This window comes from Phyllobates terribilis, unplaced genomic scaffold (genome assembly GCF_046119375.1).
Source record: "Phyllobates terribilis strain yellow unplaced genomic scaffold, ASM4611937v1 Scaffold_4__5_contigs__length_816908805, whole genome shotgun sequence".
NCBI lineage: Eukaryota > Metazoa > Chordata > Amphibia > Anura > Dendrobatidae > Phyllobates > Phyllobates terribilis.
Genome location: NW_027362764.1, coordinates 503210644 through 503282732, shown reverse-complemented (window position 1 = coordinate 503282732; position 72089 = coordinate 503210644). Strand labels below are relative to the sequence as shown.

The following is a 72089-nucleotide window of genomic DNA, read 5'->3' as shown; positions in this document are numbered from 1 at the left end:
ACCTTAGGGAACATGCTATCTAACAGCCACTATATTCCCCCCAAAAGTCAATTCCTTTTTGGCAGCAAGGGACCACCATGGGGGTGTTTCTCCTGTGGAAGATGTTCCGTCTGCAAATACTGTACATTCCAAAAACAACTCAATTTTGGAATTCAAAAACTGATAAACAGTTCAGAATATTACATCACATCACATGTGAGACAGAAGCGGTAATTTACCACATGAGCTGTCCTTGCGGACTGATTTATATTGGTACGACCACAAGGGCTTTCAAAGTCAGAATTCAAGAACATGTCAGGGACATAAAAAACGCAGCTATGTGCTGTGATCCTCAATCACTTAAAACCATACCCAGACATTTCTTTGAATTCCATAACTGTAGCCTTAAGAGCCTAAAAGCCTGTGGTATCGATTGTGTCTACCTCGGTATTAGAGGCGGAAATATTAAACAAAAACTCCTACGACAGGAAACCAGATGGATTATTACGTTGTATACTGTGGCATCTTTGGGTCTAAATGAATCAGTTAGCTTCAAGCGTTTCCTTTGATGTATCTCTGAATAATGTATATTTTGCGCTATTTTAGTCTGGTTCCTATTGTACGATTTTTTGTTAGTGCTGTTATTCATTCTAACACTTTGCCCTTCCAGTCAGGTTCCTGGAGAAGTGCCGTGTTTGGGCGGGTGGTCTTCATGCATTCCTCAGAGGATCGTCGTTCAGTATGCCATCCTCCTCCATCAGGTCTGAGTCAGTCAAGATGTTCTCAGATCTTGGGGTGGTCTGATGCCCTGTTCCTTGTGACCCTCAAGTGATGGTGGTGGCCATCCTATGTATCCGGCATTTTGTGGCCTACAATTAGAATATATGGACTTATAGCTATCTTGACTCATTGAAAGTGACTGTTAATGTTTGTTTTTTGTTACTGTTATACAGTCAGTTATATTTTTATGAACAGTATTCTACTTATTTATACATTGAGTTAATTCTATATTTATCTCTGTATGCAATAGACTTAGGCTATAATTTGAATAGGGCTATGACTGTTCCACTGCATTATACTTCTACTTCCTATATATGCTAACTCTTCATAAGTCTGCCCATGCTATGTGCTATTGCAGCTGCTCTGCACCCGGATGGAAGCTGTGGTCTGGCCACCCCTTGCTCTCATCTGGAATGCATGATCACTTGCATAGTTTCTTCTCCTGCCTTTTACCCTTTATTCTTCTTACCTGTATCGCACAGACGCGCCCGATGCATGAGCTGTTGTGCCTTCGAGGCGTCACGGGCCGTGCGGCATTGCCTCGGTCATGTTCAGGATGACGTGCTTACTTTCTCCTATCATGCGGGGCGGGCACTGGCCGGCGTTGTCACGTGGGCGCGACATCATCCCCAGAGGTACTCTGATTGGTTGCGATCATATTTCCCGTCCATTTAAATAGGAGCCAGTTTCAATGGTAGCCATGCCTCCTGACGAAGCCATGAGGTGAAACGCACTTCGAAGCGCTCAGCTGATTCCTCTCCCGAGCTCCACGTGCATCGGCTACATGTCTCAAGGTAATAGCATGCTGCAGCTTGGCTGCTGACATACAGCTTGGACTTTATAACTCCCACAGGCTATTCCTTTTGTTTAAGTCTATCTACTCTTATTTAAGTGTATATGTGACACCCCAGGGGTCTGGTTGCCACAGTGATAGAGATATTACGTCTGAGAGCAGGTGGGAGGTCTCTTGGTCAGGGATCCTATGCATGCCACACCTCCTGCCCAGTCCTGGGAGGGGAAGAACTTCCCCTATATAAACCTAGGGCTGAGGCAGGGTTAGGGAGTAGAGAAGAAGTAGAGAAGAGAAGCAGCATAGGAAGAAACTACAGGAGCTCTGTAGGAGCAGTGCAACAAGGAGTCAGGGGCTGGCAGCTGCAGAGCTCGCCCTGACTGAGAAGATTTCTCACCGGACCCGGAGTCCGAGGCTGTGGGGACTAACTCCTATCCAGCAGCAGAAACCGACCGGCAGGGGATTGCAGGTCCTCTGGCCCAGAAACCCGAAGGCACGGTCACACGCGTGGGACCAGCACCGCCGTCGTGGAGCGGAAGCTACTAGAAGGCCCCGAGTCACCGGCCATACGGGTGAGCACCACACGGTACACTCAGGGACGTGGGCTACTTATACCCGCCTCTAGCAAGGTAGCCAGAAGAGTACAGTCAGTTTGGGAGGCCTACAACTCCGCCTGGCCAGGGGAGATCCCATCTGCTCAAGGACTGACCAGGCCCCAATCGCTAGCCAGTACTCCGGGAGGGTCTATCTTTGTCACCAGTAAAGACCCTGAACTACACCGTACCGTCTCCGAGTGGTTCCTGCTACCCCCATCGTCCACGTCGGCTGCCCTGAGGCCATACCCCTCCCGTTGGGGGTTATGCTATCACGCTGCACAATCCTACCACCGGCCTCAGCGGTCTGCCCTGCAGCAGCAGCTCCTTAGCTGTACTCAACGGGTGGCGTAGTCGTCCAACATCTACCGCTGATACAGCGCCACTTAGTCTGACTCCCTGGGCACGGACCGGATCACCGCCACGAGACTACAACCCTCAAGAGATCCGGCTCCGGGTAAGCTCCCGCGTGCGCAACGCAGCGCGACACAGGCCCAGGGGCGCGTCAACTTTTGGCGTAGTCGGCAGGATTTCGTGCCCGCAACCACCGGGTACTGCGTGCCTGAAAAAGACTGTTCAAACTTACCTGTGGTGAAGATTCCCGCCATCCGGCGCCATCTCCCGCTTCCTTCCCGCCATCGGTGGAGTTTTCCCGCCATCCGGCGCCATCTTCAGCCTTCTTCCCGCCATACGTGGAGTTTTCCCGCCATTGGACGCCATCTTGAGGACGCCGCGCGGGAAGAAGAGGGGCGTGGACTCCGAAAGCGCGCGAGAACTGAAGCCCCGCCTCACGTCCGGACGTTGCGTAAGGTCCTGGAAGGAGCTCAGCAGACGCCGACGTCACAGGAGCGCGACGGAAGGTCCTCAACCCTGACGATCCACTGCGGAGCCGCGGCCTACGGAAGAGGATCATCGTAAGGTAGGCCATGGTCCACTAGGGGGGAGAAGGATGTCGGATACGGAGGAGAGCTTCACCGCTTCAACCCCCGCCAGCGCCACCGCTGTGGCGGTCATGCCTTTCACCATGCCCTATATCCCGGGGGCAGCCTGGCTACCCCAGTACTCGGGGGAGTCACATACCCTGCATGACTTTAGAGAAAAGCTGGATAGCCTCTTCCAGGTGTACCCCCTCACAGAGGAGCAAAAAGTGAGCATCCTGGTGGCCCAATTAACCGGGGCAGCCCAAAGGGAGGTAAAGTCCTGGCCACCTGGGGGGAGGACTGTCGCAGGGATACTAACCCGGCTGAGGGACACCTTTGATACCCGCACCTCAGCCGATATCAAGCTTAGATTCTACGGGTGCAAACAGCGGGCACATGAGAGTATAAGGGACTATGCCCTAAACCTACAAGAGGCCCTGAGAGCCATTAAGCAGACCGACCCTGACGGCGTGGGAGACGAGGACAGGCTGTTGACTGAACAATTTATAGAGGGTTTATATTGCAATGCCCACCGAACCCAGTTGCGGGCAATGGCCTTACAGGACCCTCATCTGGGATTTGCACAGTTCAAGGACAGAGCCATCCGGGTGCTTCGAGAACCGGCACCAGGTGGCGTTGTGACCCACAGACGCCCCACTACCACTTACCACCAGGAGGCGGCGCCCTTGTCGGCAGGGCCTGTGGGAGCTGATGCGCAGGCTTTGAACAATGACCCGGCTCCAGACCTGCACCATCAGGTCCAAGAGCTAGCTAAAAGCGTTGCTGCGCTAACCCGAACTGTGCAGTCTTTTCAGGTTTCCACTCCAGGGAAGATCCAGCTGGCATCCGGACCGGAGGACATCCCGTGGCGTCGACCAAGGAGGACCCCACCGGCCAGAGGAAGACCCAGCGACCGATACAACGAGGACGGACGACCCATCTGCCGCCGCTGCAATCAACCCGGACATATGGCAAGGTACTGTCCTTTAAACTGGCACAACCTGGGGTAGAGGGCCAACCCCCAGGAAAAAGATCACCAGGCCCATCGAACTGGCGCGACAAATATGTGGGAGGACGTCCAGTCTTACCCGTGGTACTGGATGGCATTCCTATGAGTGCCCTGCTGGACACCGGGTCACAGGTCACCACCATCCCGTACGTGCTCTTCAAGCAGTACTGGAATGACTCGGATATCACCCGCTACCCTGACGACGACTTGAGTATCATCGCCAGCAATGGCCAGCCCGTGCCACAGATCGGATTTAAAGAGGTGACCATTAAAATCGGTAGAGTCGAATTGGCAGCACAGGGACTGATCATTGTAGACATTGACAAACACGAGAGTCACCCAAAGATAACTCTAGGAACTAATGTAATTGAAAATTGTCTTGCAGAGGTGATTTTCCTTTTACAGCAGGTTGCCAAGCACGCCAGCTCCGGCCAGCAGCGAGTGCTCCAGAAAGAGATCCGGGCACTGATGCGACGGCAACAGCTAGAACTCTCCGGTGGTGAGATTGGTAGCGTGCGAATGTGTGACCCTTTCCCTATTGCCATGCCCCCAAAAAGTGAAATGATGATTTGGTGCCGGGCAGCTATTGGTCTGAGAGGTAGAGATTACCAGGCAATGGTAGAACCAGTTTACTCAGACAGTAGGCCCACCATTTTGACAGCACGGGGGGTGGTCAATGTACGCCATGGGAGGGTGCCCGTTCGCATAATAAATATCGGGAAGAGGGAAGTGTACCTGCCCCGGTATGCCACGCTAGCCAAATTGTATACCATCAATCAAGATTCCATACAGTCCGTAGAACCCTTGCCTCCATCTTCCCCGGAGGAAGGTAACGGCTCTAAGAAAACGATGGAGGACTGGTGTCAGCAACTACATTTGGGTACTGACTCCACTCCCTCACACCAGAAACAGGGAGTCTATCGGGTGGTTCAAGAGTACGAGAGAGTGTTTAGTAAACACCCGTTAGACTTTGGGCGAGTCAAGGGGGTAGAACACCACATCCCCACGGGAGACCATCCTCCCATAAAAGAGAGGTATCGACCCGTACCCCCTGCACACTACCAACACGCCAAGGGGATGCTTAGAGACATGAAGGAGGCTGGGGTGATCAGGGATAGCTGTAGCCCCTGGGCAGCTCCACTAGTCTTAGTCAAAAAGAAAGACAACACCATGAGGATGTGTGTAGATTACCGGAAAATCAACCGTATCACACACAAGGATGCGTACCCCTTACCAAGGATAGAGGAGTCTTTGGCTGCTTTAAGATCTGCTAACTTCTTCTCTACCTTGGATCTCACTAGTGGGTACTGGCAGGTTCCTGTAGCAGAGGCGGACCGGGAGAAGACCGCATTCACCACCCCGATGGGACTTAGCGAGTTTACCTGCATGCCGTTCGGACTCTGCAACGCACCAGGAACCTTCCAACGATTAATGGAGTGCTGTCTGGGCCACAGAAACTTCGAGACGGTCTTGTTGTACCTGGACGATGTCATCGTATATTCCAAGACGTATGAGGACCACCTGAAACACCTGGCGGAAGTGTTCGAAGCTCTGGCAAGCTACGGCCTAAAGGTGAAACCCTCCAAGTGTCACCTCCTGAAACCAAAGGTGCAGTACCTGGGACACGTGGTGACGGAGTGGCTCCCGACCCTGATAAGATCACCGCAATTAAGGAATGGCCAAGTCCCTCCAGTGTAAAAGAAGTGCGGCAGTTCCTCGGGTTGGTAGGCTATTACCGCAGATTCATCCCCGGTTTCACCAAAAAGGCAGCTCCTATGCAGGACCTCCTGATAGGCCAGTCCCGGAAGGCCAAGAACCAGAAGCCACCCTTCAGATGGGAGAAGTTAGAAGAAGAGTCCTTCCGCCAGCTGAAGATGGCCCTCACGGGGGATGAAATCCTGGCGTACCCTGATTACAGCCAGCCCTTTATCCTCTACACCGACGCAAGTAACATCGGGCTAGGAGCCGTGCTGTCCCAGATCCAGCAGGGGAAAGAACGAGTAATCGCTTACGCCAGCCGAAAACTGCGACCCACCGAGAGAAACCCTGAGAATTACAGCTCATTTAAGCTAGAGTTCCTGGCAGTGGTGTGGGCAGTCACCGAACGCTTTAAGCACTACCTCGCTTCTTCCCGGTTCATCGTGTACACGGATAACAACCCGTTGACACACCTGGACACGGCAAGACTCGGTGCCCTAGAGCAGAGATGGATGGCCCGTCTGTCCAACTACGAGTTCACAATCAAATACCGGGCAGGACGCTCCAATACCAACGCGGACGCCCTGTCCAGGATGCCAAACCTACCGGACGTAGGAGAAGATCCAGAGGGACTGGAAGAAGTTGAACTCCCCGCGTTCCACCGTCATGGGACTATCCAGTATTCCCATCGGGTAAAGAGTAAGCAAGCCGCTACGTTTAACCCCTTGCCTCACTACAACTGGGAGGAAACGCAAGACAGTGACCCTGCCGTCCGACTGGTGAAGGAGATGCTGATTCGGCCAGAGGCTCGCCTTGACCCAGACGCTCCGGAGGAAGCCAAGCAACTATGGGCTGAGAAGAGTCGACTGTTCCTTTACAAGGGGAAGTTGTGCCGCAGAATGGTTAATTCCCGGACGCATGAACTAATCTGGCAAGTAGTGGTGCCACGAAGAGACGCAGCCATGGTGATGGAGGCATACCACGACGGGGCTGGACACTTCGGATGGAAGAAGCTGGAGTTCCTGCTGCGCGAGCGGTTCCACTGGGTAGGCATGAGGGGAACCATCGAGAGGTGGTGCAGAGACTGTGGCCTGTGCAACCTAAGAAGGAAGGACCGTGCCAGCCAGAAGACTCCCCTGCAGTCCATCGTCACCCGGCAGCCGTTGGAACTGGTAGCCTTGGATCATGTAAAACTGACCCCAAGCAGGAGTGGCTACGTCTACGCACTAACCATCGTGGATCACTACTCCCGGTTCTTGGTTGTCGTCCCCGTCAAGGACTTAACAGCTCGAACAGCAGCTAGAGCCTTCCAGCAGCATTTCTGCCGTCCACACGGGTACCCGGACCAAGTGTTGACAGACCAGGGACCTTCCTTTGAAGCGGAGGTCTTCCAAGAATTCTGCACTCTGTATGGCTGCCGGAAGATAAGGACAACACCCTATCATCCGCAAACTAATGGACTTTGTGAGAAAATGAACCAGGTGGTAATGGATCTTCTGAAAACGTTGCCCCTGGAAGAACGCAGTCTGTGGCCTGAGAAGCTGCCCGATCTGGTGGACCTATACAACCACATCCCGGTAGGTTCCACCAACTGTACCCCGGCTTACCTAATGAGGGCGAGACCTGGTAAGTTACCTGTTGACCTGGAAATGGGAGTCCTGACACCCGAGGACACTTCACCAGAAGCAGACTGGGACACAGAGAGGCAGCAGCAGTACCGGAGAGTACAGGAGAGTGTGGAGCGAAGTCTCTGTCAGGCTAGGGAAAGACAAGAGAAAACTTACAACCAGTATGCTCCCGCTGTTCCCCTGGTACCCGGAGAGCAGGTCTTGAAGAGAAAAAGACGGCTCCACAAGTTGGACGACCAGTGGGAGAAGGACCCGTACACCGTACTGCCCTCAAGCCACGACAACCCAAAGGTCTGTACCATCAGTAAAGACGGAGGGGAAACCACGACCATTGTATCCCGGGATCACCTGAAGAAGTGTCCCGAACAGCTACGGAACCCTGAAGAGGAACAAGAAGACCCTCGACCCGTAGAGGAAAGGGAAGACATGGTTAGTACTGTGCTCGGAGACTTCCCTCGGTCTTGGACTCAAGTCAATGGCGCAGTTGTGGTACCCGTACTCACCTTCCTCCAACCAGCATCCCAAGCACCTACGGAGCGACAGGTAGAGCTGGAAGAGCAGCCGGTCCAGGAGGCAGAAGACTCCACACAAGCAGAACAGGAGGATCAACCCTCTGCTTATAGTGAGCCTGCCGTACCCCTAGTGAGCCAAGGAGCCGGTAGACAGCTGCCCAGTTTACCCTTGACAGCTCCTACACCCTGTAGTTCAGGGCTAGACAGTCAGCTCCGTAGGTCCACTAGGGCCACTAGAGGCCAGTTACCCGCACGTTGGAGGATTTGAAGTGTATAAATTGTTTTATTTGTGGTTACCTGTTTTTCTTGTTGCTTGTGTATAATTATGTGTTTCTAGTTGTTTATAGGAGTCTTTGGTGGATTTACCGGGAATCCTGTGTACATAGTTGGAGCGTAACCCAGGACGGACTAAAGACTGTTAAGGATTTGGGGCAGGACAGACCCCTACCTGGTTACGTCTCCCTGTTTTGGTGAAATGGACACCTTGCTTTTCTTCAAAGACTGTACCCGGTTACGGACATGCCGTGACTACCTTTATGTGTTTTTCTTATTGTATCATTATTGTTATACCTTGTTATGTTTTTCCAAAAATATGTTTAGTCCCGGAGTACTAAATTTCACTAGGGGGGAATGTGACACCCCAGGGGTCTGGTTGCCACAGTGATAGAGATATTACGTCTGAGAGCAGGTGGGAGGTCTCTTGGTCAGGGATCCTATGCATGCCACACCTCCTGCCCAGTCCTGGGAGGGGAAGAACTTCCCCTATATAAACCTAGGGCTGAGGCAGGGTTAGGGAGTAGAGAAGAAGTAGAGAAGAGAAGCAGCATAGGAAGAAACTACAGGAGCTCTGTAGGAGCAGTGCAACAAGGAGTCAGGGGCTGGCAGCTGCAGAGCTCGCCCTGACTGAGAAGATTTCTCACCGGACCCGGAGTCCGAGGCTGTGGGGACTAACTCCTATCCAGCAGCAGAAACCGACCGGCAGGGGATTGCAGGTCCTCTGGCCCAGAAACCCGAAGGCACGGTCACACGCGTGGGCCAGCACCGCCGTCGTGGAGCGGAAGCTACTAGAAGGCCCCGAGTCACCGGCCATACGGGTGAGCACCACACGGTACACTCAGGGACGTGGGCTACTTATACCCGCCTCTAGCAAGGTAGCCAGAAGAGTACAGTCAGTTTGGGAGGCCTACAACTCCGCCTGGCCAGGGGAGATCCCATCTGCTCAAGGACTGACCAGGCCCCAATCGCTAGCCAGTACTCCGGGAGGGTCTATCTTTGTCACCAGTAAAGACCCTGAACTACACCGTACCGTCTCCGAGTGGTTCCTGCTACCCCCATCGTCCACGTCGGCTGCCCTGAGGCCATACCCCTCCCGTTGGGGGTTATGCTATCACGCTGCACAATCCTACCACCGGCCTCAGCGGTCTGCCCTGCAGCAGCAGCTCCTTAGCTGTACTCAACGGGTGGCGTAGTCGTCCAACAACTACCGCTGATACAGCGCCACTTAGTCTGACTCCCTGGGCACGGACCGGATCACCGCCACGAGACTACAACCCTCAAGAGATCCGGCTCCGGGTAAGCTCCCGCGTGCGCAACGCAGCGCGACACAGGCCCAGGGGCGCGTCATATACTATGCTATTATCCTATTGTGCTTCTCATTCTTAATGAGGTGAACCTCCTCCTTTATTACTTAGGAATTATCTATAAATACACGTCTCTTTAGGAATACTATTGTTGTGCTACTCTGGCATCATACTAATGCTACCATACTATATGCCTTTACATGCGCTCACCTTGAGTTCAACTTCGACAGACGACTATATATGTATGAGTGCTATATGCTGTGTATATTTTATACCAATTGATTATAATTTGCATATTGTTTGGGAGCCCGGGTTTAGGGATCTGTTTGGTCTCTAATCATACGGGATTCTGTTATACTCCTTCCCGTATGAGCATCTTTCATTGTCCTGCTCACCGATCCATATTCACTGTATGTGTTGAGTTATATGTACTTTTGAAATAAACTTTTGCTATATTTTTATATCTCCTCACTTTGTTGGGCTTCTTATACCTACCCATATGAACGAGAGAGAGCTAGATGATACTGCCTTTATATTCTAAGTTGCCTTTCTTCTTTCTTGGTTATTTCTGCTATGTGAGGATAATTGTTCACGTTTTAGTTTTCTCATTTATAGGTTAATAAGGTGATAAAGGGGTTGTCTGATGAAAAAAAGTTCTCTGTATTCATGCATGTAAGCATCGGTATAAGATACAGTTTTCCCTCATAAATAGTGAGATTTTATGTATTCTAGGGGTGGCAAATAAATTTTCCCGAGGGGCCACATGAAAGACTGTGACTATTGTAAAGGGCTGAACCAATAGGCTGAAATTAATTCTGCTCAGGATTAATTCCGCGGACTCGTTGCTACATGATATGATAGGGCTTATTGTAATGACTATCCTTACTTGTAGCAGCGAATCAACACCATATAATTCACTGCTTTTTATAAAACACATATGCTCCTGTTATTTAGCCACTGTATCTTGATAAATAGCTCTCCCACACACAGTATGATGCCTGCACACACAGCATGATGCCCCCAAAACCACCAAGACAGTATGATGACCCCACTGCCCCCCACACAGTATGATGGATCTCACAGCCCCGAACACATGGTTTGATGGTCATCACAGCCTCCCACACAGAGTGATGGCCCCCGTATCCTCCACAGACAATAATGATGGTCCTCACTGCCCTCCCTACACACAGTATGACAGTCCTCACAACCAACCACTCACGATATGACTGTCCTCCTCACAGCACCCCACACGTGGTATAATGGTTTTCACTGGCTCTCTATACACAGTATGATACCACACACAGTATAAAGATCACCACAGCCCCCTAAATATACTGAGCCCCTAACATGCCCTCTATATACAGTATGAACCCCCAGACATAGCACCTTATATACAGTATGAGCCCCACACACAGCCCTGTGTTTCCTGTGTTCACCAATGCTCTGCACAGAAGAGTGACATCATCGCGTCTGCTGCCATAATTGCTTGTGTGGAATAGTGAGAGGAGCCAGTGGCTCCTTTCTCCTTCACTATATTCACGCCGGCAGGGTTGCCTCTTCCACTTGTAGGGATTGTACTCACTCAGGTGTGATGAGAGGCAAACAGGAGGCATGTTCCTTTAAATGTCCATAGCGGTTTATTGGCTTCATAAACCATCAAAAGCAAAATGCAAACAAACAGCCTTTAGTCCAGGCAAAAGCAAAATAAAACAGTCCTTTAAGCAAAGTCTCTTATAATCCGAAACTGTGGTCACACAGGCTGGTAAGCATCCAGCACACAGCTCAGTCCGGAGACAACACATAGCAGGCCTTCTCCCTCCAAACACAGAACATGTGCCAAACAACAGCCTCCATTATATAGGCTGTTAACCAAACCCAGAGGTGAGTAATGTGGGTAGCTAGACTCGCCCATCTCTCTAAACTACCCGTAACCCGGCTCCCAGGTGCACCAAATGAGCCTCTTAGTGCTACATGCCCTAGAGAAACACTCCAGGTTGCATCACAGAGACCAGCCATCTCTGTGACTCATACCTCCCATCGACTACGCAGCCACTAGCCACCTTACATACCTCCCCCCTCTGCCTAAAGCCATGGGGCTTGGCACTTTCTACTACCAGACAGGGGATTCTCGATAGGGCATCGGCATTACCATGTAGCTTCCCTGCTCTATGCTCTACATGGAAGTTAAAATCCCGTAGGACCAAAAACCAGCAGGTGACCCTGGCATTTTTCCCCTTTGTTTCCCTCATCCATCTGAGTGAGGCATGGTCGGATACCAATTTAAATTTTCGACCTAACAGATAGTATCGTAACATGTCCATCACCCACTTTATGGCCAAGCACTCCTCTATGACGGAATAATTTTCATCGCATGAGGACAGCTTCCTACCCAGGTAGAGGACAGGGTGCTCCTTCTCTAACTTGCTTTTTTGACAGCAGTCTTGGCCAGGTTTGGATTGCCTCCACTTTACTGATCTGGGGTTTAATCTCGCCTCTACCCACTACATATCCGAGGTATTTGGCCTCTTCTTTCCCCATGGCACATTTCTTCGGTTTTATTGAAAACCCCACCTTCCTTAGGGCATCAAACACCGCCTGGACCCTTTCCTGATGACTCTCCCAGTCTGGGCTGAAGATAACAATATCGTCCAGGTATGCCACGGCGTATTTCTTATGGGGGCAAGGATTCGATCCATGGCTCTCTGGAGGGTGGCAGGGGCCTCCTGTAGTTCAAACGGTATCCGCACATACTGGAAGCATCCGTCCGGCGTACAAAACGCAGTCTTTTCCTTGGCTCCCTTTGCCATGGGGATCTGCCAATATCCCTTCGTCAAATCCAAGGTGGTTATGTACCTTGCAGGCTCAAGTCGCTCAATCAGCTCATTGACGCGTGGCATGGGATATGCATTGAATTTGGAGACTTCGTTCAAATTCTGATAGTCGTTGCAGAACCTCCAGTCACCATCGGGCTTTGGGACCAAGACAATCGGGCTCAACCAACCGCTCTTGGATTCTTCAATGACTCAGAGTTTAAGCATACGAGCCACCTCTTTGGAGATCACCTCTCGTCGGGCCTCAGGTATCCGACAGGGCTTCAAGTTCACCCGCACATGTGGCTCCGTCAGAACCTCGTGTTCTATGACCCTTGTGCAGCCCGGAAATTCCGAGAACAGCTCCCTGTTCTTCTGCAGTAACTCCCGACACTGCTGTTTTTGGGCCTTTGTGAGCGTTTCCGCTATTGTGACTCCTCCAACGTCACCTTCTGGCTTGCCCAGCAAGCATGGGGCTTCCACAGCCTCTCTGTCTTGCCAAGGCTTGATGAGGTTAACGTGGTATATCTGGTACGGCTTCCGTCGTCCCAGTTGATGAACCTTGTAGTTCACCTCACCAACTTTTTCCACCTCCTCATACGGCCCTTGCCACTTGGCCAAGAATTTGCTTTCCATGGTAGGAATCAGAACAAGGACTCTGTCACCAGGATTGAATTGCCGCACTCTGGCTGAGCGGTTGTAGACCCTGGCCTGCGCCCCTTGTGCCTGGATATGTTTTTTTACGATGGGCATCACCTTCGCAATCCTCTCCTGCATCATAGCAACGTGCTCGATGCCGCTTCTGTGGGGTGTGACCTCGTCTTCCCAGGTCTCCTTTGCTACATCCAGGAGACCCCACGGATGTCGGCCATGCAGAAGTTCATACTGGGCGAGAACCCCGTAGAGACCTGTGCAACCTCTCAGATGGAGAACAACAGATACGGTAGGAGACAGTCCCAGTCTCTACCATCCTTTTCTATAGCCTTCCTCAGCATGCTCTTCAGAGTTTTATTAAACCCTTCCACAAAGCCATCTGTTGAGGATGGTATACTGAAGTCCTCAGTTTGGAGATTTGCAGGACCTAGCACAACTCCCTCATCACCTTACTCATAAAGGGAATTCCCTGGTCGTTCAGAATCTCCTTTGGTAAACCTGTCCGGGAAAAAAAGGTGGACCAATTTGCGGGCTATACTCTTGGCAGAGAAGTTTCTTAGGGGAATTGCTTCCAGAAAGCATGTGGCATAGTCCAGGATGACCAATATGTATTGATGCCCACGAGCAGATTTAACCAGGGGACCAACCAAGTCCATGGCAATTCTCTCGAACGGCACTTCAATCATGGGCAATGGCACGAAGGGACTTTGAAAGTGAGAGATGGGGGCGGTTAACTGGCACGTAGGGCAGGACCTGCAATACTTTAATATTTCCTGGTGACACCCGGGCCAATAGAACCTCTACATAATCCGTTCCTGCGTTTTTTCCATCCCTAGATGTCCCCCCAAGATATGCGAATGGGCCATGTCCAACACCATCCGTCTATAGGGACCTGGCACTATTAACTGTTCCACCAGTTCTTCCCTCACTTTCGTGACCCGGTACAACAATTCCCCACTTATTATAAAATAGGGAAACCTTGTGTCAGCCCCTGGCTCCTGTGCCACCCCATTTATGACTGTGACATTTTGAAGGCTTCCTTCAGGGTTAGGTCCCCATGTTGGGCAGACTCAAAATTCCCGCTGGTCACCTCTAACTCTGGAATGTCAGACTCAGGGGACCCTACCTCCTCATCCACCACAAGGACACAAAAAGGAAACCCGTCTGACTCTGGGTGTGGTGATACCTCTTCAGGGTTACCTGGTTTCTTAACCACGCCAGCGAACCCTGAACCCTTCCCCCACAGATCCCAAAACAAACAAAAGTCCCAGCCTATAAGGATAGGGTGCAACAAGTCCTGAATGACGCCAACCTCGTAGGACTCAGTAAAGTGGGCCATTTCAATGTCCACTCTGGCCATAGGATAGTCCTTAGAATTGCCATGAATGCACCGTATGCCGACCTTTTTCCGGGATCAGTTGGAGAGGAAGAGTGGCCCTCACAAGGGGTCACCAGACTCCCAAAGTCTAGCAGCACCATTAACTGCTGCCCATTCACCTTCACGGGATACGCTTGTGGTCCCTCGTTGGGTGGACAGTTCACACTGCAACCCGGATACGTGTAATATGAACAGGGGTGTCCTATGCAGCAGTCCATCTGCTCAGGGGCCAGGGGACAATGGACGGCTATATGGCCAGGGCCGTGGCACCTCCAGCAGATCACATCACCCATAGGGACCTTGGGCACCACCTCCCCCGCCCCTTTGGGCGCCCCACCCCCTTTTGGGACCCCCAGTATGGAGTGGGCTGCCTTCCCAAGCAACCTTCAACCCCCTGGTATCTCTCGACCAGTCCAACCAGTTCATCCGCATTCCGGGGATCACTCTGGGCATCCCAAGTCTGTATGGGCCTCGGTAGGGAGTGCACAAACCTGTCCATTACCATTTGTTCTACCATCTGCGCAGGCGTAGAAGACTCCGGCTGCAGCCACTGCTGGACTAGGTGCTACAGGTCAAACATTTGGGAGTGAGGGGGTTTGTCCCGGTAATATGTCCAGTGGTGGACCCGCTGTGCCCTGACAGTCATCGTCACCCCCAAGCGCGCCAAAATTTAGATTTTTAATTTATCATACTCCTTGACGTCCTGCAGAGCTAAGTTATAATAAGCCTTCTGGGGCTCTCCCGTCAAGTATGGCGCCAGCACCTCTGTCCACTGGTCTGGCGGAAGTCTCTCTCTCGGCGACCCTTTCAAACACTGCCAGGAAGGCCTCTATATCATCCCCCAGGGTCATTTTCTGCAGGGCTCCCCTTACCGCCTTCCGGATGGAAAAATTGCCCACTGATCTTGTCGTTGGAGCTGTTGCCGAGCCATGGATTGCCTCTGCTAGCAAATCGATATGCTGCTGCTGTTGTCGGCACCGGTCCTGATGGGCCTGCTGCTGGAGCTGCTGCATAAGCAATTTGGTGGTCTCCTGTTACGGCATCTGCTGTTGCTGTAGCATCTGTTGGTGCTGCGTTTGTTGCTGTTGATGCTGCACTTGCTGAGCCTGCAACAGACGCTTGAGCAGGTCCTCCATCTTGTCCGGTGTCACTTTCTGGCTTATGGCAGACTTCACCGAAGCAGTCCCTCTTATATCAGTCATACATGTCTGCTGGGAACGCTGCCCACACGTCTAACACCAATTGTAGGGATTGTACTCACTCAGGTGCGATGAGAGGCAAACAGGAGGCATGTTCCTTTAAGTGTCCATAGCGGTTTATTGGCTTCATAAACCGTCAAAAGCAAAGTGCAAACAAACAGCCTTTAGTCCAGGCAAAAGCAAAAGAAAATAGTCCTTTAAGTAAAGTCTCTGGTAAACCGGAACTGTGGTCACACAGGCTGATAAGCATCCAGCACACAGCTCAGTCTGGAGACAACTCATAGGAGGCCTCCCTCCAAACTCAGACCATGTGCCAAACAACAACCTCCATTATATAGGCTGTTAACCACACTCAGAGGTGAGGTATGAGGGTATCTAGACCCGCCCATCTTTCTAAACTACCCTTAACCCGGCTCCCAGGTGCACTAAACGATCCTCTTAGCGCTACATGCACTAGAGAAACACTCCGGGTTACATCACAGAGATCAGCCATCTCTGTGACACATACCTCCCATCGACTACGCAACCATTAGCCACCTTATAAACTATATATTGGGATGCCAGTAGGATTGCCAACTTGACTCTTTATTTTTTTTTGGACAGCTTATCAAAAAATTCACGACAGGCAAAATGATTTTATGGACACATTAGAAAACCATAAATCATTATGACTGTGATACATATCTAGAGCCCATAATTTTGATATGAAGACACTAGGTGCATTCACTGTAAAATGATGAGAATTAGGTTATGTGTGCACGTTCAGTATTTGAAGCAGAAATTTCCTGAGCGTTTCTGCATCTCCTGGGCAGGAAAAAGGCTGCAGAAAAATCTTTTTGGAGCGTTTTTGTGCATCAATGAAAGTTTTTTGGAGCTAAATAAAGTTATTTGGTGGGACATTGCTCAAACCCTTGCATTACCATCAGAACTGGGGTGAGTATATTGGTTAATTTAAATGATTAAAGAATGTGTCTGTTGTATTTCAAATAAAGTGTTTGCTCTGTGTCTGTGTGTTTAACTCTTTACTTTAATTAGCTTTGGTGATGAAAGGGTCTGATTGACACCTTGTCATCACCAAACAAAAGAGCTAGGTGTCAGCTACTCCCATTCGCCCAATTTCATTAGCATTTCCATTCATGTAATTTATGCGGCAGCTGTGAGCTGCTATTTTTAGCCTAGGAAGATGTAATTTGCAAACATGGTAAGTGCCCATTATTAACAGCTCATAGCTGTTTGGTCAGCTGCTACGTCCTCCTGATCAGCACTCAGCAGCGCTTTGGACACAGCGTCCAAAACACGGTGTTCTAATGCCGCACTTTTATTGTCGGTACATGTGAATCCACTGCATATGACATCTCAATCGGTCAAAATCTGCAGCGGAGACTAGTGACTGCGGGTGAGTTTGGGTACATCGCCACGATCAAGAGCCGCTGCAGGTTTGACGCTGCGTGTTTATACAGCGTCAAATCCGTGGCGTCCAGATATTACAGCATAGTGGGTGGGATCTATAGAAATCCCATGTCCACTATGCATGCATCTGAGGCTGCGGATCACCCGTGGACACTGACATGCGGCGTGTCTTTCAGGACTGCAGCATATCAAATTCTCTTTGAGTCGCTAGTCTCCGCAACATAAATTTGACCACTAGAATGTATTGAATGTGGTAAATACCCATGGTTCAGTGGACACATGTGGATTTACCTGCGTTCAATAGAATGCAACGTTTTGGACGCAGCAAAAAATATGCGTCCAAAGAGCTATGTCTGGATCGTGGGCACAGAGCCTAAAATTATGAAAAAAAAAATGGCGTGGGCTCCCGCGTCATTTTTATAACCAGCAGAGCGAAAGCCGACCACTGAGGACTGATATTAATAGCCGGGGAAGGGGCCATTAGCCAAAAATGTTCCCTGGCTATTAATATCAGTCCACAGCTGTTTGTTTAGCCTTTACTGGTTAGATTACAGGGGGACTGCAGAAAAAAATTGACGTGGGGTCCCCCTATAAAATCTAACCAGGAAAGGCTAAATAGACAGCTGCGGGCTGCAATAGCCAGGGAAGGGGCTATGAATACTACCCCCCTCCGCAGCTATTAAGATCACCCCTCAGCAGTCCCAGAAATGGCGCATCCATAAGATATCCCAAATCTGGCGCTTAGCCTTCGCTGTTCCCACTGCCCTGTAGCAGTGGCGAGTAGGGTAATGGGGTTGGGGTTCATGTCAGCCTTGTATTGGCGACTGACGTGTAGCCCAGGTTAGTAATGGAGGGCGTCTATAAGACGCTCCCATTACTAACTGCGTAGTAAAGTTATTGCCGCCTTTTCAATATAGGACACGGCCAGAATAAAGTATTTTAATGAAATAAAAACACATGGTTTTAAAAATTTTTTTTATTGTACTCTGTCCATGAAGTCATCGATCTTCTGAAAAAAAAGTAAATAAAAAACAAACAACCATATCCCTCATCTGTCCGCCGTCAACGACGCAGTCCATGATTTCACCAATGATTGTCCCTCGGCAATCCAGGTCACTTCTACAGCAGTGACATCAGCAATCACTGATGTTACTGCTGTAGAAGACAGCAATGTACACAGACAGGGGTGTAAAGTCACTCCTGTCATTATACATGCTGCTGCAGGAGGTCACTGGGGTTCATCAGCTGAAGATCAGCTATCAACCCCGGTGAGCTCACCACCATGGGAACATTCTTCAGCATGTTCCCACAGTGAGGTCAAGTGAGCGATCAGCTGATCGCTCACGTGACCGCAGGTCCTGGCAGCGCAGTACACTGCTGTGAGCGAGCGCGCTCTCTGCAGTGTACCGCCGGCCACCAGGAGAACATCGCTGGGGACCAGGAGGACACCGAGGGGCGCCGGACAGGTGAGTATAGCGTTTTTGTTTTTTTCACACCGCGTGGTAGCCGGCTTGGCTGAGACTACTGCTCCCCCCAGTGGCACCGCTCTCGCTATTATCAGCGGGAGCGGCGGTCGGATGAGAGTAGTAGTCCTCCTCTCCCGACCCGGGTACCACCCGCACTGCGTTTCCGCCGTAAATTCGCGCCTATTGGCTTTAATTGAAATGCAGCAAATCCGCAGGAATAAATATTTTACCTGTGGATTTGCTGCGGTTCAATTCAAGTCAATTGGCGCAAAGCACAGCACATCAGGATTACCATTGCTATAGCTGGCAGACCTATTAACAAGCGTTTTCGCAGTGTTTACGCAGCGGAAAAACCGCCGCGGAAACGCAGTAAAAACGCTTTGCGTGCACATAGCCTTACAGTCAAAATTATCTTTATAAGTTTGTTCAGCTTAAAAAAAAAAAGACATCTTAAATTTTTTTATGGACCGGGCAAAAAAAATGACACATTTTTACGGACTGTCCTGGAATTTCTGGACAGTTGTTAACTTTGGACACTGGGCGGGGGAAGGGCGATAGCAGGGTGCAGCTCATCATGGGCCACTGTTTTCAGCCCTTTGGCTGCCTTGGTCAACGAGAGACAGGAACAACCAGAGAACCGGACGTGGCCTGCGTGTTGCTCTTTGCCCAGGTCTGATGTACAGAAAGTATTCAGACCCCTTTAAATTTTTCACTCTTTGCTTCATTGCAGCCATTTGGTAAATTATAAAGTTAATTTTTTTCTCATTAAAGTACATTCCGCACCCCATCTTGACTGAAAAAACCCCCAGAAATTTTGAAATATTTGCAAATTTATTAAAAAAGAAAAACTGAAATATCACATGGTCATAAGTATTCAGGCCCGTTGCTCAGACACTCATATTTAAGTCACATGCTGTCCATTTCCTTGTGATCCTCCTTGAGATGGTTCTACTCCTTCATTGGAGTCCAGCTGTTTTTAATTAAACTGATAGGACTTGATTTTCAAAGGCATACACCTGTCTATAGAAGACCTCACAGCTCACAGTGCATGTAAGACCAAATGAGAATCATGAGCTCAAAGGAACTGCCCAAGGAGCTCAGAGACAGAATTGTGGCAAGGCACAGATCTGGCCAAGGTTACAAAAGAATTTCTGCATTACTCAAGGTTCCTAAGAGCACAGTGGCCTCCATAATCCTTAAATGGAAAAAGTTTGGGACCACCAGAAGTTTTCCTAGACCAGGCCGTCCAGCCAAACTGAGCAATCGTGGGAGAAGAGCCTTGGTGAGAGAGGTAAAGAAGAACCCCAAGATCACTGTTGCTGAGCTCCAGAGATGCAGTAGGGAGATGGGAGAAAGTTCCACAAAGTCAACTATCACTGCAGCCCTCCACCAGTCGGGCATTTATGGCAGAGTGGCCCAACGGAAGCCTCTTCTCAGTGCAAGACATATGAAAGCCCGCATAGAGTTTGCTCTAGGGGATGATGATGAGGGGCTGTGCATTCCCTCCTTCTCTGTACAGCCCCTCATCATCATCCCCTCCTTCTCTTCAGTGCATCATCTTCCCCTCCTTCTCTGCACAGTCCCTCATCATCATCCCCTCCTTCTCTACACAGCCCCTCATCATCATCCCCTCCATCTCTGCACAGTCCCTCATCATCATCATCCCCTCCTTCTCTGCACAGTCCCTCATCATCATCCCCTCCTTCTCTGCAGTCCCTCATCATCATCATCCCCTCCTTCTCTGCAGTCCCTCATCATCATCATCCCCTCCTTCTCTGCAGTCCCTCATCATCATCCCCTCCTTCTCTGCACAGTCCCTCATCATCATAATCCCCTCCTTCTCTGCACAGTCCCTCATCATCACCTCCTTCTCTGCACAGTCCCTCATCATCCCCTCCTTCTCTGCACAGTCCCTCATCATCCCCTCCTTCTCTGCACAGTCCCTCATCATCCCCGCCTTCTCCGCACAGTCCCTCATCATCATCCCCTCCTTCTCTGCACAATCCCTTATCATCATCCCCTCCTTCTCTGCAGTCCATCATCGCCTCATTCTCTGCACAGCCCATCATCGCCTCCTTCTCTGCACAGTCCCTCATCATCATCCCCTCCTTCTCTGCACAGTCCCTCATCATCACCCCCTCCTTCTCTGCACAGTCCCTCATCATCCCCTCCTCTGCACAGCCCCTCATCGCCTCCTTCTTGGCACAGTCCCTCATCATCATTCCCTCCTCTGCAGTCCCTCATTCCCTCTGTTAGAACCTTGCTGTTAGGTTTTTTTTCCTTTGCTGGTCACATGACCTTGTTGGCCTATTTAATCCTGCTCCGCCCTTCTGGCTTTGCTGGACTTCATTGTATATCTACTTTCTAGCTAGCCTGTGCTCTGTATCTAGCTCTGTTAGTTTGCTTGGTCTATGGACCTCTATGTTCTGTCTATTTTGTTTGTTCGTCTGTCTGCTACTATTTCTGTTAGGAGGTGTCCCATATTCCTCCCAGTCCTTAGTACTTGTAGGGATTCCCTCCCCACATCTATAGGTCTCCGTACAGACTAGATTAGGACTTTAGCAGGTCTGATCGCAGGATCAGGTTCCCTGTTACATCGTAGGGATTCAGCTGAGTCCTATAGTAGGGACAGATCTCCTCTCTTTCCTTAGCTTTGGTAGCAGAACATAACAGTAAGTCCAGCCTGCAAATTCTCTAAGGAAAGATTTTTTTTTTTTTTTTTTGTTCCATCATGGTGTCGGTTCAGGATTTGGCTAAACACCTGCAGGGACTCTCTCTGGAAGTGGCCGAGCTCCGTCAGCACGTGAGTAACTGTTCTGGAGCATATTTCTTGGAGCCTAAGGTATGTTTGCCGGATTTATTTTTTGGTGAACATCGAGAATTTTTTTTCATTTAAAAATGCTTGCTTATTGTATTTTCGTTTGAGACCCAAGTCCTCTGGGGATGAATCCCAGCGCGTAGGGTTCATAATGTCACTTTTGCGCAAAGAGCCTCAGGAGTGGGCCTTTTCTTTGCAACCTAGTGATACATGCTTCAGATCAGTGGATAGTTTTTTTTCTGCTTTAGGACTATTATATGATGATCCTGACCATGTGGCATCAGCTGAGACTGAGTTGAGACGTTTAAAACAAGGATCAGGTAATGTCGAAAAATATTGTACTCATTTTCGTCGTTGGTCCACTCAAACAGGGTGGAACGATTCTGCTCTGAAAAGTCTATTTCTTGCTGGGCTCAGTGAAAGGGTTAAAGACCTGCTAATTGCTTATCCTACACCTGAGGATTTGCAACAGGCTATGCAATTAGCTATACGGGTGGATAGAAGACTGCGTGCTAGGGTTAATGAGAGCAAATCCTCTGCTATGTCAGTTTCTGGTTATGATAATGTGTGTACTAACAGTGGTGAACCGATGGAGATTGGATCGGTGGCACCTCGCTCTCAAGAAAAAGACCGTCGTTTTTCGGAAGGCTTGTGTTTCTATTGCGGAAAATCTGGTCATTTGATTAAAGGCTGTGAGCTTCGTATGAAGAAAGAAAAAAAAATGGTCAGTCACGCCCGTATTGCCTGTTTAAATTCCAAGGGTGTATTTTTAGCTGCTTCCACGATTGCTCAGGAAAAATTAATGGAATTTCGGGTGTTTGTTGATTGCGGGTCTACACTGAATGTAATTGATGGGGGATTCGTGGAAAAACTCAATTTAAAACCTGAACCTTTATCATCCCCCATTGCTGTGGTTTCTGTGGATGGCTCCCCTTTGAAGAATATTACTCTCAAGGTCAGTGAATTTCCTCTCACTATTAATGGTGTTCACCATGAGAAATTGGATTTGGTAGTGTTGAATAACTTGCCTTCTCCAGTAATATTGGGTTTGCCCTGGTTAAAATTTCACAATCCTGTACTGGATTGGTCTACCAGTGAAATTAAATCCTGGAGCCATAAATGTTATGACAAGTGTTGTAACGGGCGTATTGCAGCTTTGGATAGGGGAGAATTGCCTGTTCCTATTCAGGATTTTTGGAGAGTTTTTTCTGAGAAGGAATCGCAGGTTTTGCCTCCCCATAGAGACTATGATTGTTCTATTGAATTTGTCCCTGGAGCGACTCTTCCTAAAAGTCGTTTATTTAACCTTACTATTCCTGAGAGGAAGGCTTTGGAGGAATACATACAGACAAGTTTGGCCGCCGGTCACATTAGGCCCTCTAAGTCTCCTGTGGCGGTTGGATTTTTTTTTGTAAAAAAAAAGGACGGCGGTTTACGTCCTTGTCTGGATTTTCGTGAGATTAACAAAATTACGGTACGCAATCCTTACCCACTGCCATTGATTCCTGATCTGTTTAACCAGTTATTGGGGGCCAAGTGGTTCTCTAAAATTGACCTTAAGGGGGCATACAATCTGTTGCGCATGAAGGAGGGTGATGAATGGAAGACTGCTTTTAACACTCCTGTGGGTCATTTTGAGAATCTGGTTATGCCTTTTGGTCTTACTAATGCTCCTGCATTTTTTCAGAATCTGATTAATGACATCCTTAGACCTTTGATCGGTAAAAATGTGGTTGTGTATTTGGATGACATTTTGATTTATTCGCCAGATCTGGAGTCTCATTGGCGGAGCGTGCGTGAGGTATTACAGTTATTAATGGACAATTCGCTTTTTGCTAAGCTGGAGAAATGTGAGTTCGCTGTACAGAGAATTAGTTTTTTGGGCTACATTATCTCCAGCAAAGGTTTTGAGATGGATCCGGTTAAGGTTCAGGCTGTGCAGGAATGGCCTAGGCCTATTGGTTTGAAATCGATACAGAGGTTTTTGGGTTTCGCCAATTACTACAGAAAATTCATAAAAAATTTTTCTAGTATTGTCAAACCTCTGACTGATCTCACCAGGAAAGGTGCTGATGCGGTTCAGTGGTCTTCTGAGGCCATTGAAGCTTTTGTGTATCTCAAGGAGAGGTTCACCTCTGCTCCCATCCTTATGCAGCCTGATGTTACTAGGCCGTTTTTGGTTGAGGTTGATGCTTCCTCTGTGGGGGTTGGCGCAGTATTGTCTCAGGATAACGGGGATGGATTACATCCCTGTGCCTTTTTTTCAAAAAAATTTTCGGAGACTGAACTGAATTACGATATTGGTAATCGGGAATTATTGGCTATTAAACTCGCATTTGAACACTGGCGCCACTTCTTGGAAGGTGCGGAATTTCCCGTTCAGGTTCTTACGGATCATAAAAATCTGATATATCTTGATGCTGCCAAGCGCCTGAATGCCCGTCAGGCTAGGTGGGCACTGTTTTTCTCGCGGTTTAATTTCTCCGTTACTTACATCCCTGGTACTAAGAATGTTAAGGCGGATGCCTTGTCTCGCAGTTTTTCTCCCATAGTCGGTGCTGAGAAAGAGGAAAACATTTTACAAGAAGGTGTTGTGATAGCTGCTTTAGACTCCGTTTTGGAAGATGAGATTCTTAAAGCTCAGGAGAATGCCCCATCTAACACTCCTCATGGGAGGTTGTTTGTGCCTGGGACCTTTAGGAGAGATTTGTTTGTTGAGTGTCACGAATCTCGGTTGGCAGGTCATCCCGGAATCTCTGAGACCAAGAGACTGGTGGGTCGCAGTTTTTGGTGGCCTGGATGGCAGAAGGAAGTCATTAAGTGGGTGCGCCAATGTACTATATGTGCTAGATCTAAGTCCTCACATACTCCTGCTGCGGGGTTGCTTTGTCCTTTGGAGGTCCCCAGTGCTCCTTGGACACATTTGGCTATGGACTTTATAACTGACCTTCCCCCCTCTGAGGGTTTTACTGTCATCTGGGTGGTCGTGGACCGTTTTAGCAAGATGTGTCACTTGGTTCCCTTCGTCAAACTGCCCTGCGCTAAAACTCTCGCTAAGGCCTTTGTCAAGGAAATTGTCAGACTTCATGGCGTTCCTACTGACATTGTTTCTGATAGGGGTCCTCAGTTCGTGGCTCGTTTTTGGCGTGCCTTTTGTGACAGGTTGGGAATTCATTTGTCGTTTTCGTCCGGATATCATCCTGAATCTAATGGCCAGACAGAAAGGAAAAACCAGGATGTTGAGCAGTTCTTGCGTTGTTTTGTGGCAGACAATCAAGAGGGGTGGTCTGAGTTTCTGCCACTTGCCGAATTTGCTCTGAACAATCATACATCTTCTTCTGCTGGTTGTTCGCCTTTTTTTTGTTGTTCTGGGAGACATCCGTCGTTTGGGTCGTTCTCCAAGTTGGGATCTGCCGTGCCTGAGGAGGAGAATTTTTCCGGTGATTTGGAAAGAGTTTGGACGGATGTGCGTGGTAATCTTCAGGAGGCCAACAGAAAATCTAAAGACTACTTTGATAGGAAACGACAGGAGGTTTTGTTCGCTGTTGGTGACATGGTTTGGTTGTCCTCTAGGAATCTGCGGTTGAGGATTCCTTCTAAGAAATTGGGTCCCAAGTTTGTAGGGCCCTTTAAGGTGCTTCAGGTTGTCAACCAATCTGCTGTTAGGTTGGAGGTTCCTACCTCCTGGAGAATTAATCCGGTCTTTCATGTCTCTCTGTTAAAAAAAGCTGTTGTGTCGGATGGTGACGCCTCTGCCTCTGTTCCTCCGGTGGTGGAGGACGGGGAATATGAAATTTCTCGCATCCTTGACTCTAGACGGTATAGAGGTAGTTTGCAGTATCTTGTGGCCTGGAAAGGTTTCGGACCCGAGGATAACTCTTGGGTGAGGTCAGATGATGTTTCCGCGTCCAGACTTATCAGAGCGTTTCACAGGAGATTTCCTGATAAGCCTGGTCCTAGGGGATCCGGAGGATCCTCTTAGAAGGGGGGGTACTGTTAGAACCTTGCTGTTAGGTTTTTTTTCCTTTGCTGGTCACATGACCTTGTTGGCCTATTTAATCCTGCTCCGCCCTTCTGGCTTTGCTGGACTTCATTGTATATCTACTTTCTAGCTAGCCTGTGCTCTGTATCTAGCTCTGTTAGTTTGCTTGGTCTACGGACCTCTATGTTCTATCTATTTTGTTTGTTCGTCTGTCTGCTACTATTTCTGTTAGGAGGTGTCCCATATTCCTCCCAGTCCTTAGTACTTGTAGGGATTCCCTCCCCACATCTATAGGTCTCCGTACAGACTAGATTAGGACTTTAGCAGGTCTGATCGCAGGATCAGGTTCCCTGTTACATCGTAGGGATTCAGCTGAGTCCTATAGTAGGGACAGATCTCCTCTCTTTCCTTAGCTTTGGTAGCAGAACATAACACCCTCCTTCTCTGCACAGTCCCTCATCATCAACACCTTCTTCTCTGCACAGTCCCTCATCATCCCCTCCTTCTCTGCACAGTCCCTCATCATCCCCTCCTTCTCTGCACAGTCCATCATCCCTTCCTTCTCTGCACAGTCCATCATCATCCCCTCCTTCTCTGCACAGTCCCTCATCATCAGCTCCTTCTCTGCAGTCCCTCATCCCCTCCTTCTCTACAGTCCCTCATCATCATCCCCTCCTTCTCTGCAGTCCCTCATCATCATCCCCTCCTCTGCACAGCCCCTCATCATCGCCTCCTTTTCTGCACAGTCCCTTATCATCATCCCCTCCTTCTCTGCAGTCCCTCATCATCACCTCTTCTCTGCACAGTCCCTCATCATCACCTCCTTCTCTGCACAGCCCCTCATCATTATTATTATTTATTATTATAGCGCCATTTATTCCATGGCGCTTTACATGTGATAGGGGCATACACAGCGAAAACAATTACATAGTCTTAACAAAACGAGTCAGCGACTGGTACAGGAGGAGTGAGGACCCTGCCCGCGAGGGCTCACAGTCTACAAGATCATCATCGCCTCCTTCTCTGCTCAGTCCCTCATCATCCCCTCCTTATCTGCAGTCCCTCATCATCATCATCCCCTCCTTCTCTGCAATCCCTCATCCCCTCATCATCATCCACTCCTTCTCTGCACAGTCCCTCATCATCATCCCCTCCATCTCTGCACAGTCCCTCATCATCCCCTCCTTTTCTGCACAACCCCTCATTATCATCCTCTCCTTCTCTGCACAGCCCCACTCATGTAACATCAAACCCTTTTCTTGTTCAGCCCCTCAATAAGCAGCCCCATATAGTAACATCATCCACGTGTCCTCATTGCCATCGCCACACAACTCCATGGAGCAGCCGCTCAGTCCTCTCAGGGTCTCCCCCTTCACACAAGCCTCATATCCAGCAGCCTCATCACAACGCTGCTTCCTAGCATCTGGTCGGCACAGGAATGAGGAGACCCCGCCCTTTCCTGTGACATCATCCCAGCACTGGAGCAGCTCCATGCTTGAAGCTACCGTCTCGTCAGTCAGTGGCGGAGGTGAGCGGGCTGGGTGTGCTGTGAGTGGACTGGTGGTCATCGGGCTGGAGGCTGTCATGGTCTTCGTCCTTTGATGGGCTGATGACCTCCCTCTCTGTAGGTGCTGAGCTCGGTGCAGCCCCTGACTGACAGTGTGAGGTGATAACGGCCCGAAAGAGTCTTCAGGGGGCGCTAGAGGGATGACAAGTGTACAACGGCGCAGGCTCCTTTAACCCCTTCACGCTGCGGCCAACTTTAATTTTCGTCCTTTTTTTTTTTTTTTTTTTTTTTCTTCCATGAGACATAACTTTTTTTTTTAATTATCTTTTTTGCAGGACAAGTTGCCCATTGAACACTGCAAACTGTTCATTTCCCCATTCACTGTACTGAAGGCCATGAAAAAAATAAAAAAAATCCAAATGGAGTGAAATAGTGGGTGGGTGGGGGGTTTCCACTACGGTGTTTATTTTTATGGGTTAAGTAACTATATTTGGATAGATCAGACCATAAAGGGTGCAGTGATACTGAATATGCGCTATATCTTTTTTGGAAAGGTGGTAATGTAGCACCCCGAGGACTCGGCTGCTACAGGGGTATTGCACCTCGAACCAGAGGTGTGGTATTCCACTCCCGGGTAAGGATGGAGCGTGGAACAGAGCTCAGTTAGCTGCATGCACCACACTCACCCTATTTCCGGGGGACAGACCAACGTATTCCCACCAGATAGATGTGCAGGTACGACAGCTTCTGTCCCAGGCTGGAGTGGGGAGGGGGGAGGAACATCCCAGTGGTGTAGGAGCAGAGAGGGGAGGGACTCTGGGCATAGGTAGGAGCCCATTGGGTGCTGGTCACCTGGGCTCGGGTGTCAGAAGGGAGTATAAAAAGTGGGCACCATCTTGGATTAGGAGTTGAGTTCAGGCAGGAGGAGAAGAGGAGAGGAGCTCAGCCAGAGAGGGCTGACAGGGAGCTGTGGCTCAGTCTGGGCCCAGCTCCAGAGCCAGGCCTGGAGAGGAGGCCTGAGGCAGAGAGAGAGAAAGAAGAAGAAGGAGGAACAGAAACACCAGGAAAGGCCCAGAGACGCAAGTAAAGAGGGAACCCTGAGATCCCACGGAATAACGGGTGAAGGGTTGGCAGAACAGGGTACCGGATCCCAAACTGGTGGAGGCCAATTATTCTCAGCCAGGAACCGGAGGTCGTGGTCAAGCCTTGGCGCGACCCCTCACCATATCCACCAGGAAGGCATACCACGTATAGGGTCAGGGGAGCCGGGAAAGGTTTCACCACTAGAAGGCCCGAGGGAGCCGGACAAAGGTGGGTCCCTGGTGGGGACGGCCAGTAGAAAGGAAGAGAGGGGAGCCCTGGACCACGCTCCGGAATTGCCTGGGAGTTAGCCGAGTCCCTCACCTGGTGGGCGCAGCACGGCTCGGGTGGTCCTTACTGCGCACAAGTGACCTGATAAAGAACTGTGAGTAAAGCTGTGAAAACTGCAACCGCACGTCTCAGTGATTCCTTGTCACACCACCACTACCACCATCAGACCTCCCTGCCTTTCCAGCTGCCCTGAGGCTATACCCCTCCCGTTGGGGGTTATACCATCCACGCTGCACCACCGTACCACCGGCCTCAGCGGTCTGCCCTGCAGCGGCGGCTTCATAGCCGCAATCAACGGGTGGCGTAGTCGAGCAAAACAACATCTTATGCCAAGCACCGCCACTTAGTTTGACACCCTGGGCACGGACCGGGTCACCGCCACGAGGACTACTACCCCTATCGGATCCGGCTCCGGGTATTCCCCGCATGCGCAACGCTGCACAACATGGCCCAGGGGGTGAGTCAGTAACGTTAAGGTTTTTCTTTCTCAAGAAAATAGTCCAGGCTTGTGGTTAAAGTCACAGAGTAACTGCAGCCTCGTGAGTCCCCACCGAGGGCACACTGCATGCTATCAGGATTTTGCAATGGTGGGAGCAGGCGGTAAATTGATCACATGTATCCGATTTGCATACTTCTGGCCACATTCTGACTAGTCGTGTCTGGCCTTGCTCATTTCACCTGTATGGAGCGAGGCTGCACACACACAGCAGAATCCTGACCGCACGCAATGCGCGATCTCTGAGGATTCCCAAGTCTGCAGTCACATAGAGTGACTATGGTCTTTAAAGGGACTCTGGCAGAGCAGGATGACTGTTCAAATCAAGTGCCGGCGCTTGGTGAATAATGGCGGGGCCAATCATTTAAGTGCACCTTCCCACCTCCTTGTTTTCCCCTCTCTCTGCACTTCTCAGGTGCTGAGGCCAGAGCTGTCAATCAAAGAAGAGCGTATGAGGGTGGAAATAGAGGCACAGCAAGCAGGTGAGAAGCTGCTCTTAAACTTTTGGCTACGCCACTGTGCACCGAACAGCTGTATTTGGTTTGAATAGTCATTCTGTGCTACGTCCCTTTAAAACCAATAGTCATAAACCCACGGGGGTTTCCGCAGTAATTCTTGCGCAGATACATTCGTTTTTAAAATTTACAAGAACAAATAGTTTCCGATATTAATCCTTTCACGACATCTGCCATATACAGGTGCACCTCGCAAAATTAGAATATCATCAAAAAGTTAATTTATTTCAGTTCTTCAATACAAAAAGTGAAACTCATATAGAGTCATTACAAACAGAGTGATCCATATCAAGTGTTTATTTCTGTTAATGTTGATGATTATGGCTTACAGCCAATAAAAACACAAAAGTCATTATCGCACTAAATTAAAATAATTAACAAAAAACACCTGCAAAGGATTCCTAAGCATTTAAAAAGGTCCCTTAGTCTGTTTCAGTAGGCTCCACAATCATGGGGAAGACTGCTCACTTGACAGATGTCCAGAAGGCAGTCATTGACACACTCCACAAGGTCCCGGTTATAAAGTATTCTAATTTACTGAGATAATGACGTTTGTGTTTTCATTGGCTGTAAGCCATAATCATCATCATTAACAGAAATAAACACTTGAAATAGATCACTCTGTAATGACTCTATATGATATATGAAATTCACTTTTTGTATTGAAGAACTGAAATAAATTAACTTTCTGATGATATTCTAATTTTGTGAGATGCACCTGTATGTACGGCGGGTGCATGGAGCAGGCTCATGCAGCGAGCCCGCCTCATACTCGGCAGGTGATGGCGGTGTATTACAGCCAGGACCTGCCCCTAACAATCGCGGGTTGATCAGTGCTCCGCCCGTGATTGTTACCATGTTAAATGCCACTCTCAATCTCTGACAGCGGCATTTAACACATGCCGATTTGCACATGAGTCATTAACTCTGTCCATCAGCGCGCCCGTGACGTGATCATGGGTCACCGATGGGTTGTCATGATACTGTATATTGGATAAGTGTCGCTCAACTGTACTTGAGAGGGTGCTCAGAAGTATGACAAGAAGTTACATTAAACGAAGAATAAACTTTGGCACTCCCAAGTTGCAAGTAAAAGGAAAGTTTATTAACTTGGATTTACAGACATTCAGATTAAGCCAATGTTTCGGCCCTTATGTGGCCTTTATCAAGTTAAGTCTGTATGTGCTGTAGAACTGCGTCAGAATCTAGTCTCCCATGTTGTGGCATCGCTATATATAGTACTGTACAAGCAATCGGATGATCGCATCTTCAAGACCATTAAAGAAGCTAACAAAAACAGTAAAAAATAAAATAAAAAAAGTTTTAAATAAATAAAAGTTCAAATCGACCCCCTTTCCGCTCCATTGATAATAAGAATATTAAAAAAATACACATATGTAATATCGCCGAGTTCAGAAATGTCCTTTCTATCAAAATATAAATCAATTAACCCGATCAAAAAAAATCAAGTTTGCCAAAATTTTTGGTCATTGCAGTTCCACAAAAAATGTAATAAGGCATCAAAAAGTCATATCTACCTCAAAATGGTACTAATAAAAAAATAAATAAAAAAGTCTCGTCCCGCAAAAAATAAGCTATCACACAGCTCCATTGACTGAAAAATAAAAATTTTACCGGTCTAGGAAAATAGCGACACACTTCCCTTTTTTTTTTTTTTTTTTAATACAAACTTCTGATTTATTTATTTTTTCACCACTAAAATAACCTGGACATGTTTGGTATCGCCGTAATTGTATTGATAAGGAGAATCATATTGCAAAGTCAATTTTACTACAAAATGAACACTGAAACAATTCTCAAAAATCAATATCAGAATTTTTTTGTAGTTTCACCGCACTTGGAATTTTTTTCCCATTTACAAGTACACTATATGATCAAATGAATGGTGTCATTCAAAAGTACAACTTGTCCTGCAAAAAACAATCCCTCATATGTCTGTGTGGACAGAAAAATGAGTATTATGACTCTGGGAAGGAGGAGAGGAAACAATGGAAATTGTCTGCAGTGTGAAGGGGTTAATTGTGGCAATATATCCGTAAAAATCTGATGCTATATGGTTGATCCATAAATTATCTGTTTTGTTTTTTTTTGGCATCCATAAACCTCAATGAACGAGTTTCATCCTAGAAACAGTCTAGTGTATGCTGTAATATTCCACGCAGTTGGAAGGCAGCAAGGAGGCATCTGTCTCACACCACACAGCCCTTAACTTCTTTATGTGCAGTCATTGTGCACCCTCTAGTGGACTTTAAGGAAAACCACAGATGAGAGTGGCCCAAATGTAGGTATACAGTTGAATCTGCAATTCTGTGAGATTTTTTTGGTAAACATATACACTGACACACAACAAAGAAGTTGGTCATTTTCTTCTGTTTGCACAGCTTTCTTCGCAACCTGGCCAGACAATGGATGAATTAAACAAGTTCATCTTGGAAGCATTTATGGACATTGATGTAGACTGGAATTGGTGTGCTGGACAGGTGCGAGGAATGTTACAACGTTGATGGAAGACATTTCAAGCACGAATGAGATTAAAGTCTTAAATGTAATAAATGTCTTCCCGTACAAGCTGTTGTGATAGATTTCATTGATTCAACTCTACTGCTACCTGTAGTGCACGTCTTAACTATTGTGTTTTTTGTTTAATGAATGATTTGTAGTCTGAGATATTTTAAGACTTAAAATATCCATGGTATTCTTATCTAACATGTGTCAGACACTTAATTCTATTGAGCTACATACAGATTCTAGAATAGAAAAAAAAGCATAAAAGTACGAGGAAAAGATTTTCAGTCAGATTATAGTAACACATGTAAATCATTGCAGTCATTTCATTCTCGATTACCAAGAGCCCTAGTTTCCTGAATCCATCTGTCTTCTATTTGTAATAATAATTTATGACCATCTCTGTCCCTTTTTTAAATGCTGAAACATGTTCAATGCCAGCAAAGTACAACACTTTAGAGTCACCCCAATGACATTTTCCTAATTAATCTCGAAGATCCTTTCCCTCTTCGTGTTCCTTTAAATCTGACAGCAAGTTCTTCAAATTCTTCATGCAGATGGGGAAATTTCCATATATAAAACATACTATATTTTCTTTCTTATGCTGTGTCTAAACTTTGTGACTTTTGGCGTTTTTATGCCAGTTTCTCCCAGCTCCACCAAAAAGGGTAGGACAGGGTGCAACAGGGGCGGAAACAGCTGAATTCGATTTGCTGTGGCTTTTCCTACATCTCACTCAAGGACCTGACTGGATTAAGATTTCTTGAATGGCGAACAGAGGTGCACGCCTCTTGTGAGACGATCCAAATTTATGAAGTCGTTTATGCTTCTTTTCATGAATCGGAAGAGTCTGACTCCAGCACACCCCCTCATCAGTACCGGCGTGAGCAACTGCGGTCTTGATGAATTGGTTCCTATGACACACCAATTCATCAAGACTCACGCTCACCTCTTAAAGAATTTTGTGTATCTTCCAGTTGCCATTAACTACAACAAAAAATGTATGCCAGTCAGGGACTGGAGTATATCTCTCATAATTTACACCACTTTTGTGGTGTGAATTATAATGAATTAATCGGACGTGCTCGGCCAGGCCTGCTCTTTCCACTTTAAAAGATGGCGGGGGATTAATGGGATTGGTGTAAAAACACTAAAAGTTGGAAAATTTTCATGCAACTTTACTAGTAGAGATATTGAAATGTTGCATATTATAAAATTGCACTGCAGGTTGTTTCCACAGTGTAAAGAAAATAGAAAAATCACAGCGGCCATGAGATTTGTATAAATCTCATACACTTTGCTCAAACTAGATTTACTGCATTTTCTAGCGGAGGAAATGCACCAAATACTCACTGTGGGAGTTTAGCCCCACACTGCAGATTTTTTCCACAGCGGGTGCATGAGATTTGCGGATATCTTATTTACAATGCTACCGTAGTACGCAGCAGAATTTTTTCCTTTGGAATCGTATTCTGAAACATAACTTTTATCAGTAAATCTTAAATTAACATGAACCCTACATGTTATGAATTGAAATACTCACAATTAGTAGTAATAATTCCAGACACACTAAATATCATTATTGTAAGAGACTTGGCACTGCAGAAAGTGTTCTGTTAGCTGAAGCTAGTTATGGGAGAATCAATTCACAGGACTCCGGTCCATCGGCCAGGTCAGTAATCTGTGTTAGATGGGAACCCTACAAATCGCCTCTTATCTCCTGACATTTCTGCCTCTTCTTTTGATTAGCGTTACTGGTGCTAAGCTATTATTGAGGCGGGACACGCATATGACGTCACGCCAGCGCAGATAATCAGACAGGTAAGGAGTAACAGGAGGGAAGGAGATTCATAGGATGTCACATATTACCGACCTGCCCGATGGACTTGAGCCCTGTGAATCGATTCTCCCCTCTCTAATTGCAGATAACTTCACTGCTACTTGTATTACTTGAGTTTAATTGATATCAGATCTATACCAGTTAGCAAAAAGCCAGTGGTCCTCTATTATGGGAATAGGTAGTCACTAGTACAATACAAAACCTAAAGAATGACTACATCATTAGTAGTATATAATTAATTTATAAATTTAAAAAGGAGGAAAAAGTTACTAAAAAAGTGGTGAACTACATTAATGTTGGATAGAAGGGTATAGAGTGGGTTTGGACCTTTCTATAATTTGCCTTAAAAAATGTCAGCCTCAATATACCGTATATGACTCATGATTAGTAATTGGTAACATTGCATTGAACAGAAAAATGTATATACAACATACAGTACATATAATTTTATTGGTTAAAGTTATTCCCAGGTATATATGTTCAAAGTGCATAGTACAAAAAAAATAATGCGTATACATAATAAATAACCACAATTAACAAAAGTGCACAATGTGAAAGGAATGATGCATTTTCAAAATAAGTAACTAGCAAAGTGCATAGTGCCAATACACAAGGGAAGCACATATGCAAAGGATGCCGGATCTCCTACTGAATAAATCGCAACTAATAAAGTGCACAGTGGGTTCTCATGAGAGAAACAGTGCATGCTAATGATATATCAGATGTAAATCATGGCAGGTAATAATAAAAAAGGAGAATTCCAACCTGCAAACCGTCGCTTCCACGCCCTGACACAGAAAGCTGCGGTGAAACACGTGTAACACTGCAAACTAAAGCCTTCCTGATAGGTTTCATTTTATTTGGTGCAGAATGCAAAGTTTGGAGTTTCCTATATGGACTCTTTCTCATTCTAAAGTTTTTCCAAAGCCTAATTCATTCACTCCTTGTTACATCACTATTTCAACCAATCATACTTTACTTATACTCCCTCTCCCAATGGCACAGAGAGAGAACCAAGTGACCCCATCTGCTTCAATAAAGTCATTTTCCCCGTCGGTGGATCCGCCTGATTTCTATTTTTCAGGGCTTCGGAAGTCCCAAAAGAGCCACTTGCATGGGCCCCCAGCCTTAGTGGAGCCTTCAACTTCAAAAAGCTGTGTCAGAGTCTGTACTCATAGCTTACTCCTGGTATATAAGCTTATTTCCCAGCTATGCACACTGAAGTAATCCCGTACGGGTATGTTCTTATGTATCGGAAACACTCCACAGTAAATCTGCAAATAATCACAGTGAAATCCACAGAGGTAGATCCGAACCAAAGTTTGCGAATCTAGCTGCTGATTTCCCTGTGGACTTCACATATATGAAACCATTTCTCCTTCTGCTCCTCGCAATGTTTATATGCCAGTCCCAGTATATCCCGGCTGACATGTTCCTTACCACATCAGTGTTACAGCATTCAGCTGCAACTAACAGATCATAGTGTGAAGCTGTTAAAGGAAACCTGTCATGTAAAATAATGCTATAAACCTGCAGATATGGGGATAAACTGCAGGTTAATTGCGTTCTGAAGCTGCCTGGTGCCTGCAGTGAGAGCCCCGCTACCAGGAAGAAATTAACTTTATTCCTCCCAGCAGCCTAATCAGCACGGCTTCCGTTACAGCTCAGTGCATAGTGAGCAGTGGCTGTAACCATGCGCTGAGCCGGCTGTCAGTGGTGGGGCACGGTTACAGTCGCCTCTCAATATGTACTGAGCGTTGACTAATGCCATGCCCTGGGAAGAATAAAGTAATTTCCTCCCGGCAGCGGGGCTTGTGAACAAGTATCTCTAAAAAATGCTCATTTCATAATTATCTTTCAGTGTAAACAGGCTGCCAAACACAATGAATGAGCAAAAAGCTCTTTCATCAGATGAAATGATATTTTGCACAGCGCAAAAGATCATAGTTCTCAGCAGTGTATCTTCCTGGGTACAGCTGAGAACTATGGCAGTCTATGCTCACTGAACAATCTATTACAGATAACCGAGTACACATCGTTTACATTGGTCTGCCTGTGTAAACCGGCTATTAAACTTCCGCCGATCAGTAAAAGTTTATCGATTGGCAGTCTTATCGTTTTGCTGGTCGGTCCATGTGAATGGACTCTTACTCTTTTACAATACTGATCTAGCCAAATTTTGCTTAGATAAATTTCTAATGAGATTGTGTTTTAATTAAGTACACATAGGCTTCATGTCTTGTTTAAAGGTCATAATCTGCTTCAAAACATTAAAAGAAATATTTACCCGCACTGATCCCACTAAGTTTCTGTTCTGACACAACAAGTAAAGCATAAACCCAGAGAGAGGAGTTCATAGGATCAATAAGTATGAAAGAAGAAGTATGGTAAGAAGGTAGTAAATGCAGGCTCACTTTCAGGTGAGCTGCGTTGGGCACAGCACCAATGAGGGCACGTAGCAAACATATCTGTTTGGATGATTGCCAGAGTCCAAGGTCCTCAGTAAGGTGTGCTAGATGGAAGTGTAGATTCACAAATACAGCAAAGTATTGTTAGTACTGTGCGAGAAGACACTATAGAGGCGCAGACACCAGCAATGGACCAACAATAGATGTCTAACACAATGTGTTTCAAGCCTCACAGGTCTCTTTGTCAAGTGCAGAATGGGCCCCAGTCCCGCCCACATAACGAACAAGATTTACAAAAACTATGAAACGCATTGGACATTGTCCATACAAAAAGATAAAGAGTAATCCCACGTATATAAATTGTCTGAAATCGCTTCCACTGTGTCACCTTGATGGTCAGTATCATCCTATGAGGGTAGAAAATGTCATGTTGCTGGGGCAATGTGACGTGTGGATGTGGGGTGTCTTTTCTTCTTTGTATAAGGAGATGGTGGAATCAAAGCCACAGTATCCTTGACCACGCATGCACAGCTTTCGCCCAGTGGACAGCCACTTCCTCCTACAGATGCCAACGTCTCCGAGGTGGAGGTGCGCCCGCACACTGGTTGGTTGGCTGCATTTGTGTCGCCAATCAAGATAGCTCTGGTGCACAAATTAACCCATTGTCACTTTAGTATGAAGCGTTGTCAGGGAAACGCGCCGCCCAAAGGAAAATGTGATTTCCCCCACATGTAAGTTGGCTGTGCTTATGTCGACGACTTAGTTTGCACTAACACAGGGACCAGCCCATCACCATAAGAGTTTGAACTAAATGAGCCACAATGACGCTATTAGTCCAATGGTTTTATATCTCCTTTTATAGTTTTTTGTAAATCTTGTTTTTCGTGGTGGGACTGACCCCCCTTTTGAAGGTATCTAATGTGATCTATGTTTTGTGATACTCTGTGTGCTTTGCACATGAAATTACTATTCAGTTCTCACACATTACTAACAATACGGGGCTGTATTTGTCTTCTGACACTTACACAGTTCCCAATTCTTTTTGTTTCATGGACTCGTTCCCAATACCGCAGAAATGGCAATCCGTGGCTGAGGAAAGTCAATATCGCAGGAAGTGATTGGCTATTCCTTAGGAAACCCATTTAAGTAAGTTTATGTACTAGGAGAATGTATATGGGCTACTAATCCTGTGTGATCAACTGTATATAAAACAATAGATAATGCTCTATAAGCCACCCCTGAACTCTTCTAAACTTTAGTGTCTAAAAGCCATAATACATGCGGCGCTGTAAGGCAGCACTGGTCATCATAATGGGGGATACTCGCTTCGCTGCGACAATCAATGCACACGTGCAATGTCTTTCCGTTTTTAAACAATGCTTAGCAGTTTATTACTTCATAAACTGCATATGACCGGGTCCAACTCAGTGGCACGCCGACACACATATATAATATTCACGAGCCAAGTGACACACCGGCCCACTTGCTCCAGGTACAGCCTTCAGCAAGGTAATAACATAGCAATGTCCATATTAATGTCCATATAACACAGGGTATTACCTTTGCCGGGTTTAGCTGTCTCAGTCCATTACTCCGCCACCACTGTGGCTTTGTGACTTCCCAGGTGGGGGTCTCCAGCCGTCGTTCCCTCAAAGGCCACTGACCTCCACACAGGATCCAGGCTCTGCCTTTCAGGACTCTTCATCAAGCCTCTGCCTTCCAAGGCCACTAGCATCCACACCGGATCCAGTCTCGACCTTTCAGGCACCAGGCTTCACTAGGCCTCACACGGTCGGTGTCCCACACACACGGGAACAGGCCTTACGCCTCTCTCACAGAACACACCTGTCTCCCATCAAGCAGGGTTTATATATGCATCCCGTGCGCACACACACACACACACACACACACACACACACACACACACACACACACACACAGGACCTTGCTGATGTCACAGTCATGTGATCAGACAGACATTCTGTGCGCGCAGGACCTGTGCTATGTCACAGTCATGTGACCAGCCACCTGAGGGGGAAGGTACATGGTCAGGTAAAACACATCCTGGACCATTACCGTAATGCCAGCAAGTCGCTGCATTACAGGCGCACATTGAATAGTGCATTTCTTACAGAACTTTGCCACATTTTGCTTAGTGTGGTGTATATACTAATTATGACTACGTAAGTGTTACACCAGATTTGCAGTGTTTTATACACAATACACCCACAGGTATAGGGCGTCCTCATATCTATGTGGCCGTGTCACCCCCAGCACCCATGTTCACAGTATGTGCATCTGCAGGTCTATGGGCGGCTTTAGAAACGTCATATTTTAGTTTATCTTTAGATTAGGGTTAGTTATAGATGGTGGCAATGGGAAGACTGCGGATCCTCCTGAGTACATAGGCTGAACTGTCTGGAACATGTTTTCTAAGAAACCTACAGAAACTGACTTTACAGGGTAGACTAGGAAAGTGATTATTCATGATGACCAGCTCACTACCATACATTCCAGGGGAGGGAGGAGGGATCAGACTTGAAAGCGTCTTGTCATTTGTAGTCTACTGAAGACTCCTCTGCTGAGAGCTGTAATTCACATAAGAACAGGACATTGTGAGGTTTGTAGATTTTTTTTTTTTAATAAAAACTAACATATCTAAGAGGTTTCAGATTATTGCAAAATATTATATTTCATCATGAATGAAAGAGAGGAATAAATGTAACGTGCTATATTAAGTGTCATTTTCCTACCAGTTTTACCATAATGTAAGCTATAACAAGTAAATAAGCCTTTGTAGTTTTTTTCCAAGCTCTTTTGGTTGTTTTAGACCAGGGAGCTAAAAGCATGACATTTTTATATTAGAAATAGATATAAATTAGATATAGTCATTGATTGAATAATCAGATAGAATACAAAAAAAGAGGTATTCCGCACTTAGGGTTAAAAACTTCAAGTATTTTTTATTGACATCTCCTTATACATTTTAACTGGAAAGCATGCATTACAAGCCTCCCATGCGTTTCGAGCTAGACAAAGCTCTTGTTCCCGGCATATGTGAAAAATGATAAACTAAAGTTGTTTTACGTTATCATCCTATAGTTTCCAGTTTATGTATGAGACCCGCATGTAATATGGCTGAAACGGCCAGAGTTGATGCTGACATTGTGTTGACAGTCACCTGCTAATATCAAGGTTTCATGCAGTTGCTGATCAGCTGCAGCTCATCAGTATCCCAATAGTGTGCACACACATAATCTTGACATAATGTTTCATATATATATTATTTCACACATTATATATACACTACTTTGTTATCTTGTCCAACAAGACTACATGTGCACATGCTGTCGGAATAATGGTGAGCTGCAGCCGATCAGCAACCGCTGATTAGCTGCAATAGACTCGTGATAGAACAATCTCATGTGACCTGCCGAGAACAGCAGCGCCGACGTGACTCCAACGGCGTTGCTGCGGAAGGAGAGTATTTATTTGTTTTTATATTATATGGGGGCCTGAAGTGATTAAGCTGTCCATTACTGGACAACCCCTTGGACTCACAAGTTGTGAAATATGATGCTGTTTCTGTAAGTCCCATTTATTTCTACAGGAGTTAGTGTAGCACAGCTCCTCTCTACTGTTTGCGTAGCCCCAACTCTGATGGCTGGTACTTGGAAGAAGTTATTGCATGCACTGGACTAATATTGCTCTAATTTGAATACATCTTGGAAGAGTATATTGCAGTGGCAAAAGGCGATGTCAGTACAACGGATGTGATGTCAGTATGCTAGAATATTTTTGTCTGTGTATTGCATGAAAGAAGCTCAGGTACACAAACTAGAAATGTATCATGTCATTGCTGGGCTTTGTGGTAGACAAATTGTTTGGTTAATTGCCCCTGATGAAGCCAGTCTCATTATGGCGATATGTGTATGAACTTTGCCCAAGATGGCAGTTTTAAAATATGATCGTAGCAAGATTCATAAGAATCGTTGGTGATCATGCACACTGTACTTTATGTAAATTATATTTATGGATAACCTTCCATTATGTGATATTCATTGGAATTGGGGATTATGTTTGTGACAGTAATCTGTGAGTAGTGGATGGTAAGGGGTTAAGTAAACCAGTATAGTTACAGGGCTGCAAAAGCAGGGCAAAGTGTAAGGGAATACTAGAGACGTTTGCTCTTGCTAAGGGTATGTGCACATGAAAGCTTTTTCATGCATATTCCGCTTTAAAAATGCTAAAAAGAATGAACAACTACGGAGCAATGTTAAAACTACTTGCTGTTCTATTTTCAGTCTTTTGGGGCTTCTTTTAACCTCTTCAGAAGTGACCCGACCATTATTCAAGTGGCTTCTGCTTGGAAGCCACTGACTAGTATATGTATTCAGTTAAAAAAAAATGGCACTGGCCACAAAAATGACCCAGACTCCAAACAACACTCTTCCGGAAAAACACTGCCATCTAAAAGACGCCATGAACACATACCTTAAAGGGGTGGACAGAAACTAAAATTTATTATAATCCTAAATCTCTATTTATTTATTTTTTACTACTTCTTGTGTGACGATGCTTTGTTTGAGAATCAAAGTGCATACTGGGATACTCAAGAGAGTCATCATCAGGGGGCAGCCTCTACCCCCACCCTAAAACGAAGCATCAGTGACATATGTTTCAGGGGTTGGACTGGTCTCTGCTCGACTGAGCATGCATCAGTTGTCAATTCCGAGGTGTGCTCACTCAGTGGGGTCTTGCTACTGTGCACTTGTAACAGGGAGCAGGGTGGTAGTCATGGGCAAGTATCGCTTCTTTGACACCCTGGCCCGCTACAGGAAATAGAGTACTGTGGGGTTGCATGTGCGATGATGCTTGGAGATCTGAGATCTCCACAGTCCCTGTTGATGTGCTGGGTGCAGAACTGTCCCGTTTAACCCTCTCAGTCAAGAAGCCAAACCAGCTGTTATAAACGGTGTTCTTTTTATGCACAAACAGGTGAACATGGAAAACAGGTTATGCGTTCCTCATCACTTCCCACACAGTACACAGGCTCCATTCTCAGAGTTACAGTCTGCACTTTGTTTCTGGCAACAGGTACGGCACAGTAGTGAGGAGAAATCTTAAATGCCTGCATTTTCCTTAGGGGTAGAGTCATACGGGTCCACGTGTGTCATTATGCCCTGATCCCCTTTGTCATTGCGTATATCAGTCCCAGGGGCCGCTCGTAGAGACGTGCTCCCTGTTTCAGTACCCACCGCAGGGTGATACCTTGTCCCAAGGTCCCTTTCTCACTGGACAGTACCTTCAGTACCCACAGCAGGGTGCTACCTTGTCCTAAGATCCCCTTTCTCACTGGACAGTACCTTCAGTACCCACAGCAGGGTGCTACCTTGTCCTAAGATCCCCTTTCTCACTGGACAGTACGCTTCCTGGACTTGTAAGCTTTTCTCTTGCAGGGTTACCCACTTGCCTGTGTCGTCCTGCTGCCTTTGTAACTAGATCCTTTTCCTCATGAGCCTTGTAGTTCCACACAAGGAACAATCTGTTCTGCCTCTTTCTCTTCTAGACTGACTAAAAATGGATCCTTTTCTCCCAGAATCCACAGAACTCCCTCCCACTATAGGCTGTATTCTAGTTAACCCTCAACTGTCTTTGTGCCTGCTGCCTCTGTGTTACTAAGCAGATTTCACCTTTCACTTGCATTCTATACAAAAGTGAAAAGGAAGACAATGACATCTTGTGGCCTCCGGTCAGCACTGCAGCCCACAGGGAAATAACCATTAAATACATAGCAGTAACATACATGTAAAATACATTTTCACACATTTAACCAACAGAAATATCAGAGGATGCCATCCTCTCCACCCTCACACACTATTCTTATCAGTGCACAGTCACAATGCGCTCTTTCGCCAGCTCTGATGAGAAGTGATGAGGCAGCAGGAGAGACTTTTAAAACCGCAATGCTCCTCTGGGAAATATGCAAATTGTCTCTTCAGAGAGAAGTAGCAATCCAAATTGTCTGAAGAGACAATTTGCATATTTCCCAGAGGAGCATTGTGGCTTTAAAAGTCTCCTCACCGTCACATGCTTAACATGTCACTCTCCGCAAGGAGAAATGTTATCCCTTAGATACCGGTCTGACGCCTCTCACTCAGCCAAACCAGAACTCTCACATTGCAGTGATGAGGGGCAGTACCCTGAAACACAGTGTATGCAAATTGAGTTTCTGATTCTGGCTTATATCCTAAGTCATGTGATAACGCTCGTTAAAGGGTCACTATTGACTTTTAGGATTGCTACTTCCTGTAGGTGGCACTAGAGTTCTAGTCCTCTTCCTCTCTGAAGAGACCATTTGCATGAGACTTCGAAAACCTCATTCACTTTGCTGGTACTAGGAAATCCTTCAGGTTTTGTGACAAATCTGTTCAGAAAAAAAAGATTACCACAATGACACTGATACCTTGATATCAGTGATCTGATCATTTATTCCAGAGAAAAACATGCCCCCATAATAATTCAGAGCAGGTTCCCTCCCCCCACACTGGCTGCTGTGATGAAAGATGCAGAAGTCATAAGAATCACACTTATGTCTGCTTTACTCCAGGCATTATGTAATCACTCACAGTTCAGCATTGAGATCAGTGAAGAGGGCAGAGCTGTCGGTCATATGTCAAACATTGAGAAACCTACTCTGCGCTATTTTGAGGGCTTGTGCTTTTTTCCCTGTATGTTGCTGCCTCCTTATGGAGGTCAACATCATAGCCGGAGAATAAGTATATGCTCCCAGAGGCAGGCTATCAGGGAAATCTATGCCCTGCTTATAGATCTTAACAGCTCATTTACATAATAAGAAAAACATGTATTTCTTTGGAATAAGTTATCAGATCGCAGATACTGTATCAAGGTATCATTTTATTCAGCTTTCTATGCATGCCCATATAGACAGTTTAGGAGGGTTGAGCCCTCTGACTGTTTTTTTTACTAGTTAATGGATAAAAATAACAAAATGCAAAGCGATTGAACAAAAGAGAAATCAAATCAGTATACTTGTGACCACCCTCCAAAACTAAATCAAAGCATCAATTCTTTTAGGTACACTTGCACAATGTTTTTGAAGGAACTCTGCAGGGAAGTTGTTTAAATATCTTGGAGAACTAACCACAGATCTTCTATGGATGTAGTCTTGCACACAAATCTTTCTGTCTCTTCATGTAACTAAGGAACAGCTACACTCATTACTGTTTGGAGAAGTCTTGCCAGACGTGCTCTTGATGGAAGGATTATGGCCAAAAACCAGACCTTCAACATGGAAACAAGCCAAGTGACTCAACTATGCACTAACAGATAACAATTAGAGTGCAGAAAAATTACAACTGCTGATTTGGACTGATGACTCAAATTTTGAAATATTTGACTGCCACTGAAGCAGTTTGTTATCTGAAGACCAGTATAACAGTGAGTGTCTGCGACAACAGTGGGTTATGGTGGAGGGTCCTTTCATATTTGGGGCTGCAATTCAGTAAATGAAGTTGGAGATTTCATCAGGATTAATGATGTCCACAGTGCTGAGAAATGCAGACTGATACTTATCTATCGTAGAATACCATAAGGGAGGCGTCAGATTGGCTCCAAATGTATTCAGTAGGACAAGAACTGCAAACATATAGCCAATGTCATTAACAAATATCTTCAGAATAAAAAAGAACAAGAAGTCTTAGAAGTGATGACATGGCTTGGCTTCCACAGAGCCCTGATATCAATATTATCAAGTCTGTGTGGGATTACATGAAGAGACAGAAGGGCTTGCCTGAGCCTACATCCACAGATGATCTGTACTTAGTTCTTCAAGATGTTTGGAACAACCTTCTTGCTAAGTTCTCTCAAAAAATGTGTGCAAGTGTATCTAGAAGAATTGATGTTTTGATGCTGTTTTTGAAGGCAAAGGGTGGTATCAAAGATTTATTTGCTTTAGATTTCTCTTTTATTCTTTCACTTTGCATTTTGTTAATTAGTAAAAATAATCTATTAACACTTCTATTTTTTTTTAAATATTCTTACTTTACAGCACATTTCAACATCTGCATATATATAAAGTGTGCATTATCAGTGGCACAGAAATGGAAAAATCACAGGGAGTCCCATAAATGATTGATTACATTTTTCATTTAAACTCAGATACACAAATAATAGATGCATTGCTACTGTAAAAACCCAGAGAAATGACACATTACTGCCTCAGAAAGTTATGCTACATAAGCAGCTCTGCTTTTTAATATATCTGCAAATCTTTTATGAAAGCAAAACTTATATAGATATGCTACTAATTCCATATGAACCATAAGCCCAAATTCATTAGAAGATGCCTCAAACTCAGCCACCCTGCTTTTGGACAACTGGTTAAATTGTGTCCAACAGCTTATCCGTAGGAATGTATTACTCTAAAAGTACTAGTTTATGTTATGACTATTCTTTTATTTCACAGATTTAAATTATGTCCAATCCTACTGAATTCAGTGAGACAAGACAGGACAGGGTTCTTTCAGATGATGACTGGAAGAAAAAATGGGAAACAAGAAATATTGGGTTTCACGAAAATGATATACACCCGTAAGTATTTAAGTCTGCCTCTACACAGTACATTGTTATACACACATGGACAAAATTGTTGGTACCCTTCTGTTAAAGTAAGAAAACCCCACAATGGTCACTGAAATAACATGAAACTGGCAAAAGTAATTTTCAATTTAAATTTACTGAATATCAACTAATGAAGATCAGACATTGCTTTTGAAAATAGCCTGGACAAAAATGATGGTACCCTTAAAGGGAACCTGTCATGTTCTGTGTAGTATCTAAACTGCCCCCATTGCGTTGTTAGTGATGCAATGTGCATCACTAACATGCTTTTTTTATTAAAATCTGTGCTAATATCATGTGTAAAAAGCATTTTATAGATTTATATTATACCTGCTCGCTTGGTCATAAGGGTGTGAGTCATCGCATTTAGTCAGGGTTGGCGCTCCCACACAATTTGAATTCTGGTGCCTGGTTTGCGCTGACACCTCCAGTATGCCGCGCTTGCGCAGTATGTCATGGCCAGCTGTGCTTGCACAGTGTGTATACTGGCCATCCGCGCTTGGCGATCTGGGAGCCGCGCATGCGTTGTGACGAGCGACCCCGGCTGCACACAGTGAAACTGGGAGCTACACACAGCTTCACTGCACACACGCGGGAGCCGATCGTCACAGCGCATGCTTGGCTCCCAGATCGACAAGCGCGGATGGCCAGTATACACACTGCGAAAGCGCAGATGGCCATGACATACTGCGCAAGCGTGGCATTCTGGAAGCGTCGACGCAAACTAGGCACCAGAATTCCTGACTAAATGCAATGAATCACACCCCTATGACCTAGCGTGCAGGTATGATATAAATATATGAAGTGCTTTATACACATGATATTAGCGCCGATTTTAATAAAAAAAAGCTTGTTAGTAATGCACATTGCATCACTAACAATGCAATGGGGGCAGTTTAGATACTACAAAGGACATGACAGGTTCCCTTTAACTTAATTTTTTTGCACAACCTTTTGAGGATATTACTGCAAACAAATAATTTCTGTAACTCTCAATGAGACTTCTGCACCTGTCCACAGGTATTTTGGCCCATTCCGAGTCCTTATGAGCAAACTTCTCCAGCGTTCTCAGGTGTGAATGGTGCCTTCTCCATACTGCATGTTTCAGCTCCTTCCACAGATGTTCAATAGGATTTAGATCAGGGCTTAGAGAAGGCCACTTTAGAATAGTCCAATGCTTTGGTCTTAGCCATTCTTGGATGTTTTTAGCTGTGTGTTTTGGGTCATTATCCTGTAGGAGAACCCATGACCTGCAACTCTGACAAAGCTTTCTGACACAGGGCAGCACATTTCTCTCCAAAATGCCTTGATAGTCTTGAGAATTCATTGTACCTTGTACAGATTAAACACACCATGTGCCAAATGCACCAAAGCAGACCCAAAACATAACCAAGCCTTTTCCATGATTCACAGTAGGGACAAAGTTGTTTTCCTGGAATGCTGCATTTTTGCATCTGTGAACATAGAGCTGATCTGTCGAAATGACATTCTCTTAAAAGCTTTGTCACTATGCATTTTGGCAAATTCCAGTCTCCTTTTTTTATGGTTTGCTTTCAACAGTGGTTTCTTTCTTGGTTGTCTTCTATAGAGTCCACTTTGGCTAAGACAGCGATGGATGCTGCAATGTGACACTGATGTACCTTGACCTTGTAGTTTACCTCTAAACTCTGAAAGTTGTTCTGGACTTTTTTGTATTATCTGCGTCTTCAATTTGTCATCTATTTTCTTCTTGCAGCCACATCCAGGGAGGTTGGCTACAGTCCCACAGACTTTAAACTTCTGAATAATATGTGCATCTGTAGTAACAGGATTATCAAGCTGTTTGGAGATGGTCTTACAACCTTTACCTTTAACATGCTTGTGTATAATTTTCTTTCTAATCTCCTGAGACAACTCTCTCCTTAGCTTTCTTTGGCCCGTGTTCAGTGTGGCACACACCATGATACCAAACAGTACAGTGATTACTTTTCATCCAATAAATAGGCAGACTGACTGATTACAACTTTGTAGATACCTGTGATGCTAATTACAGGACAAACCTTAGTTAAACATGTCACTATTGTCAAATTATTTTCAATCTTTTCTAGGGGTACCACCATTTTTGTCCAGGCCAGTTTCATTAGTTTGTTTTTTAATTTTTTTTCTGTTGAACGGTAATTCAAAAGCAATGTCTGATTTTCATTAGCTGATATTTAATAAATTTAAATAGAAAATTACTTTTCTCAGTTTCAAATTATTTAATTGGCCATTTGTTTTTTTTTTTCTTTAACAGAAAGGTACCAACAATTTTGTCTGTGTGTAACTTTATGCCACAATGAATATAATAATAATAATCTTTTTATTTATATAGCGCCAACATATTCTGCAGCGCTTTACAATTTAGACAATTCACATACATTATCATTGCTGTCCCCATTGGGGCTTACAATCTACATTCCCTATCAGTATGTCTTTGGAGTGTGGGAGGAAACCGGAGGAAACCCACGCAAACACGCGGAGAACATACAAACTCCTTGCAGTAGTTATCCTTGGTGGGATTTGAACCCAGGACCCCAGCTCTGCAAGGCTGCAGTGCTAACCACTGAGTCACCGTGCTGCCCAATAATAATCACTCTCCATGGTGGCGGTGCACCCTTAAAGGGGTTTTCCCATGAGCAAAGTACATTTTAATCAATAGATGTTGGAATAATAATAAGTGCCACAATTGGATGCGTTAAAAAAAAAAATAAAATGTTCCTGTGCTGAGATAATCTTATAAATATGCCCCTGCTGTGTACTGTGTAATAATACATAGAATATCCACTACACACTCAATTGATGTAGGCAAACAGTTTATTGAAGGCAATGCACAGCAATGATAAGTTTAACAGTGCACCAGGCGCTTTATACTGCCCTACAAGATGTCCAAGCCTGCAAGTGCCCTCCACCCAGCAACTGTTTGAAAAATGTTTTGAAAACCGAAACGTCACGATGTTCACATCCAAGGAGCCCTGTAAAATGTATCATTGCTGTGCACTGTCTTCAATAGCTGTTTGCTTGCATCAGTTGTGTGTGCAGTGGATATTATACTTATTACTTGGGATTCCACTTGCAACTCACATTCAACAAGTGTGTGCACTCTGTATTTCATACTATGTCCTGTGTAATGGCTGTGTCGGACCATGCAGGAACATGGTCGGCACTTACCACAATTCCCTGGCCAGGGGAACAACCAAAAGAAAGTATACAGACATAACAGCATGGGATCACAGCTGATTCTGTGAGGTAAAACATTGTTTTTAAGCAGGTATGGAATGTTTTACCTCACAAAAGCAGCAGCTGTGATCCCCTGCTGTCCTGTCTGTATGCTCTTTTGCTTCCCCACCCCCTGCCCAGGAGCTGTGGTATGGACAGACCATGTTCCTGCACAGTCAGACACCGCCATTACACAGAACACAGCAGGGGCACATTTATAAGATGATCTCAGCACAGGAACATTTTTTTAACATGTTTATTATTATATTCCAAATATCATATTAATTAATATTATTATTATTATTATTACAAAATCTATTAATTAAAATACCATTTTAATGATCCGTATGATTCAAAAAGACTTTATAGAATTTTGAAAAAGCTTTTTGCATTTCTGAATCTTTCCGATTCACTTATAATACATTGTCAACCCGTTTCATTTTTTTTTTTTTACCCAGATTGCTGGCAGAGTTCTTGAAAGAAATGCAGGATGGTAGGACAAAGCTCAACATCTTTTTCCCTCTCTGTGGCAAGGCGGTGGATATGAAATGGTACATGCAGATTGAGCTCTCATAATAATGAGGAATTGAACAATATTCTAAATTCTTTTAATGACTAGAATGTATTGATAACGATTTATCTTAGGCTCGCTGATATGGGCCATAATGTGGTTGGGGTTGATGTCTGTGAAATGGCACTCAAGGAGTTTTTTGTTGAACATAACATCCCTTATACTGAAGCAGCTGTAGCTGGGATTCCTGGAGCTAAAGTATTTAAGGTTAGTGACCTTCTTTTTGGTAAGTAAGGCTGTATGCACACTATATTTACATGTAGATTTGTCACATACTCCAGTATAAATCTCCCAGCTCATATGTTAAAACTAGGACCTCGATGTATGAATCTATATGCCATAGTAATAAAAACATGAACTACTTGAAAGTCAGGTATACTATAGCATGGCACTTATATATACCAAAAGATATTATTCTGATGTATGTCCAGTCTCCAGATAAAACGGGCACCACCCACCAATATTAAATAAATAGGGGAGTAGCAAAGATTCATCAAGGCACACATAGACACCAAAAACTGAAAAGACATCAAAGACATTTATGCACAACCATGTAAATAACATTATATATCATTTTTATCTGGCATTCATTTACATTCAAGGCATAAATGATATACTACACGAATGTAGGTAAGTAATGGCGTACTATATCTTCATTTCCCAAAAAATAAGGGGTTGAATGTCGAAAAATATGTATCTTCCCTTGTGCAGGCGGGTCCTCCTCATACTTACATAAGTATTTTCTGACATTTTATGCTTTGTGCCCTGATGCTCATTTATACTGAGATACATTGCACTTTATTAGCTGCTTTGCTTCAATTTTCTATCTATATTTATCTGTATTCACACATCGAACATGACAAATTACTGAAATGGATATCGTGGTCCTCTGCTCAATAGGAAAAAATTATAGTAAATGCTTCAAAAATAGAAAAAATGGTACTTACCATCTATAAAAATGTCTTTTAATATATCACTAAAATCATGCTGGGGAGGAAGAGGGATGCACTGTGGACGACGACCGTTTCATGTGTACCAACGCTTTTACGAGTCTCAAATGTGGCACAACTTTAAACTACTTCCTTTTATGCAGTATGAGCAAGCTACGTCATGAACGTCATGATAACCAATATATTGAAATGCAAACACAATACAAAAGTATTAAACACAAGTGCTGAAACAATCATAAAAACACTGACAAATCATTCTTATCATTGACACCTAACAGACCTTGGGCATTTAAAAGAAGGATCTCTAGCTTTTCCACAGAAGTTTATGGTGATCTCCACCTTGTACAAGAGGGTTAACCCTTTCCAAGTCTGCAAAACGAAGTAGTGCTCGGTTTGACTAGTGAGTATTGCGTATATGCTTAAAGGAAGCCTGTCACCAGAAATAACGCTATTAATCTACAAATATGCGGTTAATCTGCAGGTTAATAGCATTATTATGCTACCCGGCGCCTGCATGCAGCCGAATGCAGCGGGGAGAAAATGAAATTTATTCTCCTCTGCAGCATATGGTTTCAGTCATGGGGGCGGGGCCGATTCAGTCACCACTCTGAGTATATAGAGCAGCCTCTGTAACCGCGCCCCCAGCACTTACTAACAATCCCTCTGCATTGCGACCGGCTGACAGTCAGGGCCGGGGGGCTATGTTACAGCGGCCGTTTTGTATTCTCAGAGCGATGACTGAACCCGCGGCGCCCCCGCCCCCATGACTTAAACCAAATGATGGCGGGGTAAAGATCATTTTCTCCCCGCTGCATTCGGCTGCGTGCAGGCGCCAGGCAACATAATAATGCTATTAACCTGCAGATTAACAGCATATCTGCAGGTTAATAGTGTTATTTCTGGTGACAGGTTCCCTTTAATTAACTTCCCAGTTTGAATTGAATGGAATTGTTCTCTAAACTTGACAAACAAAGGTCTAATAGTTTTTTCAATATAGAAAAAAAAACACAAGAGCAAAAAATGAAATAAATTGAGCAACCTGATGTAACAAAGGACCTATATGTAATGGATTAACCTTTAAATGAAATTTGCAAAAGGAACAATTACCACGTTTAAAGTTACTCAGATGAGTCATTTTACTAAGTCAATTACTAGAATCAGATTTTAATCTATTATGAACTAATGTATCTTTTATATAGTAGTTTTTGATCAGAATTTTTATATATCCCAGTACTGTTGCTTCATCTTGTAGTTACATGGCCCTGCACAAGGGAGGATCCTATTTTCTTTCACCCTCACCCCTTGATTTTTGGTGGAGTGTGGATACAGGACACTAATATTTGTCAGTATTAATAGTGAAGTACCGTATATTCCGGCGTATAAGACGACTTTTGAAGACTGAAAAATCTTCTGTCTAGTCTGGGGTCGTCTTATACGCCGGTAATGCTTTTGAACTTTCAGAAATTGACATGCGGGGATACTCTGGGGGTGTTAATAAGCTGCCGTGGCCGTATCCCTGCCATGTCGGAGTTAATATAAGGTGGAGGGAGTTAAAATACGGCGGCGGTAGGTCCAGACAGTCAGCGCTTCTGTGCTGAAACTGACACATCGCTGCGTATTCCCAGCTCCGGACACAGCGCAGGGCTTCTGTGCCGACAGCTTTCACTTGTCACAGAAGCGGTGCGCTGTGTCCGGAGCAGGGAAGTTCGCATCGCTTCTGTGACAATATATGAAAAGCCGGCAATTCAGCAGCGGCATAAGCCGGCACCCGACAATTTAGAATAGAAAGAATAGAGCTTCACACATAGATTAGATAGATAGAAACATGTCAGTCACATATATATGAAGTACAGTGACAGTATTGCTTACTGTACTTGTCATTTAGTGTAAAGGATTTATTAAAACAAATAATAGTGTTTTCATGCACCGTCTCTTTAAAAAAGCCGGCCGGCATTTCAGCATCTGTACCCGACAATTTATAACAGAAAGATAGAGCATCACACATAGATTAGATAGATAGAAACATGTCAGTCACATATATATGAAGTACAGTGACAGTGCTGGTTACTGTACTTGTCATCTAGTGTTAAAATAACGGATTTATTTAAAAAAAAATTGGCGTGGGGTTCCCCTTAATTTTAGTCTCTAGCGGAGGTTAAGCAGACGGCTGGGGCAGATGTTTGAAGCCTGGGAAGGGGGTAATACCCACGGAGCTTCCCAGGCTACTAATATCAGCCCCCAGCTGAATACATAGCCTTTACTAGCTAGTAAAATGGGGGACCCCCCAAAAAAAATGACGTGGGGTCCCCCCTAATTTAATAGCTAGCAAAGGCTAGGCAGACAGCTGGGGGCTGATATTAATAGCCCAGGAAGGGAGCCATGAATATTGGCCCCCTCCCAGGCTAGAAACACCAGCCGTCAGCCGCCCCAGAAATGGCGCATTCATAGGATGCGCCAATTCTGGCACTTAGCTTCGCTCTTCCACGCTGCCCTGGTGCGGTGGCAGGGGGTAATAGGGCTGGGGTTGATGTCAGCTTATAATGCCAGCTGACATCAAGCCCAGGTTAGTAATGGAGAGGCGTCTATAAGACACCCCCATTACTAACCCCATAGTAAAAGTTAAAAAAAAACACAAACACCCAGAATAAAGTCCTTTAATTGAAATAAACACACAATTCTTTATTGTTCTAAATTAAACCATACTTACCACCACGCCCATTCCAGCTGAAGCCAACGATCTCCTGCAATAAAAGAAAAATAATAAAGCAACATCATCCTTACCTTTCCATGGTTCCCACGACAGCTTCAGCTCTGCTACATCGAGATGACAGGCTGGACCGCAGCAGAACGCTGCCATCCAGCCTGTCATCCCGCAGACACTGAGAAGCGCTGGCATGCTTGCGCTCCTCAGTGTCTCGCTGTGACGGCATCCAGATGAGCCGACAATGAACTCAGCTCACCTCCTGGACGTCCGTCACTGACAGCGTGGGAAACTTCTACTGCGCATGCGGGGAGCAGGAGAACTTTCCCACGCTGTCAGTGACGTGCATGAGGTGAGCCGAGTTCATTGGACATGATCTCGGCTCATCTGGATGCCGTCACAGTCAGACACTGAGGAGCACAAGCAAGCCTGCGCTTCTCAGTGTCTGCCGCATGGCAAGCTGAACGGCAGCGTTCTGCTGCGGTGCAGCCTGTCATGTGAATGTAGCAGAGCTGGACCGGTCCTGGGAACCATGGAGAGGTAAGGATGAGGTTGCTTTATTATTTTACTTTTATTGCAGGAGATCGTTGGCTTCAGCTGGAATGGGCGTGATGGTAAGTATGGTTTAATTTAGAACAATAAAGGATTGTGTCTTTATTTCAATTAAAGGACTTTATTCTGGGTGTTTGTGTTTTTTTAAATACTTTACTAGAAATTCATGGCGGTCATGTCTAATATTGGCGTGACCCCATGAATTTCGGGCTTAGGGCCAGCTGATAATGCCAAGCTGGCCTTAACCCCTTTATTACCCAGTGAGCCACCGCACCAGGGCCCTGGATGAGTTGGGTACAGCGCCAGAAGATGGCGCTTCTATGAACGCGCCATTTTCCGGGGTGGCTGCGGACTGCAATTTGCAGCGGGGGGGGGCCAGAAAGCTTGGGCCTCCCTGCGCTGCAGATTCCAGCCCCCAGCCGCCTAGTTGTACCTGGCTGGGCACAAAAATAGGGCGAAGCCCCACGTCTTTTTTTTTTTAATTATTTCATGAAATAATTTAAAAAAAAAGGGCTTCCCTATATTGTTGTGTCCGGCCAGGTACAAATAGGCAGCTGGTGGTTGGGGGCAGCCCGTTCCTGCCTGCTGTACCTGGCTGGACACAAAAATATGGCGAAGCCCACGTCAACATTTTTGGGAAAAATTAATTACAAAATTAATAATAATTTAGGGACTGCATCTTTATTAACCCCTCAATTGTCATTTAGTGTTAAAATAAAGGATTTTTTAAAAAGAAAATTGGCGTGGGATCCACCATCATTATAGTCTCTAGCGGAGGTTAAGCAGACGGCTGGGGCAGATGTTTGAAGTCTGGGAAGGGGGTAATACCCACGGAGCTTCCCAGGCTACTAATATCAGCCCCCAGCTGAATACCTAGCCTTTACTAGCTATTAGAATGGGGGACCCCCCCAAAAAATGACGTGGGGTCCCCCCTATTTTAATATGTTTATGAGTGACAGTTTTCCTGCTATATACCTGCATGTCATAAGAATTTAAATTAAAAAAGGACCATGTTAAATTCAAATCTGTTTTTTTTAAATTTTTACCGGTGTTTGGTATGCGTTGGAAAAGGGGTAGTCTTATACGGTGAATATATCCTAAACTCTATATTTTAACAGGAAAGTAGGGGGGTCGTCTTATACACCAGGTCGTCTTATACGCCGGAATATACGGTATATAGGATTTTAAGTGCTTTTCAATTCTTTCTTTGCCCTTGTAATTGAAATAATTTTAAATAAAATTGACATAATGTTATGTAAATGAGTGTGTGCATAGCTGTTTTTTCATGTCGCTTCAGTTTTTTTGTGTCTAGTTCCAATTTTTAACAAATGTGTGGTTTATTTATTACAGTGAATATTTCTGGAGCAATGTTAACATATCCTTATTGTTTTCTTATTGGAATTAGGCTTCATTTCTAGTTTTACTCCATTGTAAGTGCATATTAATCTTTATGTAGGTAACGGTGAAGGGCAGCATATACAGAACTTCGCTACCACTTATCTTGGGGAAAAGTTTGAAACAGTGGAGACAAATCCATCCTGGATTATACTGTTCTAACCTCTAACCCAGTTGATGGTCGTTTAATAGCCTGCCGAAATTCAGATGAACATTGAACAATCTGTAATAGATCATTCAGTGCACATAGGCTGCCATTGTTCTCTGCAGTGTAGGTCCTGTTAGAAAGCGCTGCCAAGAATGAGGATCTTTTGTGCAAACCAAGAGATCATTTCACCCAACGAACAAGCGTTTTGCTCGTACACCAGGTGATCATCAGCCTGTTCACACTGCAAGATTATTGTGAAACAAGCGTTAATGATAATTGTGCAGTGTAAATGGACCTTAAATGAGTCGTCCCGGTTTGGGGTAAAAGTCTGCAGTCACTGTTTGTCACTGCAGACTTCTAAATCCTAACAGCTCATCGCATGCTGTCAGGATTTTCCAGTGTTGGCGGCAAGAGCTGGTGGTCACGTGACCGCGAGTATGCAATTTGCTGCCTTCTTTCCACATTCTGACTAGACGTGTGCAGCCTTGCTCAAAGTAAGTGAACTGAATGAAGCCAAGCATCTGTTCAGCATATGACCATGGAAATTGCATACTTGCGATCATGTGACCGGCCAGTCTCCATGCCGGCACCAGAGAATCCTGATAGCATGCGATGCGCACACTGTGAGGATTCAGGAGTTTGCACTCGCATAGAGTGACTGCAGATTTTCATGCCAAACCTGGACAACTCGGCTACCTGATATTGTTCATAGATGTTAGATTGTCAAATGAACCCCCTAAAAAATGATTTATTGCAAATTGCCATTGAAGATAGGGAATATCAGTATCTGACAAGGAATGGCAATTCTTGGTGGGGGACGGGACTTTAATACAGTAGTCAGGTAACATTTTTTATAAGTGTGTGAAAACCTCTTTTATATATGTTAAGTATCCATATTATTTGATTTCAGAGTGGATCTGGGAACATTGCATTGTACTGGTGCAGTATCTATGACATATCGCAGTAAGTATTCACTCCATAAGATTATTTATTGGATACCAGAACCCAACTTTTAGCAATATTTTTTTCTTAACATAAAAAAGTACCATGTTAAGTATCTGACTTTGGTGATGTACAGCAATACATGAGTGTAAATTGGACTATGTTTGTAATGATTTTGTGTCATCTGTAGCTCAGTCATTGGAAGGTTTGATGGAATGTGGGACAGAGGAGCATTTGTAGCTGTGAACCCAAAAGACCGAGAACGGTTAGTTAATATATGTAATCATATAACCGATTTACTGTATATACGTATGTATTTTCTATGTGCATAATAGGAAAGAAATAGATCTGAATTGTTCTTGAATTTATTCATCTTGGAGGCATCAAATGCTTAAATGGTCACCGTTGTTTTAACAAACGTAATATCCTATTAGTACAGGTGAATATAACAAAAGTTGTAATATATCTTATCAGGGAAATCTGCTACTATCTCCACTTATGAGACACTTCTTCCTCTCCTGCCTGCTTCCTGAACTTAACATCCATTCTGAAAAGAAAACAGTTCAAATTTGTTTTGGCCTAAATAAATAAACTCTATTAACTTGTAGATATGGGGTTAATCAATCTGCAGGTTAATAACGTTCTGAACCTGCCCGGTGCCTGCTCCTAGCGCCCCGTTGCCGGAAGAATACAAACTTTATTTCTCCCAGCAACTTTCAGTATCAGTCGTAGGGGTGGCACCGGCACGGTTTCATTAAGCGCTCTGTGTATAGAGAGCAGCTGCTGTAACCGTGCAGTGACTGACAGCTCGCTCAGCATTAGGGCCGGCTGTCAGTCAGTGCAGGGTGTTCGGTTACAGCCGCCACGCTCTAATACACTGGTATATGGGGAGCACTTTCTTCAGGATTACCTGGGGAGCACTTTCTTCCGGAATAAACTTGTACCGGGGAGCACTTTCTTCATAAATCCACTTGTATCGTGGGAGCACTTTCTGTATTAACACATTGGTAGTCGTTTTTTGGTCTACACATCACCCATAAAAAATGCAATCAAATGGCAATCAAAACATAGTATGTACCTCAAAATGACACCAATAAAATCTACCACTGACCAAAAAAGCAAAAGCAAAAGTTATCAATTTTTTTTTAAGCCATTGAATTAGTAATAAAAAAAACTATACATGTTTGGTATCGGTATAATCATGCCAACCTGAAGAATTATGTTGGCCAATTATTTTTGCTGCACAATTAACTCTGTAAAAACAAAACTGAAAAAATAAGTTTTATCCATCATTCCTTTTTACATATAATTTTTTTCTTGTTTCTCAGCACATTATTTGGTAAAATGAATGGTGTCAATAAAAATTACAAATCGTCACACAATGTCAACAAAAAAATGTTAAAAAAAAAAGCTGTGGCTCTGCTCTTAGGCTACAGTCATGGCCAAAAGTTTTGAGAATGACACCAAAATTATATTTTCACATGATCTGCTGGCCTTTGGTTTTTATTAGTGTTTGTCTGATGTTTATATCACATACAGAAATATAATTGCAATCATATTATGAGTACCAATAGGTTATATTGACAGTTAATGCAGCAAGTCAATATTTGCAGTGTTGCCCCTTCTTCTTCAAGACCTCTGTAATTCTCCCTGGCATGCTCTCAATCAACTTTTGGACCAAATCCTGACTGATAGCAGTCCATTCTTGCATAATCAATGCTTGCATTTTGCCAGAATTTGTTGGTTTTTGTTTGTCCACCCGTCTCTTGATGATTGACCACAAGTTCTCAATGGGATTAAGATCTGGGGAGTTTCAAGGCCATGGACCCAAAATCTCTATGTTTTGTTCCATGAGCCATTTAGTTATCACCTTTGCTTTATGGCAAGGTGCTCCATCATGCTGGAAAAGGCATTGTTGGGCGCCAAACTGCTCTTGAACGGTTGGGAGAAGTTGCTCTTGGAGGACATTCTGGTACCATTCTTTATTCATGGCTGTGTTTTTAGGCAAGACTGTGAGTGAGCCGATTCCCTTGGCTGAGAAGCAACCCCACACATGAATGGTTTCAGGATGCTTTACAGTTGGCATGAGACAAGACTGGTGGTAGCGCTCACCTCATCTTCTCCGAATAAGCTGTTTTCCAGATGTCCTAAACAATCGAAAAGGGTATTCATCAGAGAAAATGACTTTGCCCCAGTCCTCAGCAGTCCACTCCCTGTACCTTTTGCAGAATATCAGTCGGTCCCTGATGTTTTTTCTGGAGAGAAGTGGCTTCTTTGCTGCCTTCCTTGAAACCAGCCCTTGCTCAAAGAGTCTCCACCTCACAGTGCGTGCAGAAGCACTCACACCAGCCTGCTGCCATTCCTGAGCAAGCTCGGCACTGCTGGTAGTCCGATTCCGCAGCTGAAACAGTTTTAAGATATGGTCGTGGCGCTTGCTGGTCTTTCTTGGGCGCCCTGGAGCCTTTTTGACAACAATGGAAGCTCTCTCCTTGAAGTTCTTGATGATGCGATAGATTGTTGACTGAGGTGCAATCTTTGTAGCTGCGATACTCTTCCCTGTTAGGCCATTTTTGTGCAGTGCAATGATGGCTGCACGTGTTTCTTTAGAGATAACCATGGTTAACTGAAGAGAAACAATGATACCAAGAACCAGCCTCCTTTTAAAGTGTCCAGTGATGTCATTCTTACTTAATCATGACTGATTGATTGCCTGCCCTGTCCTCATCAACACCCACACCTGTGTTAATGGATCAATCACTAAAACGATGTTAGCTGCTCCTTTTAAGGCAGGACTGCAATGATGTTGAAATGTGTTTTGGGGGTTAAAGTTCATTTTCTGGGCAAATATTGACATTGCAAGTACAGTAATTGCTGTTAAGCTGATCACTCTTGGACATTCAGGAGTATGTGCAAATTGCCATTACAAAAAATGAAGCAGTAAACTTTGGAAAAATTAGTATTTGTCTCATTCTCAATACTTTTGGCCATGACTGTATGTGCCCACGTTGCGGAAATGAAGCAGAAAATTTCTGCTTCATTTCCGCATGTCCTCTCCCGGAAAAACGCATGCGGAATTCTGCACGCGTTTCTCGCGCGTTTTTCACGCGTTTTCGACATGCGGAATTGCCTTGTGTTTTTTCATGCATTGAATAAGGCAATTCCGCATGCGGAAACGCAAAATTAATGAACATGCTGCGGATTTTTGAACGCTCCATAAACGCTGCGGAAAAATCCGCAGCATGGGCATAGAACTTGCGTATTCTCATTGGGGATCATGGGGTGCGGATTGACAAGCGTTTTACAAGCGTTTATGCTGCGGAAAATCCGCATCAACAACGCTTGTAATCCGCAACGTGGGCACGCAGCCTTAACAACTGTGGGGTTAAGCTGCAGGTAATAGCATTCAGAAGCTATGCGGCTGATGCACTGAAAGCCTTCCTGCTGGGAGAAAATGAACTTTATTCCTCCAGGCAGCCTCCGGATTGTAGTCATAGAAGCTCAGTATATAGTGAGAGGTGATTGAAGCCACACCTCTATGACTGAAAGCCGAGGGAATAAAGGTAATTTCCTACCAGCAGCTGGGCTCTCAGTTTGGCGCACGCACGGCTTCTGAATGCCATTAACCTGCAGAATAACCCCATATCTGCAGGTTAATAGCATTTTTTTTCACAGGTTCCATTTAAAAAGGGAAGGAAAGAACAAAAACAAAAAAAATCAACCATCCCTTAGCCCCTTCCCGACATATGATGAACTGTTATGTTATATGTCGTGTCGCGTTCTTTGATGCGGGCTCAGCAACTAGGCACGCAGCTTTACAGGCAGATGATGCTGTGTTATTTACCATAATCATAGTGATGGGCAGAATCATATTGCAGGTCATTTTTATCGTATAATGAACTCCATAAAACAAAACCACAAAAAAATATTGCGGAATTGTGCTTTTTTCACATTTCCATCACTCTTGGCATTTTTTTCCCACTTTCTAGTACATTCCATGATAAAATGGATGGTGTCACGCAAATGTACAATTGGTCCTGCAAAAATCAAGCTCTTATAAGGCTATATCAACAGTGAAATAAAAAAAGTTGTAGCTCTTGAAAGAAGGGAGGAAAACAAAAAAGCGCAAAAACGTAACCTCTAAAAGTAAACCCTTATTTATGAAGATATGTAATATTACTTTTTCATCATCCTGTTTATCTGCATCTTTTGATTAATGTTGTGTAGAGTAAATTCCTGCCTAATGTACTGACGTACTAGCCGTATTCTTTTTTCCGCACAGTTATGCAAACGTTGTCTTGTCACTAATGGCTAAGGACTGTCGATACCTACTTGTAACAGTCGAATATGATCCAAAGCTGCATAAAGGTGAGAACACATATTAAATATGTCTGGATTCATTTTTAACTCGAAATCCTAACTTTTAGATATTGCTACAATATTCCAAAAACTGCATGGTGATTGTCGCCGCATCTATTACTATTGAAATGTTGAATTATGCTTCCATAAGAAAAATAGAAAAATGTTAGTATCTATGGAACTTGGCTTGGTCAGAGAGGGTTAGGTTAGTTTGTGAAATTAATGAATTTTTTGAGGGGTGCATAAAATATGTTAGGTGCTTTTTATACTTTGTACACCAATTGAAGTTTATTTTCTTCAATGAAGAAGAAGAAATCGGCAATTAATATTCTACATAATGGCTATATTATCTGACATAAGTCAGCTGTAAGAATAAAGAGACATCACCAGAAACGCTCTTCACATGCAAATATTGGGTTCATTTCTGCAGGTAAATAGCGTTAAAACTCTGTAGAGCCGGATGACTTGAAGGGATACAAAGAGAAAATTAAGTTTTAATCCTGGTATAATCATCATGTAATGACTTTCTCCAAGTCACCCAGGCAGTGCATGGGAGTGATTACATCGCCATTCAGTATACTGAGAGCACGGCTGTAATGACTGTCTGGCACTTTGAGTGACAGTTCGCTCTACACACATATGCTGCAGACATGCTGACACATAGAGTGCCGGGGAGTGATTAGAGTGATTACAACCCCGCTCCCAGTATACTGAGCAGTGACGTAATCACTTCCCTCTGCCACCCAGGTGACTTTCCAGAACAAAATAACCCTGAGAATTACACTTCCTCTGTCCTTTTTTATTTTCTACCCCTAATGCATCCTGGTGTCATATCTTCCTCAGGTAAGTGACTTACATATTCCAGCCATCCGCATCCTGCAGACCAGACTGTTGTCTTGTTAGGGAATAGTCTAGTTCAGGTGCTCACATTCACCATTACACCATCACCTGTGAAGTGTAGGCCCTTTCAGCAACACACCGGGGACACCAGGGGTGCTCTAACTATCTAACAGCTCCATACAATATAAGCTACAATGCACTCTGTGTTCTGACGCGTTGCAGTCATAGTCAGTATTAACTATTTCAGGTAGTTTTTGCTGCAGTAGTTTTTCTTCTGGATTTTACTGATGTAACTCTCACATGCACCAATGACCCCTGGGTGCTCAGGTTCCTGTTGCCAGTGTACTAGTTGTCATTCTTTGGTCCACTTCTGGTAGGTACTAACTATTGTTGAGCGAGTATGTTCTACTAACCCTTTCGCCGAGTATGCTCGGGCCGAGCTCCGAGTATTTACAGCTGCTCGGTGATATGGTTGAATCGGTCCCGTGTGCATGATTTGCGACTGTTTGACAGTTTTATTACATGGGAGGAATGTCTATTTCTTACACATTCCTCACATGTAATAAAGCTGTCAAACAGTTGCAAATCATGCACACTGAGCGATTCAACCATATCACCGAGCAGCTATAAATACTCGGAGCTCAGCCCGAGCATACTCGGACAAAACATACTCGCTCAACCCTAGTACCAACTACTGCACTACTCTAAATTTATCAAAGTGGCTCATGGTGCTTGTCTATTTTCAGTTTACACCACCTATTAGGTGGCTTGCTTCTTACCAGAAATGTGTATTACAATTTTGGTGCATTTTTTGGCGCATTACATTGCACTCTAAACCACACCTTTTTCTGTGGAGGCCACACCCCCTTGTTGAACATGTTGTGAAAAGTGTGTCAAACACATCATAAATATGGTACAAGTCAATATAGACAGGCTTTTTTGTGCATATTATGCTAGACTTCTGCCATATTTAGATTGATAAATATGCCCCAGAATGTTTTTGGAAGTGGAGGAGTCTGCATAATTTTAATTCCATTTTTTTCAAGGGGGAAGACCCACTAAATTCTGTATTTAATTATTTCTTAACATATCTTTAAAGTAGTTTGCGCTGTTTTTTCTCTCAAAAGAGCTTCCTACAGAGGCCACTAGAGGCAGTATGGAAGCTTACTGGATAGTGCGTTACTATTGTGTTCAAAATATAAACAATACTTCCCCAGCTCCCTCTAGTGGTGGCTACAAATAGTTAGGATGTTATTTTAAATCTATGATTATGCTGTGAATTTGAAGCATTGTATAAAAGATATATTTTGAAATTAATCACCACAACCCACCAGATATACCAGTAATTTTCATTTAAGAAGGCTAATTAAAAAAGTGAACATACAGGGAAAATGAACAACCCTCCTCCAAAAAGCTGCTGCTGCACAACTTTTTTGTGGTGTTATCAGTCTATGTTCTACTGTAGAAAACTAAGATGGAAGCATAACTGTTTTTTTCCTTTTTTATAGGCCCTCCCTTTTACGTGTCTGAATCTCACATAGAAAATTTTCTTGGTAAGTAATTGCACATGGAAATTTGGTAAAATTAATAGTTATAACAACTTGGCACTGTAAATAAAGTTTCCAGAATTACAAAAATATGGATCCGTTCCTGTAGAAACGGTGCCACTTCTGTCCACTAGTCGTGTCTGTTATTGCAGCTCAGCTTTGTTCAATATCAGACACAATCCATGTGTGGCCTTATTTCTAGAAGAAAGTAGCCATGTTTTTATACTGCTAAATTGCCCTTCTAACCCCTTCTTATTGGAGCCAATTTTAGTTTTTTCGGCTTTTATCTTTTTACTCCCCTCCTTCCAAGAGCCATATCATGTTAATCTTTCCATCAACTTAGCCATGTCAAGGCTTGTTTATTTTGCAAGACTAGTTTTATTTTAATGTACTGAAAAACAGGGACAAAATGCAAAGTTGGATGAAATAGTGAAAAATACACAATTCAGTTGTTTTGGGTACAACATTTAGTGTGCGGTAAATATGTTAAAACCTTGAAACAGGATTCTACACATCCGGATGTTTGCAGTCATATCAAACGTATGTATTTTTTTTAATGGTTAGTAAAACAATTCTGAACATTGAAAAAAAAAATCTGGTACGTGTCGCCATTTTTTTTAAACCCATAACTTTTTTCGATTTTCTGTTAATGGAATTATATAAGGGGTTGTTGTTTTTTTTGCATGTCAGGCTTTAGTTTTTATTCTGTGGTACACACAACATTTTGATTTCCTTTTATTGTATTTTTCCTGGGAATAACTGCAATTCTGGTGTTTTTGTTTTTTCTTTTCTCCTGAATTTATCACCTCTGTGAAATAATCTTATTTGTATATAGATCGTACTTTTACTTACATGGCAATACCAAATTTGTTATTTTTTTCTTTTTCAATTTCTATATTTTAAGAGAGGGAAAAGTGGGTGATTTATACTTTTTAAAAATATTTAACATATTTTAGCCCCCCTACCTACACCTCTAAGGATTGCTTTATATACTGCAATACTTTGTATTGCAGTATATAATGTACTTATATAGTGAAATTAACAATCTCCCAATGAACCACTTAAAGGGAATTTGTCACTAGGTTTTTGTCACTTAATCTGAGAGCTGCATAATGTAGAGACAGAGACCCTGATTCTAGAGATGTGTCACTTCCTGGACTGCTTGATGTAGTTTTGATAATCTCCAACTGATAAGACAGTTATTTTATCACTAGAGGACTAGTAAACCTACTGCCATGTAGTCCTCCATGTTCATGAGCTCTGTATAACCCCATCCTAACACTGAATGGCTGCTTCCTGCCTATTCACAGTGTACACAGAAAGCTGCTAATCAGTGGTGTGAGCAGATTTATACTGAGCTCAGTATTAAGAGAACTGGTAGATCAGCAGCAGATAAATCAGTTATTTTGTGAAAATGTCAGCATGTCACCCTGTAAGTTACACAGCACTCTAATCAGCTCTCTAATGGGGTCCCAAAAACCTGGTGTCAGATTCCCTTTAAATGCTAAATATTGACAATGGCATCTTAAGTGATTAAAAAAAAAAAAAAATGAGCTGGACTATAAACTGGCATGTGCAAAGTGTAAGAGCACGCTCACACTGTAGCCATTTCACAAAAAAGGCAGATCACAGACATGGCACAAAACTAGTGTCATTTCAAATGGCAACTTTATGGCTTTAAGAAACACTAAAAGAAATCAAGATAAAAAATGTGGTACTCAGTAAGGGTATTTTTTTTTCAGACCAAGTGGTCGTACCTCCAGCGATCACGAGTTATTCCCTACACAATAAATATGGGATAACTTACTACTTCAGGAATTACCTTTAAATAAATGGGGGAGCACTGGCTAAAACTGTGAAGATAAGAAAAACAAAACAAAAAAAAAATGAAGGGTCTTGTTCAGCTATATCTACAAATGTTTTTGCATGAACAATACACATTGCCAAAAATAATTGTTTTTAGCTATAATTTTCAAAAATGACACAGGAAACCAGTCTGTTTTTTTTTTATAATTGCGGCTCTGAAAAATGGATGATATAAAGATGTCAGAAGCAGTCATTTCGAAATACCATACAGATGAAAACATTTTCTTACACATCTGAACTTAACCTTCCAAGCAATGACCCGGGCCTCTTTTCTTAATCTAGGACTGTCTGTGCATAGAAACTCACCTAACACAGATGAACATAGATGTAAAACTACTGCATTTATGAAAAAATAAAAGACTGAGGTTAATCCTAACAGATTATTTTCTAATTTTTAATCCTACAGTATTTTTGTATTTTGTCTCTTTCAGGTCCTTCATGTACTTTCAAGCTGCTGAAGAAGATTGATGCACTTACTGACAAGCAGAAACAATGGGGACTAGATTTATTTTTTGAAAACCTTTACCTCGTCACCCCAAAATTGGAGTCTTAATTAGACACATTCCGTTTTATTTGGACACATTCCTCGTTACTAAAGTGTGAGGCTGGTGTACTTCTTTTGAAAATCCTTCTCTGAATGGCTGTATTTTAATATTAAAATGAGCATTTATTAATCCAGCTAAAAAGTGACAGAGCTCAATCATCCAGGTGTATTTAACCACTGCCTACCCACCCTCACTAACAGCTACAGTCTGTGCTGAGCAGTGTTATCTTTCAGCAATAGGGAGGAGGTGCAATCAATTATGGCTATGTGGGCAGAATCAATCAGGCTTTGTGGGCAGAATAATTATGACAGATTAACATATTAAAGGGATTGTTAGGACTAAAATGACAAGTCTGCAGACACTCTATGTGACTGCAGACTTGTTAATCCTCCCCGCGTGCTGTGAGGATTCGCTGGTGTCAACGCCGGGAACGGCGGTCACGTGACCACAAGTATGTGATATGCATACGCCAGAACCTGACTACACTTTTTCCTGTGTGCTCAGCAAGGCACTGTGCTCTGCAGACTTGTCATTTTAGATCGGACAACCCATCTTTGGCGCATATTTACGTCAAAGGTCGTGTCCCTAACTTTCATGCGGGCTCCAACGCTAAGCCCGCATCTTTCCCCGCACTTGATGGCTGATTGAATCAGCCATAAGTGCCTTTAACAGTCGCGGCTGTTAACCAGTTAAATCCCGCTGTCAATCACTAACAGTGGGATTTAACAGGCGCCAGCCGGAAACACATTACAAATCCAGCCCATTAACATCCCTGTCACGTGATCAGGGGGCGCTGATGGATTGTCATAACAGCTGGGGGTCTGCAGAGTCTGTCATTGTGAATCTGCTGTGAACGCTGGCTCGTGGCCAGTGTTCATAGGATATTGTGATTTTTGCTATACATGCAGTAAGAATCGATCAAAACATCGAATCTACCCCAAATGGTATCAATAAAAACGACAGCTCAGGACGCAAAAAATAAGCCTTCGCCCAGCCCCAGATCCCAAAAAAATGGAGACTCTATGAGTCTCAGAAAATGGTGACATAAGCAAAATAATTTTTTCTTACAAATTTTGGAATTGTTTTTCACCACTTAAATAAAAAAAAACCTATACATGTTTGGTATGTGTGAACTCGTACTGACCTGGAGAATCATATTGGCAGGTCAGTTTTACTAAAATGCAATTTATATTGTGAAATCAGGTGACATGCCAGCTTTAAGTGTACAAAACCTAATCCTACCTCTTGTTTTTACATAATGTCATTACCTCTTTAGGAAGTTGAATGATCACTCTCATACTTTAATTATCAATAAATGATATTTCCTCAACTTTGCCTATTTTTCTTACTATATTCATTTTGCGTTTTATGTAGCATGCAAGATTTACATAAAACTGTATGACAGGATGCTGATTTTAAATTCAATTCTTAGGGGAGTATTTTCTCTTAAAGGGGTTGTGCCACCATAAAGAATACATTTAACCAAGCAGAAAAGGTGGAAATAAATGTTTTTGTAATTTACAGTTATTAAAAATTATTCTCCATTCAAAAAATACCAAGCTTTTATCTTCTGAAGTATTCCCCCTGACGTTATTCCATTCCGTCCTCCCAGTGACCGATGAGCTGGTCGAGTTTGCGCAGTTCCTATCATCATAAGAGGTCCCCCAACTCCCCACCCCCAGTGTGCACAATGTATTCTCTCTCACACAAATCTGACAGTGCTGGGAGCATAGTCCTGAGGATGCATGGAAACGTGTCAGTGATTCTTCCTCTCCCTCTGGGTGAGATCATCTGCTCCACAGACCTGAGAGCGCGATTGCAGACAGACGCTTCCCGCTCACACACAGCTCTGTGAAGCAGAACAATCTCACCCAGAAGTCAGGTGGGTTGGGAAGAATTACTGGCACGCTTCTGTGCTTTCAGCAATATGCTCCCTGCGCTGTCAAACCTGTGAGGGAGAATACGTTGTGCACAGTGGGGGTGGGGAGTTGAGGGGAACTCTTATGATGACAGAAACTGCGCATGCTCGGCCGGCTGACCAGCCACTGGGAGGACGGAATGGAATAATGCCAGTGGGCATACTTCAGCAGATGAAACCTTGTTATTTCTCTATCGCTTCATTGGGGGACACAGGACCATGGGTGTATGCTGCTGTCGCTAGGAGGTTGACACTATGCAAAAAAAGGAAAATAGCTCCTCCTCCACAGTATGCACCCGCCTACAGGCACCAAGCTCACCAGTTTAAGCTTAGTGTCTGTAGGAGGTAGACTTGGATCTTCACAGATCCAACCCTGTTGTGTTTATTAAATTTTCTTTTTTCTCTTTCAGATACAGCTCTTCAGGCTAACAGGGCACATTGCTTCCCCTGTTAAGCCACTAGCGACCGAGAGAGCAATGTGGCTACCCCCACATCGCCCACTCTCGGAGCCGCTGGGCAGGACTTATCCCCTGACACCTTAGGGTGGCTCAGGGTGATTTCGGTGGCCAGTCCTAGCCTGTTCCCCACACCAGCCCCCTCCTCGGAGCGGCCTGGGAGGGAGATGGTGGTCCCTGCGGGTGACCTTCCCCCAGTTTTTCTGGGGTTGACACCGTCTCCTGCACTGTCCAGGACCGGACAGTGCGGGAAGGAGGAAAAGCCAGGATCCCCCCCTATCCAGGAAGGCATCCTGAGACCATCTTCAGAAGGAGAACGGAAGGAACGATTCCCAGACCCGCTAAGACAGGTACTTCCCTGCCTTTTAGCTACAGGTCCCAGTCCCCCGGCGTTACCTGCATCCCTCACCCCTCCCCCTCTCACCAAACATGGCGCTTAACAGCGCTTCCCTGGGCCACTTCCTCCTTCTCCTTCATAATGCGCGGCAAATCTGCCGCGCTTCTTTCCGTCCGGTGGGCGGTCCCTCTCCGACGGCTATACGCCCCCTTCCTTTTGACCAACCAGGGCCAAGGAGCATAGTGACGCTTCCGTCACGCCCTCGTGCTTTCTGCGGACCTATCATCGGCGGGCCTCCAAGCCTACCCCCCTTCCCATCTGGCTATCGGAGCCTAGACGCGTTCCGTCATCAACGCTGCGTCCTCTGCACCGACGCCATCACTCTGCCGCACGCAGCTCCCCGCTCCGTCGCCACCTATTGACCCGTTCCAGCCTCAGCTTCGGAGCCTTCAGGGGGACACGGGACCGCTTCTCTACAGGATCGGGTAGGCTCTGTCCTGACACCGACCCCCACCCTTCCCTGCTCACAGCGCCCCCCTCTGCAGTATCCCCTTTCAGGCACATATGCCAAAACCCAGGGAGCCCTCAGTCCGTCCCTCTCACATTGTCACATATTACGCCTGTGCTCTTTGCGGTACTAAGTGGCCCGCGGGTCTCACTACGGCCTTCTGCTCGACCTGCAAACCTCCCGCCATGCTGGCACCCCAAGATCCGCCCGCCGCTCAGGACGTGGTAACCCCCTCCCCTCCGGAGTGGGCTGTTGCTATGTCACAGTCTGTCTCTGACCTCACCAAGGTTTCTCAATCTCTGGTGCAGGTCTTAGAACGCTTGCCAGAACGTTTGCCTATGCTATCCACGGCCACCAGTGCTCCGAACGTCCCCACAGACGATTCGCAGGCACCCCTGCCCCCTCCTCACAGGGGCAGACTAACGGCACGTTCTCAGAAACGGACCCACGCAAGCTCATCCTCCAGCTCTGCAGACTCCAAGATGCTCCCTGCGTCTCACACCTCTTCCCCGGAGGTCGCCCAGGGACCTAACTCTGCTTCAGATTCAGACTCTGGTTCTGACTCAGACCAGTATTCCAAGGTCCAGGACATGATAGACAGCCTTATAATGGCTGTCAATCAGACTCTGCATGTTACAGAAGACGAGAGCCCTTCCCGGGACTACTCAGTTTCCTTCAAAAAGATTAAGCGTCCCGCACGCACTTTTTCTAACCATGCAGAATTTGACAGCGTTTTTCAAAAGCAGTGGGAGCATCCAGAAAAACGCTTTACAGGAAAGAAACAGTTAAACGTCCTATACCCCTTTAACCATGACCTTGTCAGCAAATGGACAGAGTCCCCATCTGTGGATCCTCCCGTCTCTCGCCTTTCCGCCAAGACGGTACTGTCTCTTCCGGATGGTTCCTCCCTTAAGGATACCACGGATAGACAGGTTGAGGCCCTCTCTAAGTCAGCTTTTGAGGCTGCGGGCACCTCCCTTTGCCCTACCTTCGCCTCAACTTGGGTATCAAAAGCGGTGTCCGCATGGGCTAAACAGCTCAGACAGGGCATCCTAGCAGGGGCCTCCCCGGACGATCTGGCCGACTTAGCTGATCAAATCGGCCATGCTGGAAAATATCTACTTACGGCGTCCCTCGACTCCGCTGCATGCTCAGCCCTGGTTTCCAGTAACCTCGTTGCCTTACGTAGAATTCTTTGGCTTAAAGCCTGGAACACCGACCCGGCTTCCAAAAGATCTCTAACTAACCTTCCTTTTCAAGGTTCCAGGCTGTTTGGATGCAAGCTAGATCAGATCATCTCTGATGCTACTGGGGGTAAGAGCACCTCTCTCCCCCAGCCCAGACCCAAACGCCCTTTTCCTAGGAGACGTCCCCTTCAGTTCCGGTCCTTTCGTCAGTTCGCTCAACCGAACCCCTCCTCTCAACAGGACCGTACTCCAGCACAGCGGGACAGTCGTAAACCTTCCTTTAGGCCCACGCCTAACTGGCGCCCAAAGAGTCACTCCTCCAAGTCCTCTGGATCACGATCTCGATCCAACAGGTTTTCCTCAACATGACGGGTCACTCGCACCTGGGACTTCTCCCAGGGTGGGCGGCCGTCTCCTTCTGTTCACAGCTTCTTGGCTCCCGGAAATAGAGGATGCCTGGGTCAAAGAAATTGTGACTTCCGGCTACAAAATCGAGTTCGATTCCAGCCCACCATCACGTTTTCTCAGGTCCCGTCACCCACAACCACCTCTGCTTCCCGGTTTCCTCAAAGCCATCACTTCTCTTCTACGCTCAGGAGTCATAGTTCCCGTTCAGGAAAGGTTTTCTGGTTTTTACTCAAATCTCTTCGTTGTCCCAAAAAAGGACGGCTCACTACGTCCGATTCTGGACCTCAAACCACTAAACCGACATGCACGCATCCGACAGTTCAGGATGGAGTCCCTCAGGTCGATAATCGCCTCGATGGAGGCCGGGGAATATCTATGTTCAGTGGACATTCAGGATGCGTACCTTCACATCCCAATCTGCGCGTCACATCAGAGGTTCCTTCGCTTTTCCTTCAGGAACGCACATTACCAGTTCACTGCCCTCCCCTTCGGCCTCACCACAGCCCCGAGGGTTTTCACGAAGGTGATGGCTACAGTGATGGCCATTCTTTGAACGAGGGGAATTGTAATCATCCCCTACCTCGACGACCTGTTAAGCAAAGGCCCCACGTTCAGGGACTGTCTCCACAGTCTCCAGATCACCTTGAACACTCTCTCCCGGTTAGGCTGGCTGATCAACACGGACAAATCCTCCCTGGTCCCATCCCAACGCTTAACCTTCCTAGGGATGCAGTTCGACACGACCTGTGCCCGGGTCCTCCTACCGAGGGAGAAGATAAACTCTCTACGACAAGGAATCCACATCCTCTCCGACCCAAGTCCACACTCCCTTCGCCTATGCATGAGTGTCCTGGGAAAGATGGTAGCAGCCATGGAGGCAGTTCCGTTTGCCCAGTTCCATACCCGGTCTCTTCAACTAGCCCTTCTCTCAACTTGGGACAAGAATCCATCATCTCTAGATCGACGCATCAAGTTACCTCATCAAGTAAGACGGTCGCTAACCTGGTGGTCCCGCCCCTCTTCCTTCAGACCCTGGAGATCATTCCTTCCGCTTCGCTGGCACGTGGTCACGACCGATGCCAGTCTCATCGGTTGGGGGGCAGTTTTTCTGCAACACACGGTCCAGGGCCGGTGGAGTCCCCACGAAGCCTCCCTCCCCATCAACATTCTGGAGATTAGGGCGATTTACCTGGTGTTGCGTCACTGGAAGAAGATCCTGGCAGGGTTCCCAGTCCGTGTACAATCGGACAATGCCACGGCCGTGGCATACATAAACCACCAGGGAGGAACGCGCAGCAAGCCCGTTTTAAAAGAAGTGGCAAAAGTGCTACTTTGGGCCAAGAAGATGGTCCCGGCAATCTCAGCAGTCCACATTCCAGGGGTCGACAACTGGGCGGCCGACTTTCTCAGTCGGCAGGGCCTCGCCTCAGGAGAATGGTCTCTCCATCCCGAGGTGTTTCACCAAATCTTACGGTGGGGCACGCCGGACGTCGACCTCATGGCGTCCCGGTTAAACCACAAGGTTCCGTCCTTTGTAGCTCGGTCCCGCGATCCGCTAGCAATCGCCCAGGACGCGCTAGTCATATCATGGTCACAGTTCCAACTGCCCTATCTCTTTCCACCTCTACCTTTGATCCCTCGAGTCATCAAAAAGATCAAGACAGAGGGAGTACCAGTTCTCCTAGTAGCCCCAGATTGGCCCAGACGCGTCTGGTACGCAGATCTGGTAAATCTGCTTGTCGACTCCCCCTGGAGACTACAAGACCATCCGGACCTCCTCTCTCAGAGTCCTATTCTTCATCAGAGTTCTCGTTCTCTGAATTTAATGGTATGGCTGTTGAGGCCGCGGTGTTGAAGACTGCGGGCTTTACTGACAATGTCATTCAGACCCTAATTAACGCCAGAAAACCCGCTACCTCACGCATATACCACAGAACTTGGAGAGCCTTTTTTCGTCACTGCGAGCAAGATCAGCTGACTCCTATGTCTTTTTCTTTGCCAGTCATTTTGGCTTTTCTTCAGTCTGGCCTAGAGGCGGGACTATCTCTCAGCACTCTCAAGGCCAAGTTTCGGCCTTGTCCATTCTATTCCAACGCATCTTAGCTAGCTGTCCTCAGGTCAGAACGTTTCTACAAGGGGTGACCCAACTGGCGCCTCCCTATCGCCCTCCAGTGGAACCATGGGACCTTAATATGGTCCTAAGCGTCCTACAACAGCCTCCATTTGAACCCATTCAGTACATTCCATCCTCTCTCCTTTCCTGGAAGGTGGTTTTTCTGCTGGCTGTTACCTCTATTAGAAGGGTCGCTGAACTCGCAGCCCTCTCTTGTCGGTCTGTTACCTCTATTAGAAGGGTCGCTGAACTCGCAGCCCTCTCTTGTCGGTCGCCTTTTCTGGTATTCCATCAAGACAAAGTAGTGCTCAGGCCGGTGCCTTCCTTTTTGCCAAAGGTGGTTTCCGCTTTTCACATTAATGAGGACATCGTTTTGCCTTCCTTTTGCCCTGCTCCTGTGCATCCACGGGAGAAGTCCCTGCACAAACTGGACCTGGTCAGAGCTCTACGTGTGTACCTTTCCAGAACGGCCTCCCTTCGGCGCTTGGATGCCCTTTTTGTCATAACTGAGGGGCATCGCAAGGGTCTCCCTGCTTCCAAGTCAACCATCGCCCGTTGGATACGTTCGACCATCTTGGAGGCACATCGCATCTCGGGCAAACCTCCCCCTCCCGGAGTAAGGGCTCACTCCACCAGGGCGGTGGGGGCCTCTTGGGCGGCCCGCCATCAGGCTTCGGCTTCTCAAATCTGCAAAGCCGCAACGTGGTCTTCTCTTCACACCTTTTCTAGGTTTTACAAGGTCCACACTTATTCTTCGGCTGATGCCAGTCTTGGACGGAAGCTTCTGCAGGCGGCAGTTGCCGAAGTCTGACCTAGTCTATGACTATCTTCTGTTCTCCCACCCAAGGGACTGCTTTGGGACGTCCCATGGTCCTGTGTCCCCCAATGAAGCGATAGAGGGATTTTTGGTACTCACCGTAAAATCTTTCTTGGAGCTTTCATTGGGGGACACAGCACCCTCCCTGTTTTTGGACATATGTCCTGTTGGCCCTGTTGGGCATCTC

At 45.3% G+C, this 72089-nt stretch overlaps 1 protein-coding gene across 7 annotated transcripts; it reads left to right on the top strand.

Moving 5' to 3' along the window:
• The first annotated feature begins 26646 nt into the window (after nucleotides 1–26646).
• On the top strand, nucleotides 26647–65489 carry LOC141265581 (probable thiopurine S-methyltransferase). 7 transcript variants are annotated; one of them, XM_073678824.1, is made up of 10 exons: nucleotides 26659–26734; nucleotides 27049–28541; nucleotides 44358–44482; nucleotides 48205–48297; nucleotides 48392–48524; nucleotides 54974–55026; nucleotides 55196–55270; nucleotides 59285–59370; nucleotides 61710–61754; nucleotides 64046–65489. In XM_073678824.1, the coding sequence occupies exons 3-10, from the start codon at nucleotides 44367–44369 to the stop codon at nucleotides 64165–64167; spliced, it is 723 nt and encodes a 240-aa protein (XP_073534925.1). In that variant the 5' UTR covers nucleotides 26659–26734; nucleotides 27049–28541; nucleotides 44358–44366; the 3' UTR covers nucleotides 64168–65489. The 7 variants fall into 7 exon arrangements, with proteins under 7 accessions (XP_073534923.1, XP_073534925.1, XP_073534927.1 ...); XM_073678826.1 differs by lacking the exon at nucleotides 27049–28541 and adding an exon at nucleotides 40868–40966 and having other exon boundaries at nucleotides 26677–26734; XM_073678823.1 differs by lacking the exons at nucleotides 26659–26734; nucleotides 27049–28541 and adding exons at nucleotides 38376–38489; nucleotides 40868–40966.
• Nucleotides 65490–72089: the final 6600 nt, after the last annotated feature.

Coding starts and splice junctions, on each gene's coding strand:
- LOC141265581 (XM_073678822.1), top strand. CDS start 44,367: ATGTCCAATCCTACTGAATTCAGTGAGACAAGACAGGACAGGGTTCTT. Junction 44,483..48,204: donor CACGAAAATGATATACACCC/GTAAGTATTTAA, acceptor TTTTTTACCCAG/ATTGCTGGCAGAGTTCTTGA. Junction 55,271..59,284: donor AACCCAAAAGACCGAGAACG/GTTAGTTAATAT, acceptor TTTTCCGCACAG/TTATGCAAACGTTGTCTTGT.